Source organism: Phascolarctos cinereus, unplaced genomic scaffold (genome assembly GCF_003287225.1).
Source record: "Phascolarctos cinereus isolate Bilbo 61053 unplaced genomic scaffold, phaCin_HiC Scaffold_2;HRSCAF=192, whole genome shotgun sequence".
Taxonomy (NCBI): Eukaryota; Metazoa; Chordata; class Mammalia; order Diprotodontia; family Phascolarctidae; genus Phascolarctos; species Phascolarctos cinereus.
Window position 1 is genome coordinate 287,618,096 of NW_027555625.1, and position 72,089 is coordinate 287,690,184.

At 41.1% G+C, this 72,089-nt stretch overlaps 1 protein-coding gene across 1 annotated transcript; it reads left to right on the forward strand.

Moving 5' to 3' along the window:
• Nucleotides 1-13,480: 13,480 nt before the first annotated feature.
• POP4 (POP4 ribonuclease P/MRP subunit) lies at nucleotides 13,481-28,513 on the forward strand. Its single transcript, XM_078149173.1, has 8 exons — nucleotides 13,481-13,799; nucleotides 17,117-17,169; nucleotides 21,882-22,105; nucleotides 23,653-23,730; nucleotides 24,092-24,153; nucleotides 25,442-25,516; nucleotides 25,813-25,914; nucleotides 27,014-28,513. Exons 1-8 carry the CDS (start codon nucleotides 13,481-13,483, stop codon nucleotides 27,148-27,150), a joined length of 1,050 nt encoding a protein of 349 aa, XP_078005299.1. The 3' UTR covers nucleotides 27,151-28,513.
• Nucleotides 28,514-72,089: the final 43,576 nt, after the last annotated feature.

Below are 72,089 nucleotides of genomic sequence, written 5' to 3' on the forward strand. Positions count from 1 at the left end.
TTTCATACTTTTCAATTTTCATTCAGATCCATTTTACTTTCATAACAGCAGCTCTGGAAGGTTTGTTTATACACTAAGTATTCCTATTTCTATTTTGCAGAGGAAGAAACTGAGTCACAGAAAGGTTAATTTGCTTCCAATCCCAAGGGGAGTGAATGGCTAAGCTAGGAATAGAACAAAAGGCTCCTGAGGCCCAGCTGAGTTCTAAGAATTACTCTTTTATTTGATAGCAAAAGATACGGTTGCTGGGGAGAGGTGGATTTGTGGAGGATGATCATGGGCCTCAGTTTCCTCAACTGTAAAATGAGAGGACTGGATCTATATGATCTTTAAGGTCTCTTCCAATCATCAATCCTATAATTCTATGATCACTGTGTGGTGGTTTGTTGTTAGGGCAGCCCAAGGGAAATGGGGATGAGGAGCAAGAAGACAGAGATAAGAAAATATGTAGGGCTTCACACATGCTTAGAAGACAGTAATGATATCAGTTGACTCTATGGCCTGTACCTCTAGGCCTGTTTGCCAAATAGAAAGCATGATTAGATGAATTTTTTTCCCTTTCTTTCTCTATTTTTTTTTAGGCAATTGGTGTTAAGTGACTTGCCCAGGGTCACACAGCTATTGCCAAGTGTTTGGTCTGAAGTCGGATTTGAACTCAAGGTCCTCCTGACTTCAGGGCCAGTGCTCCATCCACTGCACCACCTAGCTGCCCCTTTCTGTGAATTTTTTCCCATGCCCTTCCAGTCTTCATGGTGTATACCACAATATTAGAAAATTCAGATAAAGTATTACTTATATCATACCTGCATTTTCATACAAGATCATAACAGATTTACAAGCTGGAGGGGATTTTAGTCTAACATCCTCATTTTCCAGATGAGAAAACTGAGGCCCAAAGATTTGCCCAAGCCAAATAAGGAATAAATATTTAAGCCCAGGTCCCTCTGATTCCAAATCCAATATTCTTTCTACTGTACCAACCTTTCGTGTCGTGCTACAGTTCTACTCTGTGCAGGTGGTTTTGTGTGTGCTTGCTCCAGGAATGAGAATGTCCTTCTTGAAACACTTGCATTTTTTGTTCGCTGCATCATGTACACTCAGTGAGGAGATTTCATTAGCTCCTCTTCTGACCTTCTAGCTTGACACCCTTTCATTTTCCTTCAAATGGACCCATAATTCCACCTTCGTGAATTCAACTGGAACTAATTGCTTTATTAAATAAACTTTATTTAGGGGTTGGCCACCTTGTGCACCACAAGAAAATGGTTCCTGCTTTCACTATGGGAAATCTCATTTAAAAATTCAAAGGGAAGAGTTCACTCCCTGACCCACAATTAAGTGGAAGGGCAGGTGGAAATTTTAACTTTGAAGGTGAAAAGTATAGTGACAGTCCCTAACAAGTACCTGGGAGGATGGGATGAGGGGATTTGTCATCTTCTCCTTAAAGAATATGACCTGAACAGAGACATTTCTTTTCTTAAGAAACTAATATAAAGTAGAGCTCTTCAGATGATTCAGTGCTCTCTGCTTCCTGGTAAAGCTATGCTCATTCATCTGTGTTCAGGCACAGGATACTCTATGAATTCAGAATGCAACTACATTCAGCATTGTAAAATTAAACCAGAGCAGGTGAATTTGGGTTCTTCCTCCCCACCCACCCTCAACCAACTACTCATAATCAATATTTGCTTCCAAGTCCAATTCTTCCCTGAGCCCTAAGACATATCCCAAAACATCTCTACTTTTAGTTTCAGTGCAAGCTAGGAGCTATCTTCCTTCTTTTTGTCTGTCTGTCTGGCAATTAGGTGGCAGAGCTGATAGAGCACTGGATTTGGCATCAGGAAGGCATAAGTTCAAATCCTGCCTCAGACATTTCTAGCTGCATGGCCCTAGGTAAGTCACTCCTCTGTCCCTCAGTTTCTTCATCTGTAAAGTTAGGGCACTGGAGTCTAAGGTCCCTTCCAGCTCTATAGCTATGATCTGAAATTTCAGTGAACAATATGACTTTAGACTGATTGACCTCCAGAATCCCAAAATTTTAAGTTTCCATTGTGCATACCTGTGTCCAGCACTATAGTGCTCCCAAAGTGCAAGAGAGAATGACTTTTAGTGATAATTTCACCATTCAACATAGTTTATGCTCTTTCACAGGATGTCAGAGCTGGATGGAACTTCTAGAACCAGTCCAAATCATGTCTGAGCAGGAATCCCCTCTACGGCAGATACAGATGGCAAGAATCACAGAACACTTAGTCCAACCCTCTCATTTACAAATGAGATATCTAGGTAGCTGTTAGAACACTAGACTTGAAGTCAGCAAGACATGAGTTCAAATCACTTACTAGCTGTGTGACCTCAGCAGACAAGTCCTTTACCTTCCCTGAACCTCAGTTTCCATATTAGTTTTTTGGGGTTTTTTTTTTTTTGGCAATTGGGGTTAAGTGACTTGCCCAGAGTCACACAGCTAGTAAGCGTCAAGTGTTTGGTCCGAGGCCAGATTTGAACTCAGGTCCTCCTGACTTCAGGGCCAGTGCTCTATCCACTGTGCCACCTAGCTGCCCCTCAGTTTCCATATTAGTAAGATGAGGGTAATAAAACACCTACTTCACAGGGTTTCTGTAAGGATCAAATGAGCTGCTACATGTGTATTTAAGTCTTCCTTCCAAGATTACAGAGCAAGTTAGCTACCAGGGCCAAGACAAGAAGATGATTTGTTTTTGTCTTTGCATTCCTAGCACCTTACAAGCAGTTAAGTGCTTAATAAATATTTGTTGTTTGTTTAATTATTGACACCTCCCCAACCAAGACTCAGGGCTTTTTTCTGCCATAAGACACTGCCTACAGGAGTACTTATAACAGGGAACACTTGACAAGGAGATGGAACCCCAGGCCTTATATTTAGAAAGCTGCCATCCAACTCCTAAAGTTTGGGAGCTCAAGTTCTCTTTACAGAAAATGTACTAGATCATCTTCAATTCAACACATTTTCATTAAGCCTCTACCACAAGGGATAAAACAATGAAAAATGACAGTCCCTGGTCTCAAGGTCCTTATGGTCTAATGGGGGTGGGGGAATATAGGGTCTTAGATTAAGAGCTGGAAAGGACCTCAGAAGCCATCTAATTCAATGCCCTCATTTTACAGCTATTATTATTATTACACTCACATGATACCTACACAAATAATGTAATACAAGGTACACTGTGATAGTCAAAGAGAGCCAGGAAAAGCATTAGGAGAAATGTGAAAGTGGCAGATCATTTTCACTTGAGGGTGCCAAAGGAAGCTTCATGGAGAAAATGGCATTTGGGCTGAGCCTTACCTTAAAAGAAGAACTTCAACAGAGACTGGGAGCTGGGAAAGGGAACCTATTTTAAACAAAGGGCCTCTTCTCCCCTTCACATGGGTGAAGTAAAACCTGACCAATAACATTGTATTCTCTCCTCCCAGAAAATGTTTTCCCTTTTTTCCCCCCCTCCCACAGGCTGTGTGTACTTCTTGCACACATCTGCTTATTCAGTGAGCAATCTTTGCAAAACTAACATTTTTTGAACATCTGTTATGTGCCAGCAAGTCACTGTGGGGGATACAAATATGAATAAGGTCCAACCCCTGCCCTCAAGGAGCATACACTGTACTTGAGGGGCCCAGACAAAACTAAAGTTAACAAATACTACAAGGCAGTACATAAGTAGCGAATGAGTGATAAAGACAGCAGGTGCTGTAGGAATTCAAAGAAGTGAGGGACTATTATGGACTGCAGTGGGTAGGAAAGGCTTCAAGAAGTTCCCAGGGACCCAGGTGCTAGGGCCTAGCTTGAATATGGATATGCACAAAATAGAGGGGCTGGGGAAAGAGTATTTCAAAAATTGGGAAAACATAATTAAGAACATGGAGACACAAATGCATTAAATAGGTTGGACCAGTTTGACTAGAGCAAAGGGGTCCCTCTAGTACAGGAGTGAGAGATAAGGGTAGATAATTAAGTTGAGATCAGATTGTGAAAACAGGACTTTGAATGCCAGGCTGAGAAGTTTCAATCAGATAGCTTAGGTTTCTGCCCATAAGAAATTCATTGGGGAAAGGGGACATTACTTGCTGAATAGTTTGGTAGAGTTACATCTTTTTTTTTCCCCTAGCAGGTACAGCTGTCATGTACTCCCTGCAATGATATACACATTACTTTATCTGCAATAATTAGTGCCAGCTGCAAGAAATGATGTACTATAAATTAATATCATAGATCGACATCCAAGAAAATGGTCAACAAGACCTATTTTTTTCCAATCAATGCTGCCGATCAATTACCTAATAAAAAATAAGTAAGACCTCTCCCTGTGCCACAGGGTAGATTTATGTTACTACAGGGGCACATTCATACTCTCTGTAACTGTGTCTCTGCTCAGGGATCCCATATTAATAACAGGAAACATTTCAAGCCCAAATGAGAAATGTGCTATTTAGTACTCTCAAGAAAAGTGTGTGTGAGTTACCAGATGGCGCAGTGACATCATCAAACAAAACCTGCTGTAGGGGCTAGGCAAGACATAGCACACATCCAATTCACCAATGGCAAGTTTGACATTTTTACAATATCCAAGAATACCATTAGTTTTCCTCACCACCACTTAAATACAAAATGGGACTTAACTTTCCAGTTTCTCTGTCTACAAAGAGGAATAGGGGATGGAGATAATTACAGAATCATGACTTTATGGACAAATGAATGCATGAATGAAAAAGCATTTAAGTGTTTACTATGCTCTAAGCACAGGTGATAAAAGAGAAAAAACTAGACAGTCTCTGCTCTCATGGAGCCCACACTCTAGGTGGGAGAGCAATGCATTAATGAGAGTCCTGCTAAAGGGTGAAGAGAAAAGCCTAGAAGTCTTAAGGGTGCAGCAGAAGGGCAGATGGTAATAAAGCCTAGAGCTTCTTAGATTACATCAGTAGGTCTAATGATAGTGACAGGGGTCCTCAGGGCACACATGCCTAGCAGATGGTGCTCCTCCATTTCATTGAAAGGGCTGGAGTTTCTGACTATCATGTCATATAAGCCATGTGATCAATCAAGCAGACCAGATGCATTCTGGTCAACCTTGGTAGGGGGTGGAAAACAAAGGCAAAGGGGGATTTCATACCTTCTAAGGTAATGGGTCTTCCCATCACTTACCCATTTAAAGCTGGAAAGGGCCTTAGAGATCACCAAAGTATTTGTATCTCCAGTTCTTAGCACAGGACTCCATACACAGTGGGCACTCAAGTGTTTATTCCAATCCAAATACACCAAACATGCATTAAACAGGTAAGTGTATTATATACATGATAATCTGGAAAGGAGGAAGATCTACATTCAATGCCCTCATTTTATAAATAAGGAATCTGGGGCCCAGTGAGGTGAAGCAATTTGCCAACTCCATGGCTAGTTAATGCAGAGCCAGTGTAGAATAAAGATGCCTCCCACCTCCCCATTTTATAATCTTTCCATTATACCACACTGTCAAATAATTTGTTTTTCCCCAGTTACATACTACAAAGAAAAGTCTTTCTCGAGATTGTCTAATCCAGATGAGAGTCTATGTTAAAGGCTAGACCTAGATAAAATGGAAAAATCATTGAAGTATGTCCTAGGCACCATCTTTCACCACCTTTGTTTTTCCTTTCAGTGCAAATGGCCCTGGGAGTAGGAAAAGGCAAACCATAGGATTCAGAATCAGAAGGCACCTTAGAGGTCTCCTACTCCAAATCTCTTATTTTCCAGATAAGCAAAAGGAAACCCAGAGAGATCACATCCAGCCAGAAGGATGGAGAGAGCTTCATGGAAGAGATGACATATGGCCTTATCATACCTCATAGTAGACCAAATTATTTACCAGAATCTAAGGCTGTGCCTGTCTGTTCCTTTCACATAAATGCCAAAGGTCTTCTCTATCCTGTCACTGTGTTTAACTTTTGCTCTCTTCTCTATAAGGTCCTGCCTAGAAAGAAAAAACTGTAATCAGAATCTTCTTGATTCAGAAAATACCAATAAATTTACCAGATGGCTACATGCTTTAATGAATAAATGATACTTATCTAGTAGCAATTTAGCTAAATAACTTTGGTTCTCGTTGCCTCAGTTTCTTCTACATCTATATAACAAATGAAAGTACCCCTGTCATGGGAGGTTCATAAGCTCATTGCTATAGATCATTGTCAAGTTTTACATTATTGACTTTGGGGGCACAAGTAACCGTTTTCACATCAAGGTCAACGTAGAGAAAAGCATTACAGAGTAAATACACTGCAGCTCCACAACCTTAGAAGGGGCAAGGCAGACCTGGAAATCCACCCCTTAACCTCATTCACAATAAACTTGGACCAACAATACTAACACAAATCCTGCCATCTAGAAGAGCTTGCTCTTCTCCTAGACATACCATCAATTTCTGATGTCATTGGAAAACAAGCCTGTTCCCCAAGGCCTCTTAATTCCATCTCTTCTTTTAACCTTTATGTTATTCTAAACTATTTAACTCCATGCCATCCATTCTGGGTGGGAAGATGCTTATCAAAATCAAACTGCATTTAAAGGAACTGCCCTGTTTCATGGCTGTTGGAATTTCAAGTAGAGGAGGCTATGATTTTGTGAAATGAGAGGTAAAGAGTTATTTCTGACAGATTTGGAGAGAAGTAACAAGGTGGCTAAGGCTCTTGATTTTAATTCTTGTATTAGTCTGCCCTCTAGCGGAACCCATACCACTTGCATTCAGACAGAGGTGGCTGCCCTCCAACAGAGTGTTCCTTATTCCAAGGCCTTATAGGAAGAAAGAAAATATAAATACACTCATAAATAATATATCCTGGTATAATCTGTCATGGACAAAATCTCCTAAATAGCAATAAAGATGGCTCTTCTCGATAGTTCAAAGGTCTTTGCAAAACAAAATTACCCTCAGCAAGGTAGAAGCTTTGGAAAAACCACATAGCTCTTTAAAAAGGCATTGTTTTTAGTGCCCCTGGCAGTCCGTTTCTTTGCCCTCCTGAAATCCACAGTCCTATCTTACCTCTCCCCCTTTGGGGCATTGGGTCCACTTTTTGTATCTCTTTTCTCAACTTCCTTCCCCTAAATCAAAACTAGCTCTCAAGAAAGTATGGTCACTACACATCCCCTACAAAGGTAAGTTAATGAGTTCCTTCCCTCAAAAGGATTTGTATTTTATGTCTTGCCTTTTATTATAGGACAAAAGGCTTGGTCTTCAGTGAAAGGACTTTCTGACATCATCAAGCAGGTGGGAGTTGGGAAGGTGTTTTGGTTTTTTTGTTGTTGTTGTTTTGTTTTGAGCAAAGAAGTCTTTCCAATCCCTGAAATGACAGTTTCTGTATTTAATTGCAGTTTGATTCCTTCCCTTTGAACATTTAATTTTTGCTGTTCCTTCTTCAAGAGCAGGGCTTGGTGCTAAATAGATTCAAGAAAGGCATATAGACTTGGTTTTCATCCTGTTTTCAGTGAACCATCACATGCTGGATGTCAATTACTTTGGAATCATCACCTTCCCAACTAAAGTAGGTAAGTATATGCCAACCCCTATGTTAGAGTTCAGCTCCATCCTCTAGCTCAGCTTCAGCATGCAAAGGGCTCTCTGCCTGGAAAAATGCCTACAATGCAAAACTTAAATGACAGAGCTGAACTGTGTTCTTCTCTCAGCCAACCTCCTCTGAAAGGTGAGATCAATGGGCTAGAAGTGACAGGATAATAGGACTCCAGGTACAGTAGTTAAGGATTTATCCTCCCTTCGATGCACACCCATAATTCCTTCTCAAATCTGGGGATCCCAGCCAAGACTATAGATCTGAGAGAAAGGATGACAATACCCAGAGGGAAATTTCCAAGTCCTGTTCATGAAGAGGACTTTTTTCTATCATCATCACATGTTCATGAGCTGCTCTGCTGATCTGTACCAAATATGGAATTAGGCATGGTTCTTTCTCTTTTTATCTCCCACTGACTGTGCAGGGATGAAACAATGTTAATATGGATTGACACTTCCTCTGGGAACCTGGAAAAGAATTTTCAAGAACTAGATTCACTAGACCTCACACCAAATTCCTCTCTAGCAACCAACCTTGGTTCCCAAGTGCTTCAACAGCCAGGTTTGACAAAAGACTAGAGGGAGGAGCAGGGAGGAAGTGAAAAGGTCCCAGCCAGAACACATAGACAGTTTCCCAATCCCTGCACAACTTTTTTCTTACTTCATTTCTAACTCTAACTGGTGTTACTTCAATATTATTTATGGGCAGATCATTTGGTATGAGGATTATCCAGATTTGTTTCCCCCTTATCTTTTTCATACCAAATTGGCACCTCTACCATAGTCTCTTCAGGGACAAGATAAAGAAGTCCTGTTTGCTAATAAAGCTGGCTTGGGGTAGAAGATATTGAATCTAGGGAGTTAATCACCCAACAAGTATTTCATGAATACTATTAATCTCTCTGGGTCTCAGTTTTCTCATCTGAAATATAAAGTTAATCTAAATGATCTCTAATAGCTATGTGCAAGACTTTGTGAAAAAAATATAAAAATGTGAAGATGTTTCCTCAATTCAAAAAGCATTTACTAAATATATAATACGTGAAGAGCACTGCACTAGACATTGAGGAAAGCTATAACAACACATAAGATACAGTTTCTGCCCTGAAAATTCTTATTGTCTAGATGAAAAGACAGGATAGATATACATGAAAAAATAACCAATAAAACAAGATAGTATACATATGCCAAATGAGTGACATAAAGTGCTACTGGTGTTCAGGGAGACAGATCCCTTTGAGCTGAGGTAGTCAGACAAGGTCTCAGAGAGATGGTATTCAAGCTGTGTGTGTAAAGATAGGTATTGAGAAACAATAGACAACGTGGCATTGCGCTAGACCTGAGTTCAAATAGTACTTCTGACACTGTACTTCTGACTGTATGGCCAGAGGCAAGTCCCTTAGTAAAAGGGGGGCAATGATGCCTATAGTACTTCACCGGTTACAGTAATGTTCAGATGAACTAATGGATACAAAGTGATTTGCAAACTTTAAAGTGTTGTTATATAAATGTCATTCAACTTCTGTAACGTGTCTTTTGATACCTTCCTTCACCTGTTCACCAATTTCTGTACTCAGGTTAATTGAGAAAAATGTAATTTTTCATCTTCTGAATCTTCATACTATCTCTCCCTGCTAAACTTCTTCAGGTACTCTTGACTGTTTTCTCTAATTTCAATGAGTCAAGTCACTACTTTAATCTCTTCCCATCCCTTTTCAATGCTGATACATTTAAAGTTTCATATCATTGCATAGGTTGTCCCATTCTACCCCTTATCAAAATCTTCTATCAAAATAAGCAATGCTATACACAAATTCACCCAAAGGCCCCCTTGTTCTTGATACCAACACCAAAGTTGAGAGCAGGGAAGACAAGGTAAGAGAAGTGTGGACTTGACTCCCCAGGCACCCATTTCACCTGGATGGTTGGATTTATGGCACTGGCACAGCCAACAGTGATTTCACTGTGAATCCCTTAAGTGCCTCAGGAATTGCCCCATAAATCCAATGAAGGAACACTCATGTGGCCCCAAAGAGCTGTAGTGCTCGTCCAAATGCTCCATTCACAAGAACTGAGCTTTTCTTAATGAGGACAACTCAATGAGTAAAATCTCCTTTAGGAAATGGTGATAAGAGTCTGTTGAGGAGCATATATTAGGCACCAAGAGGGACTTCAGTAGTGATTTTCAAGAGTTAAAACCCTGGAGAAATTCAGATTTCATGAACCATTTGACAGTAAATAGTACTGCTAAGTCACTATACTTGAATATCCCAAACTGTTGAGCTTTCAATTTATTTTTGCTATTTCTCCTTCTCAGAGACTGCAAAAATAATACTGACTCTTATCCAACAACATTATTGCTTCCTTTGTCATCAATGCTTTCATTTTTCAGTAGTATCCATTTTCTAAAGGACAAGGTAGAGTTTGGTATAGCAGGAATTTACAGAATCTTAGATCTGAGCTCTAAAGATATGGTGGGAACTAAAATCAAAGGCTAGGGCTTGAACATTCACTCGTATCAAAAGAATATTCAAATCATTTCAACAAGCATTATTAAACATCCATTACATGCAAAGCACTGTTTTAGGTGTTGAAGATAAAAAGGCAAAAATGGAATAGTCCCTGTTCTCAAGTTTACCTTCTCTTGATGGGGAGAGAGAGCAGTAATACATGCAGACAAAGTATATAGAGTCATTTTGGACAGGGAAAAGTACTAACAACTAGGGGGACCGATAGCACCTAAAATGAGCCTTAAAGCTTGGATTCTAAAATGTGAATATGATGGTAGTGTCAACCGAACCAGAACCACTCTCCAAGGTATGGGCGGCCAGAGCCAAACAAAGCAGGGTAGAGATGGGATAATCAGGAATCAAACAGAAGTTTAATTTCATAGTGAGGAAAAATGGTTTGTGACAAAGACATATGTGCTGGAGCCTGGAAGGACGGAGAGCTGGGGCAGTATGGGCAGAATTCAATACTTACACCAACGGCAATGCAGTGAGCTGTAACCTTGACAATGAGGGGTAACAGCAACAATGTGTTTGATTCATAGCATGGCTCAAAGAACAGAACATGGATACAGCAGGTGCTTGTCCAAGCTCAGAGAACACCTGGTGCTGGTCAAAGCAATGCAATAACTTTGTGAAACAATTCTGGGATTCTGCTATGGCTGAGATCATCTTCTAGAGGGTAAGAGCAAAAGATTGTTGTTATGCCAAGTTCAGGGCATAGCCTGCTTGCTGGGCCTTAGCTCTGGAAAACAGGGTGTCTCCTAATATCTTGACAGCAGTGTATTCTAGGCATGGGAAACAGACTGTGCAAAGTCATTTAGGCAAGAGATAAAATACCAAATTTGAGAGTAGCAAGTAGGATAGCTTTGATGGAACATGGCGTAAGTGAGGGGAAGCAATAAGAAATTTGTGGAAGGGTAGAGCCAGGGTGTACAGAAGTTCATGATAAACACAGGAGTTTGTATTTTATCAGAGAGAACAGGAAGCCACTGATGGTTCTCAAATATGGAAGTAATATGGTGAGCTCTGTACTTTGGGGAAATTATTTTGGCAGTTTTATAGAGGATGAATTGGAAATCAGAGAGTTGGGAAGCAGGGAGATCAATCAGCAATCTACTAAATCCAGGTAAGAGTTGATGAGGGTCTAAACTAGGGCAGTCATCTTGTGAATGGAGAGAAAAGGATGGATGTGACAGATACAGGGGAAATACAACTGAGAAGACTTGGCAAATGACAGAATATTGGGCATAAAGAATAAAGAGGTGAGAAAATTGGGGAAATGGAAGGATAGTGGTACCATCCACAGAAATAAGAACATTAGGTAGAAGGGTAAGTTTTTGGGGAAAGATTAATTCTGTTTCATACACGTTGAGTTTGAGAGTGCCACTAGAGACTTATGTGGAGATGTCCAGAAGATAGGCAGTGATACAAAATGAGATCTTAACAGAGAGATGAGGGCTGGCTATGCAGATGTTATTTATTTGCACAGAGATACCATTAAAGCTGATAAAACACAGAAAGTGGAGAATTAACACTAGTCAATGACATTGCTCCTCTTTTTCCTATTAAAGAAACAGGAAAACAATCACCCTGATTAGCAATGAAGCTAAAATGTTCCAAGTTTCAGACTAGGATTTTCTCTGTAACAAAGTATGGTGCCTTCTATGTCATGATCAGTTTTAACATACAGTGGCAAATGCTCCTGTAACAGTAGTGTCAAACTCAAATAAAATGGGGCCACTACACCTTTCATAAGGATCGCTGGACCCACAGATTGACTTTTAAAAAATTACATATTAACATTATCAATGCTCTACTGTATTTTTATTTATTTTGTTAAATATTTGCCAATTACATTTTAATCTGTTTTGGGCAGGACTCAGGAGTATTGCAGGCTTTCAATGCAGCCTCTGGACAGCATGTTTGACACCTCTATTCTAATAAGACTGTCCTATAAGAATGCCTACCAATTGTGGCTATTAATTTGGAAGCACTGACACAACATATGGAACACAATACACAACTCTGACCAAATCACCATCCAATCTTTGCAGTCATCAGAAATTGCATCTGTCCCTCATGTGAAAGGTAAGGATTTGTTCTACCCTCTTCCCCATAAGGCTATTAATTGTGGAATTGCAGAAATGTCAGAGAAAGAAATTTTATAAGTCATTTAGTTCACACCCTTCACTTTTAGTTACAGAACCAAGCCCAAAAAGGGAAAGAGCTGCCCATGATGTTATAACATAAACAGTACTACAACTCAAACATCTAGACTAGCTTCCAATCTAAGGTTTAGATAATCTTGTTTAGATAATAGCAATGACACTATTCATTATAGCTACTCAGACGTCCCATAAAAAAATTCACATTCAGAGCTTTAAGAATTACAAAATATTTTCCTCACAGCACTGCGATGAAGTGGTGTCAACAGGCAAGCACAATGTCTCGAGATTTATATGAAAACCAGGTTTCTTACAAGAGAAATGAACATGCATTATTTCACATTATAAAGTCTTGAACTTCTTATCTTCTATCTCCATGCCTTGTCCAGACTGTTCCCTATGCCTGGAAAGTATTTACTCTCAAAATCCCTAACTTACTTCGAAACAGCTGGCCTAGAGGTCAACAAGTCATGGGTTCAAATCCTGCCTCTACACACACCAGCTCTGTGACCCAAGACAAGTCCCTTCATATTTCAATGCCAGGAATCTCCCCGAGTCTGTAAAACGAAAAACCAGTGCCTATGCTCTGTATTGATTGAGTTTCCAATAGCAATAAAATCCAGGTTCAGAAAAGCAATAGCTCTCCAGCTCCTGGCACACGGTAGGAGTTTAATAAATGCCTTTTGCGGAAATGAAATGTCCTGGTGGAGGAGGGAATCCCCACAGCAATAAGTTCTTGAATCCGCATACGTACGGAAGTACATTATTTTTACAAGTGAGGAGTAACTGAGCTCTGGCTCAGGGATTCTTAGCCTTTTTTTCTGTCATGGAACCCTTTGGCAATCTACGGACCCCTTCTCAGAGTAATGTTTTTAAATGAGTAAAATAAAAGAGGATCACAAAGGAAACAGCCAAATTGCAATGGAGTTATCAGCATTTTAAAAAACAAAAACAAACACTGAAGAGGCCCCGGTTAACAGGCCCGGCTCCTGCCCTGTCTCCAGCCCGTGGGGGCTGCCCACCTCACTCACTCGCTGCAGAGAAGACGCAGGGCCGTTTATCGACCACCTACTCCCACTCCTCTTGGAAAAAGAGCGTCCTTTCCTGGGTCCCTACCCCGCCCCTTCCCTGCTCTCGGCCTCTGAGCCGCCTTCCAGACAGGAGCCGAGGCCAGCACTTCCACGCCTTCCAAAGTTCCTTGAACAGAGGCGCCCCGAGAGGCGCAGAGGGGCGCATGCGCTCACGGTCCGCGTCGGCGCGCTCGCATGACGTTATTCCGCTTGCGTCATCCCCGGGCGCCCGCCTGGTCCCCGGATCCTTCCGGTGTGGTACCTGCCCGCCTGTCTCCCTTCTTTTCTCTGCCCTTCGTCCTCAAGTTGCGACCGGCGTCGCGGCCTCGCCTCGCACGTCGCCTCGGCTGCCTAGGCAGTGCAGCGTAGAGCCGCTGGAAGGGAGAAGAAAGGCAGCAGGAGGGACCGGAGAAAGGGCGTCGGGAGCGCGGCGCGGGCCTTGCGATGTCATCAGACAGAGCCGGAAGCGGCGCGGGATGGAGCGTGAGTGGGGACCGGGCGGGCGGGAAGAGCCGGAGCCGGCCTCCCTGCCCTCGTCTTCGACCCCCGTACAAGAAAGCTAGGACTTTCGTGCCTTGGCCTTGTGCCCTCCCGGGGCGTCCCTAGGCCAGCCCTTCCCGCCCCCCCCTTCCCCAGAGCGTCCCTGCCTCTGATGGAGGAGCTGTACTGGGCTTCTCCAAGCTCCTTCTTACTCCGACTTCCTAGTCCTGCCTGCTCGTTTTAGAGACGAGAACACCAAGGCCGTGAGAGGGGAATCAGCTTGGCCAAAGCCACAGAAGTAGTAGCTAGCAGAGACAGAATTTGAAAATCAGGTTAATTGAAGGAAGAGAAGATGCAGGGAGGGATGTGATATTGTTTTGAGGTATATCGAGGGCCGTCACGTAGAAGACAAATTAAATTTGTTCTTGCCTTCAGGGCAGAGAGGGAGAGGTTTCAGAGACCAAATACAGGTCCAGTGGAAGAAGTTGTTCCTTTCAGTTAGAACTATCCAAAAATGGAATTCTCAAAAGGCAGTGGATTCGGGGCAGCTAGGTGGTGCAGTGGACAGAGCACCGGCCCTGGATTCAGGAGGACCTGAGTTCAAATGTGGCCTCAGACACATAACACTTACTAGCTGTGTGATCCTGGGCAAGTCACTTTAACCCCATTGCCTAGTCAAAAACAAACAAACAAACAAAAGCAGTGGAATACATCTTACTGAAGGTGTCCACGTGGAAATTGAACGACTACTTTTTAGGAATATGGAAGAGCTTTTTGATCATCTGCCAATTGGACTATATGACCAAAAGACCTAAGCATCTCTGATATTCTTCAGCTCCTGTATCTACGACTCTGGTCTGTTGTCATTTGTTCTAGACATTAGCTTGCTACACTTCCTTTTACGTGTCTTCCAGCAAATGCCCCCTGGGCACCTGTGTGACCATCCTGCTGCTAAGTGCTGGGACACAAACATTAAGGAGATCCAGTCCTTGTTGTTCTGGAGCTGAGAGTACAGGTGGAAGGCAGCGGGGATGTATAAAAAGAGAGGAAACCACCTAGTAGTTGAACAATAACTTGTTCTGCAGTTCTGGGTTTATGGGATCATAAAATGTTAGACCTAGGTGTGGGACCTAAAAGAATATCCAGTTCCATTTCATTTATTTTAGAAAGGAGGAAACCAATTCAGAGAGGAGAACAGGTATATGTAAAGTGTAACAGGTATGGTGTAGTAGAGCTGGGTCCAGCCCAGGTCTTCTAATTCCAAATCCAGTGCACTTTTCACTGTACCATACTAGTTCCAGATATAGGAACATTGGGAGTGTGAATATCACTTCCTTTGGCCACAGTTTCCAGATCTATAAAAGGAGAGAATTAGACTAGCTGATCTCCAAGTTCCATTTCGGCTCAAAATCTTTAATCTTAGGAGCTAAGAACATAAGGTGTATATGAAAAGATCAAATAAGTGATAATAAGGATCACAAAGACAAGGAAAAGAGCATTAGCCTGAAAATCCGAGAGACCTGGTTTTGAATTCTTGTTCCCCAAATCCACAGTTGCATAACTGGGCAAGTCACTTAGCCTCTCTATGCTCAGTTCCCTCGTCTGTAACGTGAAAATAATATGCTTGTACTGCTTACCTCACAGGGTTGTTGGGGTACAGAGGAGGGGGGAGATGTTATGTAAACTGAAAAATGCTAGAGTAATAGGAATTCTTGGAGGAGTTCAGATGAGGAAGCCATAACAAAAAACTGGGTCAGATGAGAGACTATATCAAGTTTTATCAAAGGAGCCATGCAGAGCTGTGCTTGGAAAAGACTGGGTAATCTCAGTGAAGCATGCATCGTCACAGGCTATCTTCTACAACACTAGTTTACTAAACAATAGCCATGATCTCTTACCATAGCTGCTGTTTCCCATCCTGTTCCATCCCATCCTATCCCTTTACCCTCTTCTTTTCTATTAAAGAACAAACAAGCCCATGGCCCTCTCATTAGCAAGCATACTTATCCTCAAATGAGTTGCAACTATAGTGTATGTTTTCAAACACAAATTTGATAAAGGATATCCCTTATGCAAAGCCTCATCTTTAAAAAAATTTCTTTTATCAAAATTGAGAATGTCTTTAAAAATCTGCCATTTATGGTCACTGTAAATAGAACTGTGTGTTTATATGTTGTAGTGGTAGCCCACATTTCTATAGTACTTTCAGGTTAATAAGGACTTTCCTCACAGTAACCCTTTGTGATAGAAAGTATATGAATAATTATTCAGATACTTCATATATATTATTAATTATAATATCTCTTTTTTACAAGTCAGAAAACAGGTTCAAGTTAGAGCCATCTAAGTGCTACAGTGAACGGTGATGGACCTGAAGTCAAGAAGAGCTAAGCTCAGATTCTTCCACAGATGCTCATTAACTGTGTGACTGGACAAGTTAAACTCTCTTAGCCTTTTTACTCATCAGTAAAGTTTGAGTAATTTATAAATTATCCTATATATTATATATAACATATACTATGTTATATAATTATATATAATATAATTATAAATAACCCTGTATTCTAGGGTTCTAAGAGTCTTTGTAAAGCACTTCAGGAACTTTAAGTTCTATATAAATGCTAACAATCAATAAACACTTTACTGGTCAGTAGTCAGTAAACATTTATGAAGTACCTACTATGTACCAGGCATTGTGTTAAGTGCTGAGGATGCAAAAAAAGAAAAAGAGAGTTCTGCCCAAGGAGCTTATGTTATTGTTATTATTAAGTGGTTCGTCTAGGGTCACATAGCTAATAAGTCAAAGAGCCAGAATTCAAAATCTGATCTTTTGACTTTGAGTATTCCTACCATTTCATGTATAGAGAGCCACCACAGGTGGACAGGCATGAATTCGAGCAAGTTGTGTGCTTTACTGGCCACTTAGATACTGAGCTAGTGTCCAGCCACACAAACGAGTAAAGAGATGGTGCTGTCTTGATCTCAGGGAGATTTCAACAATCTGAGCCCTTCAGAAGTTCACTATCATGTGAGTGTATATAAATTGAGCTGTAGTTACATTATGTATGGATTCATTAAGATTACTCTTTGCAGTTCTCATGTCTCCCAAGTTTTATGACATACCACCTCTTAACATCCCTGTGATGAAAATGGCCCTGGAGCAAAATGAGAGACCGCTTGAAACGCCTGACACTCTGCTTCTGCCTTCCCTCCATATGAAATAGCCATCTTTAGATTTTGCTGATTAGATGTTTTCTTAAATATTGGGGTCACGTGTAAATGGAAGCCCCAAGGTAATATCCTTTTGGTTTGTTTTCCAGGCTTGATTTACCGAGCTTTCTCTCAAGAAGAGGCCAAAGAACTTGACGTTCAGGTACAACTGATTACTGTAATTTTCTAGTCTTTAAAAACAAAAGTATATTTTTTTCTGTTTGGAGAGGGAAACAGGAAACAAGAAAGGCGACAGGAATTGAAAATAAGCTATAGCAGTATCATAGATGCTGTTAGTAGCTCCCTTAGTTGTGCTCACTCACTCACACACACACTGATGTGTTTTTGTGTTTTATCTACCCCAAACGTTTTTAAAATATAAACGGGGGGGGGCAGATTATAAAAGGAAGAACTGTATTTCTGTGTTGTCTTCATATCTTTGGCTTCTAGCATTTTTTGTTCATTCATTTCAGTCATATCTGACTCTTCAATATTTGAGGTTTTCTTGGCAGAGATACTGGAGTGGTTTGCTATTTCCTTCTCCAGCTCATTTTACAGATGAAAAACTAAGGCAGACAGTTAAGTGACTTGCCCAGGGTCACATAGCTAGTAAGTGTCTGAGACCAAATTTGAACTCAGGTCTTCCTGACTCCAGACCAGGCGCTCTATCCATTGTGCCACCTAGCTGCAACAGTTTCTAGCATAGCATCCTGCATAGTAGGCATTCAATGAGTAATTGTTGGATTGGATTAATAGACTTAACCAGAGAGACAGTTGTTCAAGTGATCTGTGTCTTATACCAATAAGTCTTGTTTTCCCATCTTACTAAAATAAGATTTAAATTGGCTTCAGCTGTTTGGTTTTCTGATATAATATGGAACTTAAACAAGAGGTAAGGGATACTTGGTCATGTCCATTACAAAACTGCCCCTTAAGTCACTGTCTGATCTTGTCACTGTGCTTTGCTGGCGCCTAAAAACTGTTACATAAAGAGGAGGTTTATTCCACATCTCCTAGTATCAAATGGATCTTACCCACTTTGGTCAAGCAGTAATCCCCTTGTGCCATATAATGTTGGTATTAATGCTTTAAATTTTGAAAAATGAATGCACCTCTTAAGCTGCTCTTCAAAAAGGAATCTTTAGGTGATTCAAAAAAATTTAATAAAACTGTTATCTCCTGTTAACTCATCAAGTTATTAAAAAGCTTCTTCCTTTCAAAAAATAAGTTGTCATTAAACAATTGTGTACAAAGACCCTTGGTGCTCTCTGTTAAAGATGCAAAGAAATATTAGAAATGGTACCTGCCTGGAGATAGCTTAGTCCGTTTAGGGGGAGACAAGACTTGAAACATACCTGAAAAGATAACATGTGCTGCATGGCCTTATTAGTTACTACCAGTTGAATGATATAGGACTATGAGTGTCACAGGGCTTCTGGGGAAGCAGATAACACTGGGAACTGAAGTTATCAGAATATGCCATGGTTTTTTATAAATATGGCTGTGCTTGAATTCCAGCTCAAGGGCATGTGATGAGTTGTGGTTTTTTCAAAGACATAAACTCTCCCTTTGAAAAGAGGAGGGAATTTGCCTAAGAAGTCCTTCCATTTCCAAGACTGATTGTAAGAAGTAAGAGATAAAATTGTGTTGGGTTTTTCCTTGGTGGTCAACATGCCACTTTCTGTACAACACAGTGACCCAACACAAACCATCTTTAATACCTTCCCTTGTATTAAAGGTGAGTCCCCCTGTAGCAGCCATCTTTAATACCTTCCCTTGTATTAAAGGTGAGTCCCCCTGTAGCCTCAGAATGGACTTCTGTTCAACTTGGCAGATTAATGCCCAAGTCATGTAACTCAAGCCACATATACTTGTACCTAAAGAACCTTCAATTTCATTGGTGTGGGAGTAGGTATTCCCTCCACCTCTCTGAGCTTTATAGACAGCCTTTAGGAGTGGTGACAGACAAGTTCATCTCTGTCCAGCCCACCCAGAGAAGAGCCTATGTGCACGTGTCTAGGCTAGCTAGCCATGGACTCAGAGTCTTAGCAGTTTGGTGAGACTTGCCAGAACTTGGCTCCCAGAATACCCACGTCACCCCCAAGCCACAGTGAAGCATCAGAAGGGGAGGGCACTCCAGGGACAGTGTTACGGTAGTAGTGTTTTGTTTTCCTGCTGAGGACTAGGTAGGATTCTGTTACCATGTTATCCAGAGTTCTTTTAGTCACAAGGAAAGCTCAGAAAAACAGGATGGAGGTTAGTGGGGCCATTCTCTGTGGCAAAACTTTTCCATGAGAGACATAAACTGGCTTCTCTTTGATATTTGTGGGCATTAGGTACTTGAGAGTAGGATAGAAGAAGCCATACTGATCCTCAAATGAGAATGGATTCCAGAAAAGTTTAGATAAATTTGTGTATAACATATTAACATGTTTTAAGAGGAAATTATGTGATATCTGAGGAGGAATGGCCTTTACTAACTAACCATGGGGATCAGAGAAGGCTGCATAATGGAAGTGGTAAATGTTGGACTATAAAGACTGAGCAGGAAGTTAACAAGAAAAGAAGGTGATGGGGCAGCTAGGTGGCGCAGTGGATAGAGCACTGGCCCTGAAGTCAGGAGGACCTGAGTTCAAATCCAGCCTCAGACGAAACACTTGATACTAACTGTGTGACCCTGGCCAAGTCACTTAATCCTAATTGCCTTAAACAAAAAAAAGAATATTCTAGGCACAGGGAATGCCATGAGCAAAGACATAGAGGCATGGGGACATAGTCAGCAAGCATGTTAAGTACCTACTATGTGCTAAGCACTGGGTATACAAAGCAAGGCAAAACATAGTACCTTTTCTGGAGGATCTCACAGTGTAATGGAAAGGAACTCTAGCTGAGATTTGAGGGAAGCCAGGAGACAGAGGTGAAAAGGGAGAGGTCTAGTCCCTATCCAGGTAGGGATAGCCACTGAAAATACTTGGAGTTCAGAGGTGGCGTATGTGTGGAAGAGCAAGGAGGCCAGTGACACTGGATCACAGAGTATCTGAAGGGGAATAAAGTGAAAGAAGACTGGAAAAGTAGGAAGGGGCCAGGTTGTGAATGGTTTTAAAAGCCGAACAGAGGATTTTGTATTTGATCCCAAAGTAATAGGGAGCCACTGGAGTTTATTGCATAAGGTGATGATATGGCTAGACTTAACTTTAAGAAGATCAGTTTAACAGCTGAGTGGAGGGCAGACTGGAGCAAGGAGGCACTTGAGACAGGGAGACTAATCACCAGGTTATTGCAATAGTCAAGGTGTGAGTGATGAGGGCCTGCACCAGGGTAGTAGCAGCATAGAAGAGGAGGGGGCATATATAATAGGTGTTGTGAAGATAGCCTAGACAGGACCTGGCAGTAGACTGGATTTGGAGAGTACGAGAGAATGAACAGGGATGACACCTGGGTTGCAAATTTGGTTGACCGGGACAGTAGTGATGCCTCAGCAGTTATAGGGAAGTGAAGAAGAGGAAAAGGTTGGGTGAGAAAAATAATGAGTTAAATTTTGGACTTGTTGATGTCTGTGGGACATCCAGTATGTGGAGTTTTTTAATTTTGTTTTTGTGGGAGAGCTGGGTTGTACATAGTACTAGAGGCTAGAAGGATAGGGTCCTGCCAAGTTGTAGAAAGTTTTGAATGACCTTCAGAGGAGTTTGGACTTCATTTAGAAGGTGACAGGGGAGCTACTAAAGATTTTGGAGCAGAGATCAGTGCATAAGACATGATCAGATCTATGTGTAAGAAGTATTTTTGGCAGCAGTATAAAGAACAAATTGAAGGTAGAGAAGAGGGGAGGTAGCATCTCTTAAGAGGATATTGCATGCAGTGGTCATTTGTGACTTCAGAAAATTATTGGGAAAGCAAAGAGATGGTAGGCTGTAAGTGTGCAGTGAGGCATATATTATAGATCGTGACCAATTGCTTAGCAATACTTATTAAAAGGGAGGGGTCTGTATTGGGGAGAGATGACGTAAAGAGAGAGTCATTGGGAAGTGATTCCGTAAGGGGAAAACAGACATCAGTAAAACATCAAATAAAGAATAAAAATGTTTAGAATAGTATTGCCATAGTCTAGGTGCATGGTAATTAAGACTATGATAATTATACTAAGGTGGTGGCAGTGTGAGATCTTATGGAGGTGGAATGAGCATAACTTGCTAACTTTTTGGCTATGATATATATGATATAAATGCTTAATTAATCTTTCAGTAATTCCTGTGCAGCTCATTTAATTCTTCCTCTGAGGAAAACGGTAGAAACAGAAATCCTTAAGAAAGAGTCATGTTTTCTTTTTAAGACACGTAAGCAAGTAAAACAGGGGAAGAAATTCAGTTGACAAGTATTTATTAAACATGGATTCAAGGCACTGGTTACACAGACAGAAATGAAAAGGAAAATTTCTGCCCTCAGGGAGCATGATGAGCTGCTTCTTAGCACTGGGATAGAGAGACTTGATGTGTATGTAGCCAAGTGTAGTATGAAGTAGGGAAAGAAAGGGACAAAAGAAGAGATCAAAGCGCTTCAGAAATATTGGAGGGTGAAGAGTACTTGCAGAATAACGGCTAGCATGCTTACCAACCTCATGGTGACTCACAACAAGATGGAACTGGAGGTATTATCATCATCATTATCATTATTATTATTATTATTGCCATGTTACAGATGAAAATACAGGCATAAAAGAGTCAGGGAAATGAGACAGGGTAATTTTAAGAAGAGAAATTGTTTTAGACATTCACAGGGAATGGGTATCACTAACAACTGTGACGAAGCTGTCAAGCAGCAGATCCAGCTTGGCCCAAGTTAAACGTTCCGTCTTGGGATGCCTTTCTTTCCTCCCAGCGCCAGGGATCCCGAGAGGCTGAGGCCTTTGTGAAAGCCTTCCTCAAACGAAGTATGCCCCACGTAACCGAAACCCAACTCCATGAGCACCTTCATCGCAAAGCCATCGTGCTAGAGTACCGACCCCCAAAAAAGCCCAAGGAAAGCAAAAGAAAATCGAAAGGCTTCTCTGCAAAGCAGAGGCGAGAGTTGCGCCTCTTTGAAATCAAACCAGAGCAGCAAAGGTGAGAGATCTGTACTCCAGTTTCCCACCTCCATATAAAGATAGGCAGCCTCATTTGGGGAGTTTATAATTGGGAAGCCCAACAGTAGGTGAGATGCGGCTTGGTCTTGTTTTTATAATGTATGGCCACAAGGGGGTGCCCTTCCTTTAGCAATGTTTCTCCACGTTTGACTTTTTTTTTTTTTTGGAATCAGAATGGCCTGAGAGGGAAGGATGCCTGTCTTTTGGTTCCTGTCTTGGTTCTGATTGCTAAGATCAGTGTCAGGAACGAAACCATTACCCATGGCAACAAGCAGTTTATCGTTAAAGTTTTTAACATAAGAAAGAGGAAATGATACTTCTTAAGATCTGAGGTTTTTTGTTGTCACTTGTAATAGCATTAGATATAGTGTTATAGCTAAGGAAGGTACCACCCACAAGAGTTGGAAATGTTTTAAAGGAATTGTTACAGTATTGTGGGAGTACATCTTCCTTCCTCTGGCTGATGCTTCATCCCTCCTTAGCCGTAGTTCTTGGTTTCCCCATCTTATGATTGCTTTTAGCCACTGTTTGTAGAGCTGTAGCTAACAACCTCCCACATTCCAGACTACAGTTTGAGAAATCTGATTTACAAGTGTTGGTATAGTGTTGGTGGAGGCTCGTCACAAAAACAACATGTTTTGAGTAGAGAAAAAGGTTCCTGCCTACAGTGGTGTTTTCTGGGTGAATATATCTAAGAACTAGAACCATCTGATGGTGCCTCATTAACTCACACTTAAATAGCTTCTATAGTACCTTACGAAATACAAACCCCTATTCTCTCAACAACCCATGAGGCAAGTAGTATTGATGTCCCTGTTTCTAGATGAGGAGGCTAAAGGTCAAAGAATCAAAGTGACTCGACCAGAATCGTCAACTAGTTAGTATCAGAAACCATGCTGCAACTTTGGTCTTCTGACTCCAGACTTAGTGTTCTTTCTTTTATATAACACTCCTCATGGAAAGCGCATGCCTCCTCAGCTACAGACTTGTCTTCAGCATCACTTAGTATTGAAAAGTGTGTACCTGGTGCTTGAAAATCAGTTCTTAAACGAACAGCTTTGTGTCAAAAGAATCTTCATCATCAGTGCCAGAATTGCTTAAAGGCAGGAGTCAAGAGCCTTCTGAGTTGAGAACTTAATTGTTGGTAGAGCTGAGGAATGGAGCACCACAGAGTTATTTCTCCTCGTCTTGAGCGCCGCTGTCAGTCCAGCCACCTCCCAGGCAAGATAAATGCCTTTGTTTGAATCTTTTGGTTGTGTATCTTCCTGCTGATGTTGCTTAAAATGAAGGCATTTCACTAAACTGAAAGGGAACTGTGAGATTCTAGTAGTTGCTACTCCCTGCTAATTAGGGGACTGTGTTCAGAAAGCTTAATTTCTTGAAATTGGGTTTGGTTCTTTTTTTTTTTTAATGTATTTCAGGAACCTTGCAATTCCCCACTGGTGCTGCATTTTTGCGAACCTTGCACATAGTAATCTTTGGTTCATTTTGCCTAACCTCTCTGACCTGTTCCTGGATGTATTTTAGATACAGCTTGTTTCTCCCTCTGCATGATCTCTGGAAGCAATATATCCGGGACTTGTGCAATGGTCTCAAGCCAGACACGTAAGTTGATATTATTAAGTTAAATTTCTTCTGCTCCAAATTCTAGCTCTCATTGCTACCGGAAACGCAGCATTAAAGCCAGTCTTGTGGTTTTTCTCTATATCAGTTTGTTTGTTTGTTTGTTTGTTTGTTTGTTTTGCGAGGCAGCTGGGGTAAGTGATTTGCCCAGAGTCTCACAGCTAGTGTTATGTGTCTTCAGGCGGGATTTGAACTCAGGTCTTCTTGACTCTAGGGCTAGTACTCTGTCCACTGCACCACCTAGCTGCCCCTCTCTGTATCAGTTTGAAGTTGTATTTATGTGTTCAGTTTTTTCAGAGCTCTGGATCTGGAGTGTGATGTTGTTAAATCTTTTGTCTTATAGGCAACCACAGATGATTCAAGCCAAGTTGTTAAAAGCAGATCTTCATGGTGCTGTTATTACAGGTATATTTGACGAATTGTGTCGGATATTACTATACTTACATTCTTAATACATGTCAGTAAGGTTTCAAGTCAATATGCCATGCACTGTGCTAGGGATGTAGTTTAAGTAAAAACAGTTCTAATGAGGTTCTTACCTTATATGTTCTCAATGTGGAGCCAGAGTCATTCTCTTTCACTTGGTTTAAGAATTGGGTTTCCTTTCCTTTGAAATTCCATGGAACTCCCCTGAGGTCATCCTCTCATCACCAGTAGTAAAGTTTGTTGAGGACTCTAGGACTGTAACATAAAGTATATTATATTTCCCTTCCAGGATAACAATAGCAAAAATATGTTACTAGCCAAAAGGATTAATTGGTACTACTTTCTGGGTAAGATGATACTTCTTTTTCCTCCCAGAACTTGAAAATCAAACTTGTCTGAGGAGCCTTTCAAGCTATGAGTTTTTTGGAAAGAGAATTGTATCTACTGCCTATGATACCCTCATCCCTTAGGAAAAGTCATTGCTAGATGGAAAATGGTCAGCTTGTGAAAGCTATATTTATAATTCATTCATTTACTCAGCTTACGTGTACTGAATACCTACCATGTCCAAGGTCCTATGCTGAGCATTGAAACAAAGACCCAGCCCCTGCCCTCATGGAGCTGATGGTTGTAGGTTGGGGATGTGGGGATGGGCGGGTAAGACTGAGATATAATACGTGCACAGAACGAATACAAAACAGGATGTGACCTGTTATCATAGAGGAGCTAGAAAATGCTTGGAAGGCTCAGGAGAAGGAGAGGTCACAGACAGTTGGAGGCATCAAGGAATGGTCACATGTGAACTGGCATTTAAGAATGGAAGGATTTCAACAATAGAGATGAAAGGAAGACATAATAGATATAAGGAGTAGTTTAAAGTGGGAAGGTACAAGATGTGTTTTGGAAGAACAGTAAGTAGTCCGTTTTGGATGAAGAATATGTATAGGGAAGAAGTGAGAGATGATCCACAACAGGAAATTCATCACAGCTGGCATATTGGAAGATGTTAGTAGAAGTAGAAAGGCAGGTAGTATATTCAAATCCTGTATTTAATTAACTGCCTTTTGATAGACTTCTTCTGTATATTACCCATGTAGAAAAATGAGTCTCTTCTCTCATTCTGTAGGGCTATAAGACCTCTTGATACTGTCTAGTATTAGTCATATATATGAACATTCAGCTCTAGAATTATGCTTAGTGATTAATTGGTCACCCCTCCGTTTGGTGGTTGGCATTAAAATAATAACAATGCCTTATATCCGTATAGCCGTCCACAGATTGTCAAAGGAACTTCCACATCCCATATCTCAAGCAGAAGTAACCGCTTCTGCCACCATAGAAGGTACATTCCTGGAGGACATTGAGGGACAGTGAAATAAACACTAAACCAGGGGCTGAGAGCCTCACCTCTGCCACCAGCTAGTTATGTAACTCTAAGCAAGTGATGTCTTGTGCTCAAGCCTCAGTTTCTTCATTTGTAAAAAGGGAGGGGGATGGAAAGATGGTTTGGGGGGAAGAGAAGGATTGATCTAATTAGTCACAAATGGCCCTGCCAACTCTGACATTCTGCATGTTGTCCATGTGAAGGCTCTGAGCGGCCATAGAAACTGTCACCATTGTTTCTGTTTTGTTCTTTAGTTACAAAATCTAAATGCCCCTCTTATGTTGGTATTACGGGAATTCTTCTTCAAGAAATGAAGCATGTCTTCAAAATTATTACCAAAGATGACAAATTAAAAGGTATGTGGCCACTTCCCTGTAGGTATTACAGCACTGAGGGCACACACAAAAATTCAGTGAGTAGGTTACTGCCGTGCTGGTCGCAGGATGCCTTTGGGTAGTCATGTCTGATCCTGTAAAAGCCTGCTGTACAGACGTCTCAGGAATGTGGAAATGATTAACCTGGCTTCAAAAGCTGTTTCCCTTCTGATCCCAGGGCCTTCTCCAGAATGACCTGGTATCTGTGAGTGTGGATAACCTGGGTTGCCACACCAGCTGGCTGGTTGGGAAGAGTTTGCCATTTGCTGCCTTTTGCATCAGGAGGACAGTTCACCCCTCTGTCTGTTCCTGAATGCTAAGTACAGACTGTGGTATGGTCAGCAGCCTCCCTTCAAAATGCTGAGACTTAGGAAAAGAAGAGAGAGAAGGATGAGGAAATAAAGAGTTGTATCTTCCCACATTCTTGGATATCTGTGCCCCAAAAGGCAGCATCCTTGGTTCAAGAATAGTGTTTTCAAGCTGATACATTGGGAGTCATTGCTCAAGAAAAGAATAAGAAATAAGAAAGAGTGTTCTTAAAGTTGCCACATTGTGGCCTACTTACCTAGAGACTCAAAGCTCTCAAAACCTTAGAATTCTTTTCATTAATTCAATTGTACATTTGTTTGATTGCTTAGTTATTTATTTTTGATTTTGGTATTCTGATGCAGAGATTAGTTTTCTCCTTGTTAAATAAGAGAGGGAAAGATGGTATAACATGTAGATAATTCCCTCCATGAGAATCAAACCAAGGTGGAATTTGAGAGTCTTGTTTCCAAATATCTTCCCTAAAAAAACCATATCAAAGGCAGCTCTTTCCCTGGGGCAGTATTTCAAGTCTGATCCCAGTGCTTTTGATTGTGAAAATTAGGTGTTGGAATCACATTGACTGATGTCTTTGTTAAAAATTGGCCTTGCTGCAGAAAAACTTGCCTATACATTCTGTGGACATCATCACTACCAGAAGTCAGGTTTATTTCTATTTCCTCATTTATAGCATTGTTTGAATGAGGATGTCATATATAAAAGCAAACAAGTGCCAGAATTTCTTCTCACTTATCTTTCTTTCCTTCTCTTTTAGTTATTCCCAAGTTAAACTGTGTGTTTACTATAGAGATCGATGGCTTCATTTCCTATATTTATGGGAGCAAGTTTCAACTTCGATCAAGTGAGCGTTCTGCAAAGAAGTTCAAAGCAAAAGGAACAATTGACCTCTGAACTTGTGACTGCTTAAGAAAATGTCACTGCAATTCAGAACAGTGTGAAGGAAGGCGGGAGACCTGCACTGGCAGCTGGCTTATGTTTGGTGCCTTGCTCTTTAAAAAAAATAAAATAACTGCCAGGCCAGTGAGTAGCTCATTTCCAGCTCATTTCACCAGTTCAGTTGTTAGTTGTCTTTTCTTTCCATATTGTTTAAAGTTCTGTGTGTGGTCTGCCTGCCTCTTTGGTTAAACAGATGATTTTCTGATTGCATTATTTTCTAGAGAGATTTGTTGAGTCGATTCAAGCCTGTCGCCCCCTGGAGTAGCAGTCTCAGCAGAAAGAAGCTTACAAAATCACAGGCTCTTATTTTGCAAATTAATAGTTCCATTGAATTAAGGAGTTGGGGACCCTGCATATTGACCTTTGTGTCATCTAGTCTTTATACCTCAGTAGCAGACTATAAAATGGGAAATACAGAAGATACCATTCTCCAGTGCCAAGCCTTTGTGGCATCATCCAGAGAAAAGCCAGGGCGCTTGGGAGGATAGAGAGGATCATGAGGCTTTCTTTCCCAAACTCCCATACATTGTGTGACCCTCCACTTCCCGGAAACTTCATCCCAGGTGTTCTTTGAAGCTATTTCAGAAAACTGTATCTTTGAATATAACTTTGAAATCTGAATAAGAAAATGTATTATTTGTGTAATGAACATATTATTTTTAAAAATATGCCCCTTTGTACTTTGATGCTAAAACATGGAGGTTTTACTTTTTTGTTGACTCTAATATCCTAGACCAGTGTTGTCTGTGCTAAAAGCAAGTGAAGCTCTTCATGGTATAGGGGGTTGGGGGGAAAGGGAGAGGGGAGGGAGGAGAGATGAGTGGCTGAAAACCATTTCAGTCATTTTAGTGGGAAGTCCTGAAGAGTATCAGTGTTCTTAAGGGTCTTTCCTTTGACAAACAAGATGTGTGCCACAGATCATCCTTGGCATCCTCCCCCCTCACTTCCTGAAATTTCCCTACAGAAACAGGGCTTTTTTAATGTCCCTTTGTCTTTGAGTCACTCATTACAAGCACTCCACATTAAGGAAAAGAGAACATTACACACAAAGTGGATGAGTATTGATTCAGACCAGATAACAGGCTTGTCTGGCATGAGGACAAGAATGCTGTGATCCTGGCCTGTCAGATAGCCCAGAGCTGCCTATTTTCTGTGTCATGTGACTTTGGATGCCATGACCCCCATGTAGGTTGATGGGAAATGTCTCTCCCTCGTTCTGACATTCCTGAGCAATGTTTGGCTGTTTCTGCCATACCTGAAAGCTATGATCATAACTACCTGCTTTCTTGATGGGGAAATAAATCTCTCTCTTAGTTAATTTAAAGTGGTTTTTGTTCTGTTTTAACTGGCTGAAAGTGCCACATTCATAACTGAGTATCATTAATTCTTAATAGGTGCTATAACTTTCTTTCCTAAACCATCCTGTTCTTTCCAGCCAGCACTTATTGTAAAAGGCTTCTAATGTATAAATATACAGTTGCTTTCCAGAAAAGTTGTAGGTGCCACTTGCCATGTGAAATCTGTTTTTCATTTGGCATTGACTCAAGTTTCAGTGTGAGTTTCTTGCTACTTAAAATTATAAACTTTCTGTCCTCTCCTCTCTCTTCCCTCATCCCCAATTAAGGGGACTTGGAGAGATCACCTTTCTTTGGAGAAGGTTATGGGTGCTCGTGTGTCTGGGAGGCAAGTGGTTAGTACCCTTATTCCCATTTCAGAACAAGAAAAAGGGAGGCATAGTCCATGTAGATGCAGCATTATCCAACCCATACCAGTAGCCAATTACAGGTTAGTTCAGGAACTGCATGTTCCAAGACAGTTAAGCAAACTGGTTACTGATACAAGACCCAGGGAATCATTAAATGTACAGCCATGTTATCAGCTGAATCCTGAAAGCAGGCCAAAGAACTGTGGAGTTTGGGAGGCAAGGGGAGTAGGGATGATGGTGATGTTTCAGCCTGCTAGTGGCTAGTGGGAACAATTCTTTGCAGACTTTTTTTTGGTGGGGGAGGGGATGGAATGAGGTAGAGGCAGCAGAGTAAGAAGGTTACCTTTTAAAGCTGGGGCCCTAAAAGTTACCCAAGAACACAATTCAGCACAGAACCCCACTGACAGTCACAAGACAGTGGGCCCAGCAGGCTCTAAGTGCATTGACAATTCACTGATTCACATACCAGGGACTGGCAAGGCAAAGATGCGGAGACAAAGTCACAACACCAATGGCTTGGGTGACTGTAGGACTATAGGTTGCAAGTCAGGACTTTACTGATGGAGAAGGAAAGAATGTTAAGTCAGTGTATCCACTGAAACTATCTGAGTCAAGGGGAAAGGCTGAAAAATAGAGGAAAAAGAAGTCAGCATTCCACAACTGTTAGGCAAAGAAACTAGTTGGTCAAATTCAGGAACCACCTTTTTTTTTCCTCTTAGATATGTGAGCTCCAACTCAAGATTCACTTCCTCCAGACAGCTTCCCCCTCCCTCCCTTTTCACCCTCTTGGTACCTGTGTTGTATTGGACACTTGCTTTTGGTCTCTTAACTTAGATGTATGGTGCTGACTGGGAGCTTCTCAGGCCCTGAGAAATGCCTTTTACTTCGTTTGTTTCCTTTCCTGGGATGCTGTGTACTGGGCTGAGCACTGAGTAGTCAGAGTACTGACAACTGCTCATGAGTTGCTCTAAGCTCTCCAGGTCCCCAGCAGTTCTTCCTGTTATGCTTAATACCATCACGCTTTTGTTAACTTGCTGGCACCTTGGATTGGGACCTCCCTGTACCTCCCCAGAGTCGTCATCATCATAATACCCTGGATTTGTATACCACTTTCAAGTTTACAAAGGACTTTCACAGCATTTGATCCTCACAGCAGATGGAATTCGAGGAGTCAGAATCTCAAAGTCAAAAAGGGCTTCCAAGAACAAGGTCAACTAGTCTAATCAGAACCTGACCTGGAATATCCTTTACAAGATTCCTGACAGATTCACTTTCACTACATACATTAGAATGGTCAGGTGTCCTGACCTGTAGAGGGTCCCTCACTTAAAAGGAGTCTTATAGAAAGAAATATCTATGTGTGTATGTATACATAACATAAAAACTATGCATTGCTACCAGGACTGAACCCAGGTAACTTATTCCTGTCTGGCCAATTTTAATAGTGTTTGGGGGGAAAGAAGGTGTATATATAGCAGAAAAGATCCAACTCTAGATTTACTTAACTGAAAGTCTGAGTTTTAAAAAGCAGATTATCAGTTTATTAAGAAGGCTATTCTGGATCCTTTCTTGATTTCCAAACAGCTTAAGGCCATTTTCAAGATTTTTTTTAATAAAAAGTAGAATAAATGTGGGAGAGCTAGCAATAATTGCCCATTTTTGAGACCTATTAAAGACCTTACCTTAAAAATGCCAAGGTTTCCCACTGCATGCTGGGCCATCTCCAGTCATCCTGACCCAGGTGGCTCCAAAGGAGAGAGTGAGGCTGGTGACTTTGCACAGCCCTCTCTCACTTAAATCCAGTTCACTTGCATATCATGGCATCACCTTCCTGATATCATGGTCCTCTTTGAGAATGAAGGACAAACAACAAGTAAGGGAAAGAGCTTGGACTAGGAGCCAGGCCTCGACTTCAAGTCCTTGTGCCTTTTGATCATACTACACTAATACTGAGAAAGTTAGCTAATCCCCATTGGTTTCACAGGATTCGTTGAGCACCTACCATGTGGGGAATGCATAAGAAGTATAAGGCATGGTCCCTGCTTTTAGCCTGGCCCACAGTCTGATCAAAGACACAAGACAAATGAATGGATGGAAGAATTAGTAAATGATGCAAGATGCACGGTATAGAAAATAAATACTCTAGGGGTCCGAAAGAAGATAACAATCCAGTATAGTCAGGATGATCAGGAAAGCTTGCATGGAGGAGATGGGATTTGGTCTGGTTCTTAATGGGTAAGGAGAGTTTGTATAGAAGAGGAGAAGGTATTAACCCAAACAAGGGGAACAGACTGAATAAAAGTGTTAGTTCAATGTGTCCTTGGGGACAGTAAGGAGAGTGGCTTGAAGTTGGTGTTAACCTGAAAGAGTCAAACTCCCAGTGCAATATAATCTTTGGAGATCTGTGGTTTGTGGGGAAGTATCAAGAATCTCCTTTTAGGCTTGTGATCAATGATTATTTCAATTGGTTTATTTCACTCTGAGAAAACACTGAGCTGTTTAAGAAGACTTCCTGGTCCAGGAGGCCCCTGAAAGTCAGGAGTTTCAAACTTTACCCAGGCCAGAAACCAGACGATTTAGAACAATCACCGACACCTTCTGGAAAAGTTGACCAATGACTTTCTTCTTGCCAAGATTCCAAAGAGTAAACAGGAGATGATTCAGAATAAACCATAAATCATGGTAAAAAGCTTTCTTTCTGGACAGCGGCTTTGATTTTAATTTAGTTTGCATTCCTTAACTATAATGCCTAATTAAGACATCTGTTAAAAGTCTATAATATTAATTTAATAGGGACAGTCTAATAGAACTTTATTGGAATTGTCCATTTAATTAACCTCATGGGCCTTTAATGGATGTCTTAAATAGACATCATTAACAAGAGTGCTAGACAAATGAAAATTAGACTCAATAACATTCTTGGCAGTTTTTCTTGGGCTGTGAAGGACACATGCTACCAAGTAGATGCATGTACAAGGTATATCTACTTAACCACAAGCAAATACATAATGTTTGGGCCAATTAGTCCAGAGCTCAGGGCCCAATGTGACTGAAGCCAGTGTCATGGCATCAAACATATTACAGTCCATTTAGCTCCTCAAGCTAACTAATGGGGCAAGAGTCTGCTGACCTCTTTACAGATTCTGAGGGAGCGTGGATGGCCGAGTGTGATCTAAGTGGCCTCTTAGGAAAACAACTCGGATTTTCACTTCTGCCTTGTGCCCAAAATGAAGCATTTTATCCCAAACATATACACATATACATACGCGTGAAACACCATGACCTTCCCCCACCTTCTCCCCTAATGCTAGTTAGGAACCATCTTCTTACCCTCAGTGGTCATACCCTAGAGGCAGCTTGCTTGTAGTAAGAAGAGCAGTGGACCTGAAATCGGCAGACCTGGGTTTGAGTCATGGCTGTTAGAATCTGGCAGACAAGCAAATAGTTAGCCTCTGGCCCTCAGCTTCACTATCTATAAAAGAGGAGATTAGACTGAATTTTTTAAGTTATCTGAGCTCTAAATCCCAAAAATAACCATTTTGCGTGTGTAAGGTGTAACCAGATTGCCAGAGTGGAGTCAGAGCTACCAATGAGACTTGGGAGCATCAAATTACAGTCTGGTAGACTGTAAGTTCCTTGAGGGCAGCACAATGCTTTCTTCATCTCTGTTTTTCAGAGCACCTAGAACACAGTAGGCACAAAATAACAACTTGATGAGTGAACGAATGAATAAATGAGAGTAAGGATCTAAGGTTATTGATAGAACAGGACCTACACTAATATCACAAGCAAAGCTTCACTTCCCCTCTCTGGGCCTCATTTTTGTCCTGTCTAAAGTGAGGGAGATGAATCTCAGAGGTCTCAACACTAATATTTTATGATACCCTAATGGGGGGCTTCTATGAATCTATGACCCCCGCCTATCCCACCTTTTGCTGTTCCATAGGGGTGGATTTTTGGCCCCATGACATTGCTCCCTGGGGATCAGCCCAGCTGGCTTAGTGATAGATATTCCAATCTGGGCCATTTTAGAATTACAGCACTCCACCTGCATCTACAAGAATCCCAAAGTTCAGTCATTTAAAAAAATACTTGTCAACCACCTGATATGTGCTAGGCTCTGTGCTAGGCATTGGGGATGGTGGGAGAGATTGGTGCAGAGAGAAATAAGATTAAGTCTCTTTCCTCAAGGAGCTCACAGTCTAGCAGGGACCATATGGTCCACAAAGGGATGATTATACATACAGAAGGTGCCCTAGGAAAGATACAAAGTGCTGTATGAATGAGGAGAATCAAAGAAGTCTTTTCAAAAAAGGCGGCATTTCAGCTGGGCCGTGAAGCTCAAGGTGGGGTTAGATGTTGGCAGGCAGCTAGGTGTCAAAAGTAGATACAGCATTGGGCCTGGAGTCAGGAAGATCTGAATTCAAATACAGTCTCAGTTACTAGCTGGGTAACCCTGGGCAAATCACTTAACCTCTGTTTGCCTCAGTTTCCTCATCAGTAAAATGGGGATAAGAATAGCACCTACTTCCCAGGAGTGCGGTGAGGATCAAATGTAGAGTGCCTGGCACATAGTCATTGTTGTTTAGTCATTTTCAGTCATGCCTGACTCTTTATGACTCGTCTTGGGGTTTTCTTGGCAGAAAGACTGGAGTAGCTTGCCATTTCCTTCTCCAACTCATTTTACAGATGAAGAAACTGAGGCAAACAAGGTTAAGTGACTTGCCCCAGGGTCACACAACTGAGGCCAGATTTGAACTCATGTCTTCCTGACTCCAGGCCCAGCAATCTATCCACTGTGTCACCTAGCTGCCTGCAGCACGTGGTAGGTGCTATATAAATAATTTTATTATTATTATTATTAAGGTATGTAGGGGGATAGGTAGATATATGTAAATGGGAAAAATCAGAGACTGCATAGGAATAAATAGCAAGCAGTCTGGTTTGCCAAGAGAGTAGAATATGTGAAGGAATTATGAAGTAGAAAAAGCAGGAAAGGTTGGGCCTAGAACATGGCAGGCTTCAAATGTCAGGAGGAGAAGTCTCACTTCTGCTACCTGCTAGTGTTACCTGGGGCAAGTCACCTAAGCTCCCTAGGCTGAGAGAGTTGGACCTGGTTATCCCAAAGGTCCTTTCCAGCACTAAATTGGGGGTCCTATGACATCCCTCTAGGCAGCAAAGAACCGCTCAAGTTTTCAGAGCAGGGAGTAGCATGATCAGAGCAATGCCTTAGGAAGATCACTCTGGCAATTTGCAGGCCTGCTTGGAGACGATGTGCACCAGCCGTCTGTGTTGAGCAGCCAGGATCCTTTGCTTGCTAAACAACAGTGCAAACATTCTGCTTATTTACGCTCTGCCGGTCTACTTTTCTTTGAGCAGCAACGGCAAACACCTTGTATTTATCTGGCACCTCTCTGCCGAGGAGCTAAAAGCCCTGCCCAAATATTCCCTAATTAATCCCCAACCACAAGGCCCAGAAAAACAGGTGGGCAGCAGGTGTGCTTTTGTGCACTTGTTGGGTGACCGACCTTGTCGGGGACCGGGGCTTACATGGGCTCTGACCTCCAGGAGCTGACAGCCTGGGGCAATGGTTCCCAAACATTTGCATTATGATTCCGACACCTTATTCCAGAATGTTTTCATTAACTTAGATTGCCTGGAACAAAACTAAATTGAAGAAATTTTTTTTAAAACAATTTTGTTATATTCAAGTACAAGGAACTCTACTAAGCTAACAAAGTCTTATTGGGAAGAGGTCTTACTGAGGCCTACTTTAATGAACACATGAGAACGGTTTGTTCCTGTCAGATTGTTTGAAATAGACCTTCTAAAGTGTCTGAAACCAGTTCAGTTTCAAATTTCCCCCACAAAATCTTGTTCAATAATATTAATTTATTTCAGAGACCTTTTCTTCATAGATACATACAAAGATTAACTCTAGGTCAGCCTCTGTCAAAATCTTTACAGATTCCAAGGTGGCCAGTTCAAGCTAATGAGGTTTGGCTGAATTCACAGTTTACCATTTCCCAACTTCATTCAGTTTAATGATGTTGGTGGCACCAGGGGTCACCTTGAGCCAGTGTCCTATACTAACTATGAACGAAGATTTCCTGGCAAACATGGAGCACTCCTAAAATATAAGGCTTCATCTTCACAGATCTGGGCTCCATCTCCATATGAACCTTCTCAGCCTCTGGCAACTAGGATCCCAAGTCCCCTAAGGGAGCCATGAAGCTGGTTAGCTACTGCTCAAGGGAGAAAGGGAAGGCAGGAGGGTTACAGAGAAGGGGAAGAATGAGGTCAGGGTTACTGAGTAAGGGATGGGAGAGCCTGCTAAGACTTCGTAAGAAAAGAGAGTGGGAAGGCAGAAGAGAAGGAAGAAGGGACATTTCTGTGGTGAGGAGGAATAAGAGCCGAGTAGCAAGAAAGGAGAGGCAGGTAGGTGGTACAGTGGATAGGGCGCCAGGCCTAGAGTCAGAAAGACCTGAGTTCAAATCTGGTCTGACACACTTACTAGCTGTGTGACCCTGAGCAAGTCACTTAACCCTGTTTGCCTCAGTTTCCTCATCTGTAAAATGAGCTGGAAAAGGAAGGCAAACCACTCCAGCCCCAAATGGGATCACAAAGAGTCAGACAATACTGAATAATAACAACAAGAAAGAAAAACAATAACAACAAGGAAAGGTAGAAGGGTTCCCTGGGGATAACAGGGCATTGTACCGGGATTCTGGAGGCCCGAGTCCTGATCCTAACTTCAACCCTGATGCACTTGGGAAAGTCCTCTAGACTCTTTGGGCATCACAGGATCATAAATTTAGAGCTGGAAGGGAATATGGCAGCTATCTGACACTGAAACCCAGAGAATTAAGTAACTTGCCCAAGGTTAGAAGACTCAGGATATGAGCCCACAATACCTTAGCAAATGCTCCTTCCCCACCTCCCACCCCGGCCTTCCTCTTCCTCCTTTCATTCCCTTCCGTCTCTTCCCCTTTCCTTTGCTGTCTTTCTCCACATTTCTACCAGGGTCAATTTCGTGTAGCAAAGAACAGGATTACTTTGAATCAGTTCATTTTCTTTCTTTCTTTTTTTTTTGCAGGGCAATGGGGTTAAGTGACTTGCCCAGGGTCACACAGCTAGTTAAGTGTTACGTGTCTGAGTCCAGATTGAATCAGTTCATTTTCAAGCTTCCCTTATAGCTGCCTCTAACCCGCAAAGCCCAGGCATAAAGATGTATTCCATGACTTGGCATCACTTACCATGTAACATACTACCATACCCCAGTCTTCAGGTCACCCTCCCACCTTTCTCAACTACTTTGGCTCTCAGTTACTCAGGCTTTCAACCCAGGTGTCATCCTCAACTCCTCTCTCTTAGCCCCTGTATCCAAATCTTGTGCCAAGGCTCATCAATTTTACCTTCATAACATCTCTTGCTTATACCTCCTTCTCTCCTCTGACATTGCTACCTCCCTAGTACAGTCATTTATCACCTCATGCCTGGAGTACTGCAATGGCCTGCCAGTGGGTAGGCCTCCATGCTGCAAGTATCTCTCCAATCCAGCCCATCCTTTGCTCAAATATCAAAGTGATCTTCCTAAATCACAGTTCTGACCATATCATACCCCCACACACACTTAATCTGGGACCAAATATAAAATCCTCTGTTTGGCATTCAAAGCCCTATGACCTGCCCCCACCTTTCCAGTATTTTACACCTTATACCCTCACACACATCCCCATATACTCAGGGATCTGATGAGACCAGCCTCCTTGCTGTTCCTTAAATGAGACACTCCCATCTCAAGACTCCAGGCACTTTCACTGGCTGTCTCCCATGCCTGGAACTCTCTCTTCATCTCCACCCCCTGACATCCTTCAGTTCCCACCTGAAGTCCCACTTTCTACAGGAAGCCTTTCCCAACCTCCCATAATTCTAGTGCTCTGGTGATTATCTCCAATTTTTCTTGTATATATCTTGTTTTTACATCGTTGTTTGCACATTCTCGCCCCCAGTATACTGTATGCTTCTGGGAAGGGGGGGGGGACTGTCTTCTGCCTTTTTTTTGTATCCCCAGCACTTAGCACAATGCCTGTCCTACAACAGGTGCCTAATAAATGTTTGTTGACTGATTGGCTGGCAGGACAAGGACCCAGGTTTCTTGACTTCAAGTCTAGGTGTCTTTCTACTACACCAAATCCTTTCTACCCCATGTCCTGGGCTCTCATGCCTGGTTCATAGTAGGTACTTAATGAATGCTTGTTGATTGAATAATTGATGTCATTGCTATGCTACTTACTGATGGTCACAATCTAGACTTTACTACCACTGAACATTGCTCCACCTCCAAAATCATGAATTTGAATCTATCCACTGCCTGCCTAGCTGAACCCTGGTCACCTTCAGACCTCTTAGTCCTTCATCTTCTGGCTTTACTTCCACCCACAATCTTGGTCATATGGTCCATCATTTTAATAATAAAATTCTCCTCCACCCATGGATCCTGCAAATATGTGGGTATATGTATATGTATATGTATATGTATATGTATATGTATATGTATACGTATACACACATATGCATGTATATATACATATATACACACACATACACACGCATACACACATTCACATACACACTCTTAATCCATCCAACCTATGTATTCTTTCCATCTTGCTTATCCCCAACCCTGGTTAATGCCTATAATCTGCCTTTCTGCCCTGACTGGGCCCTCTACAAGCATGTGCTACGTGAGGTCAACTGGGCCATCAGGGCACAGCAACCCTCAATGCCTTCCTGTCCCATTCACATACCACGACTATTCAAAAACCTTCTCGCCTCACACCATCTCTCTTAGCTGATGACTTTTATGAGAAGAATAAGACCATCTCCTCATGAGCTTGCTCAACTCATCATAAAATCTGTTCCTTTCCCCGTCCTTTTCTTCTTTACTCCTGTCTTAGGAAGATGAGGCCTCTCTCCTAATCGAAGTCATCGCCACCCCTCTTTTCCTGCACCGTGTTCTTTACCCATCCCCTCCAAACCTCCATCTTACAATCTTCATTTCTTTACTTGCTCCTTCATCTCTGCCTCTTTTTGTTCACTTCTCCCTAAGCTTTTATTAAAAATTTTTTTAAAAAATTCATTACTACAGTTTCTTTACTGTTGTCTTCTCTCTTATCTCCTCTTTTGTTGCTGAACTTCTAGAAAAAGAACACTCCCTCTCTCTTCATCCTCACTTCTCAACCCCCTTCCCATTCTGACTTGTTTCCTGAACACAAAAAATCATAACGACTAGCATTTATATAGTGCTTTAAGGTTTGCAAAGCACTTTACAAATATTATCTCATTTGATCCTCCCAACGACTCTGAGAGGCAGCTGCTATTATTATCACCATTTTACAGATGAGGAAACTGAGGGAGGCAGAGATTAAGTGAATTGTACTAAGTCACATAGCTAGTAAATATCCGAGGCCATATTTGAACTCAAGTCTTCCTGATGCCAAGTCCAGCATTTTTAATCACTTTGCCCCCAGCTTTATACACTAAACGTATCTCTCCAAATCACCAATGACCTCCCAATTGTCAAATTCGACACAGTGCCCACCCTCTGCCTCAGCTTCCAGGATACTATCTTCTCTGGTTATCTTCCTTCTCTGACCTGGCTATTCTCCTTCAGTCAGTTACTCCATTCACCCTGTTCCCCACCCCCACCCTGGAGAAGGCGCTTCCCATGTGGCTCTCTGCCCTTAGCCCTCTCATCTTTTGACATCTTCTGCTCAATTCCCTCATCTGTAAAATGGAGATATTAATACCTGACCTACCTCCCCAGACATGAGATTCAAAGTGATTTAGCAAATCAATAACCTATTTAAATACAAGAGAAAATTATTCTACTAATGTCTAATGTTCATATAGGATTCTAAAGTTTTCAAAATACTTTCCCATCTCAGTTAACCTCACAACTGTGAAGGAATGAGGCTAGGGTTAATTATCTTCACTTGGCAATAGAAGAAACTGAAAGAAAACACATGTTAGTACCATAGTCAGGACTGGAATCTAGGCATCTTGCCTTTCATTCACTGAAGCTTGGGAAAGGGTTTCACCACCACCACCACTACCCCTTCCCCTATATTTGAAAGCCTTCCTACAAAAGCAGAGGATAAATCCCCCAAACCCAGGCTTCCCTTGGCTAATTGCGCAGGAAGGTACAGGCCACCCCTTCACACCCTGGCATGTGGATGGTTATTTGCGAGCGAGGGCTGGGGCCATTTCCTGGTTCTTGGGTGGCAGAGGTGTTTGCTACAGAATTTAAAGGCTGTAATAACTATTGAACACCCTATTATCTGGCTGCCTAATTAATGTAAATGATAGTTATGCCACGCTCACCGAGGATTATGTTACTCAGAGGAAAATCTGCTAACAGCCACAAAGCCGTTCTAGTCGCTTTTATGGAAGCAGGCACATTATGGCTTCATGGAGTAAAAGGTAAGTCATCGTCCTAAATAATGAAGACAGAAGGTTTAATGGGGCCCATAAAGAAAGCCAGGCTGTGGGCTTTTATTCCCCAAATTAGTTTGACTGCAGGAGTGGGATAATGAGAAGGAAGGGACCTGGGGGCCAGTGTGTTTGGGTTCAGGTCTCCAGGGTGTTTCATTTACTCCAGGAAACTCCAATGTGGAAAAAGTTACAAGTGCCCTGTCTTAGAAGAAAAAGAGAAAGGAGACCATTTATTTCTCAGGGTGAAACCAGCTCCCCCTCCTGCAGAGTTGGCTTAGATGTCTAAGCATGACGTTGACATCATCCCTGTCGGGAAGAGACTGGGGTTCACTGGGCCCCATGCCCAAGGTCACAGGTGTGCAAGCCCAATGCACAGGGCCCTCAGTAGAGTTGAACTGAAAAACTTTCAAAATCTCAGAAGTAGAAGGTGACTCAGAGGCCATCTACTCCAACCTGTACCTGACCAAGAATGCCTGAGCTGCAATGTCTATTACAAATGAGCATCCATGCTCCATTTGAAGATGGCCATTGACAGAGACCCCACTGACTCCTGGGGAAGGCCATTCCATCCTTGGACAGCTCTAAGATTCAGAAAGTTATTTTCCTAACATGGACTCCAAATCGGCCTCCTTGCAACTTCCTCACACTCCAAGTTCTGCCCTCTGAGGCCAAGCAGAAGCAAGTCTAATCTTCCATTTTAACCTGTCAAATTTTATATTCCCAATTAAAGAGATTCGAGAATTTCAGATTGATAAGGAAGGAAAAGATATCCACTCTCATACAAATCACAATCTATCCAAGTTTATATTGTCTCTCCTTGAAAGCTTTTTTTTTTCCTGAAGCCTCCCTTTCCTTCCCCCTGTACAATCTCCATTGACCTTAGTCACTATCTTTTCTATCTAGCATGATTTAATATCCATTTCTCTGACCTTTGATAACCATCCTGGAACATTTAAGTCTGGGAGTACCCTGTATGGATCTGCCCCAAATTCCTTTTGGGCAGGAAGATTCATTCAGCTCTCAGGAGCCAGGAACATCTGGTACCATATAGATAATACTTATATGAGGCAGAGGCCTGGCAAGCTTCATTCAGACAATTAACAGAGAGAACACAGAGCAGAGCAAAAGGTGGAGCTGGGGGACAAGAAAGGGCTGGAAAGCCAAATGGCAACTCTCTAACACTCCCTTGCCCTTTTCTTTCAGGACCTCAGCCATGTCTACCTTAAACTGTCTCTCTCCTCTCACTCCTCTGAGCTATTATCCACCATTAGCTGTTTGGACTTTGTGGTCTGACCACTTATCCACCTCTCATTATTTGCCCTCCCCCTCCTTTACAGCCTAATTTTAGAACCATCAGTTGGCAAAAGCCACCATAGGTAATGATGCAGCCCATTTGCAGTATTGAAGATGTGAGCATCTCTGGGATGGCACAGATCAGATCACCCCAGGTGCATAGTTCAGGCCCTTCTGCTGCTAGATGGAAGGCTTCCTGGCCTTTTTTAAACCTAGAGCCAAAGATAACACATTAGCCAGATTTAGCTCACCTGGCAATGCATGGGGCTCACTCACTCATTTATTTGTATAGGCAAGTACCCTTGTCCAATTCAAAGAAGCTACTACCATCATAGGACTATTAAAATGGGTATTCAAAATTGTAGATAATCTCGAAACTGAGAAACTCAGTTTATAACCCATGGCAGGGACCAGAGGAACATAGATTTAGGGTTGGAAAGAATCTTAAATATCCTCACTTTATAGATGAGGAGAGTGATTTATCCAGGTGAACAGATCTGAACGATAATAGCAGCAGAACCAGAATGTGAATCCAGGTTCCCTGTCTCCAGAGACACAATGATCACAGAATCAGAATCACAGAATTGGAGAGTTGGAAGAGACCTCAGCAGCCATCCACTGACGGAATCCCCGCTGTAACAGACTCAGTCAGTGGTCATCCAGCCTCTGCTTGAAGAAACCCCCAGAAGAGGCAAGCCAACCCTCCTGTGGCACCCCATTCTGCCTTTGGACTGCTCTAATTAATTTGGGAGTTTTTTTCCTAAAGTCAAATCTAAATTTGCCTATTTGTAATTTCCATCCATTGGCTTTGCAGTCAAACAGAACAGGTATAGCACCTGTTCATCCACAAGCTATATCTTTAAATTCTTAGACATGTAACATGTTCCTCGAGTCTTCCCTAGATGCAACATTCCCAGTTCTTCCAACTGATCATCATATAACATGTACTTAGGGCTTTTCACTACCCTGGATGCCCTCCTAGCTACTCCACAGCTTCTAAAGTCCTTCTTAAACTACGGTACCGCTCATTTTACAGATGAGGAAACTGAGTCCCAAAAAGATGAAGTGTCTTTTCCGAGATAACAAAAGTTGCAAGAAGCTTTGCTTCTACCTTTTTATAGATTCAACGGATTTAAGGCTGAGGGACTCTGGAAATGATCTAGTCTGACTCCCTCTTAGAAAGAGAAGTTGTGTACCAACAAAGTAAAGTGACCTTCCTAAATTTGGAAAGTGAGATTTGGAACCCAACCTAGAAGCATTGTCTCCACCGTACCAGGCATTTTGCTGTTTGCTTATAATCCATCCTATCATCATCGCCTAAAAGCATGGGTTAATTTCTTACCAGATCAAGGCATTGTCCAGAGAGAAACCCCCAAAGTTTGCTGCCCAGAGTTCCTGGAAACACTGGAAATAAAGAAAATAGATATAATGGAAAGTGCACTGGCTCAGGGAATGCGAGAGCCTGTGCTGAAATCCCCATGCTAGGCTCTGAGGGAATGCTCTCCCTCCTACACTCTGACTACCTACCTTCCTGGCTTCCTTTAAGTCCCATCTAAAATCCACCTTGTCCTTCTCCAATCCCCCTTAATTCCAGTGCTTTCCCTCTCTTAATTATTTCCTATTTATCCTATATATTAGCTTACTTTGCATATTTTTATTTGCCCGTTGTCTTCCCCATTTAGTTGTGAGCGCCTTGAGGGCAGGAACTGTCTTTTTCCTCTTTTTGTATCTCCACCGTTTAGCACAGTGCTTAGAATGTGTTGGGGTATAGTAGATGCTCTATCAAAATGTGCTAAACTGAAGAAAACCGTTTGGAATGTGTGAGGGCTAGACGTCCCCCGAGGACCAGAGGTGTGGCCAGAAACTGCCATGCAGCCCAATTCCCAGTGTCCCCACTCAAGTGCTGCGGGTCATTCTAGCATCTCAGCCTGCGTGGTGAGAGCGCACAGAGAGGGCACTCCCAGCTCCTCCTTTGTCAAACTATGCTGCTTACTACTGTGTGTCAGGGTGGTGTTGTTGTTGATTCATTTCAGTCATGCCCCACTCTTCATGACCTCGTTTGGGATTTTCTGGGCAAAGATGCTGGAGTAGTTTGCCATTTCCTTCTCCAGCTCAGAGGAAACTCAGACAAATGGGATTAAGTGACTTGTCTAGGGTCACACAGCCAGTAAGTCTCTGAGGCTGGATTTGAACTCAGGTCTTCCTGATTCCAGGCCTAGCGTTCTATCTGCCCCTTATCAGGATTTATTAGAGCCATACAATTTGAGTTGTGACTCAAATACAAATATACCAAATCTTACCAAATCTCTGTCTGGGAACTAATTATTTATTTATTTAATTGTTTATTTTAGGGGTTAAGTGACTTGCCCAGGGTCACACAGCTAGTAAGTGTCAAGTGTTTGGTCTGAGGCCAGATTTGGACTCAGGTCCTCCTGACTTCAGGGCTGGTGCTCTATCCACTGCACCACCTAGCTGCCCCTCGAACTAATATTTTCTAAAGCTACTTTCCTTTAGAGTTAAGGTGACTTTGATTGGGTTTAGGGCACCTGAGTTATGGCTAAAAATTTTACAGTGGCATCTTTTGAGTAGTAGGGGGACAACTGACTCTGCTTTAGTTTAGAATGTCAAAGCTGGAATAAGGACTTGGAGGTCATTTCATCCAACCCCTTCATTTTATAGATGTTAAACTGAGGCACAGAGAAAAAAAAATGGACTTGCCTCTACATGACCCTAGCTTTCAAATCTTAGGATCTTAGGATCCCTTGATTTCCAATTCATTATGCTGGGAAGCAGTGTAGTATGGTGGAACGGGGACAGATTTGGAATCAAATGACCTGAGTTCAAATCCTGACTCTGCAACTGACTACCTATGTGACTTTGGGCAATACACTTAGCTTCTCTGAAACCGCCTTTCCTCATTGATTAAAAATCAAAAAGCAAAGGTGGTAGACTAGATGACCTCTAAAGACTGTCATCTCCAGCCCCGAATCTGTGATCCATAGACTGTCTCCACCGTGCAACACTGTTACCCATGTGATGCTTCAGGACTTTCTATCTTTCTCTGGCTGAAAAAGAACCAAACTCTTTGCAGGCAGAGAGGGCCTACTGCAGTTACTGGGACCCGCTGGAATATAGGATCTCTGGCTTTCCACCTAGAAAGTCCCTAAGGAGACACCCATAAAGCATGAGTTTATCTAGCCCAGTCAATGTTATGTGACAGATCTGCATTTTAATCACCCGTCAATTACATTGTTAACTATGTGGAGAGCCCCATTAAGAAGACTTCCCCGTTGAGTACTTACTCCCAGTCAGTTCATAACTCGGGTTCCTCCTGCTCAGGAGCATTCTCCTGGTCACAGAGTAACGTGGCTCTACTGTTCCCTGGTTGAGAAGGGGAACATGAAAGAACAGAGTCTACAAACCCAAGAGACATTGCTCTCTCTACCTGGATGGGAGGCAATGCTCCAAGGAACTCAAATTCAGACTGGACCTCATTATGGAGAATGCCCTTACAACCAGGGTTAAAAATAAGATGGAGTAAAGGGGATTCATCTTTGGGAGCCTCCATTCTGTGTTTTAACGGGAAGAATCTTAAATTAGGAGTCATGGGACCAGGGTTTCAAATCCCTACTGGGTCACCCAGTCGAACTCTGGAAAAATCATTTAACCTCTTTGGGGATGAACTCCCACATTTAGATCATTTGCAGGGTGCCTTCCAGCCCTAAATCCTATGATTTAATGAAAGGTTAAAAACAGAATCATAACTAAGGTGGGGTAACAGGAGCTTTGCCACAGGGTGTTGAATTTAGGCGAGCATTTACAATCCTTCAGCTGCAAAGAAACTGAGCTTAGCATGTTTTCTCTCTTTAGCAGCCACACCCCCAGTGAACACCTCCTCAGCCTCCCCCCTACCCAAGCACAAAGAGCTATGATGCCAGTAAGTATTCTCAGACAGTCTCAAACACCCTCTGAAGACACTTCTTTCCCATGGAGCAGTATCTAAGGGGAAAGGCAGAAGGAACATCACTTCTATTTTTATCTAATCTCTGAAGACAACAAAGGCCACCTTAACAAAAAGAAAAATATGCCCAAGACCCAAGTGATAGCCCACTTACTTCAAGCAATATGCATGAAGCAAAATTCCATTGCTACCAACTACCAAGTCTTGGGAAGTTGTTATAATGGGATTTGACCTTTATTTATGGACATAATAACAACCTAACATGCTCTCCGCCTGCTCCTGGCTACCTTTCCAAAAATGAAACGATTTTACTATTTGTGAGGCTTTTTATTGTAACAATATATTTTATTCATAAGCATACTATGGTCTTACAGAGAAACAGATGCTTAGAGAGGTCATGACTTGCCCTAAAAGGTCCACAGAGTAATGAAGAGAAAAATACCAATACTATTTCGACTCTTCCAGATTTCTGTCTAGCTAATACTTGAAACTCAACTCAATGAACCTTTATTAACAGCTTACCACATGTAAGTCACTGCCCTAGTCCCAGGGCATACAAAGGCAATGCAAAGAACTCCTGACCTTCCAAGAGCTTCCATCCGACAGAAGGAAACTTGTATGGAAACACAGATAAGGAAATACAAGATAATGTAAGGAGGGAGAGATTACTAACAACCAGGCAATCTGAGCAGACCCACGAAGCAAGAAAAAGATTCTGAAAGGCAAGATAAGGAGGAACCTTATTCCAGGCATGGAATAAGGACTGACTATGCAAAGATCTGGAGGCTGGAGATGGAATGTCAAGTGTGAGAAATGCTGGTACATAGTTCCGTTTTCTGGAAACACAAAGGTGAACAGAAAGGAGAAACAAAGATTAAAGCCAGAAAGGTGACTGCAATCAGGTTGTGCAGGTAGCTGTAAATTCTGGGTACTTTAAATGCCACTGTAAATTCTTCCTGAGAAGAAAATCAGTGCTAGAGGGGGAATTACAGCCACTGCAATTAACTGTCCCAGGAAGCAGAGGGAAGGCTAATGGGCAGAGAGTTTGGACTAAGGGGGCCTCAGAAACAGCTCCAGGGCACACAGTCATGTCGTGGTGGAAGTGGTTCCTGCCCTCTTTCTCCCGGGGTCACTGCTGTCTGCCTTTCAGCATCTGGCCCGCCAGGCATCGTTTGCCTTTTGGGGAGTGGGGGGAAGGCTGATTGACAGCTTGGCCATCCAGAGGCAGAGGACACAGGAGCACTGGAGTTTGCAGGTGATGGCCTCCTCCACCTCCCAAGATGGTCGCAAAACAGCCTGAGGATGCAGAAGCTGGAGATGCTCGAGGAACAAGAGAAACAGCAGAGTCTGTGACAGTAGCTCAATACCTGCCCACTATCCCATTGATCAGTAGCAGAGGAAGGGGGAAGAGAACTAGGCGACACAGTGGATTGAGCACCAAGCCTGCGGGCAGGAAGACCCGAGTTCAAATGTGACTGCAGACACTTACTAGCTGTGTGACCCTGGGCAAAGCACTTAACCCCCATCTGCCTCAGTTCCACACTGTAAAATGGGCACAATAACAGCACCTTACCTCACAGAGGGAGGTAATGAGATAATGTTTGTAAAAAGTGCTTAGCACCATGCTCCATAGTTGGCACTATGTAAATGTTTGTTCCCTTCATTTTGTACCCTAAATGCCCCCACCGAAGAAAGCAATCCCTCTGCAGTACAACCCAACAAATAGTTGGCCATTCAGAATTAGTTTAAAGACCTCCAGTGAGGAGGAACTCACTAACTTCTGGGCTGGTAAGCTATTCTTTCCCCTGCCACTGCCATCCCTTGCCAAAATCTAGCTCATTCCAGCCTTCGGGCTGGAAAGAAATTTGCCTGTGCTATAAAAATAACTCACATTTATATACTCTTTTATAAAGTTTATAAAGAATTTCTTTGCAACAATCCCACAAGGCAGAGAGGCAAGTATTAATATTCTCATTTTAGAGGTGAAGAAACTGAGGTTCAGAAAGGTTAAGAGACATGCCCTGACTCGGCTAGCTAGTCAGTATTACATAAGCTCCTACTGAAGGATTGTTCCCTTCTTTGCTTTTGTATCCCTAGCATTTAGCATGATGCTTGGCATACAGCAGGTATTTAATAAATGCTTATTGATGGATTGATTGAAATATCAGAGCTGGGACTAAAACCAAACCATAGGATCATAAATCTAGAACTAGAAGGCTACCGGAAGGCTACCCATTTTACAAATGGGGAAACTGAGACCAAGAAAGGTTGAGGGAATTTCCCAAGGCCACACATCTAGGCTCAAAGGCAGAATCAGAATCCCATCCCAACCCAGCCTTCCGATTTGAAACTCATGCTCCGTCCACTTTCCAAGCCAACTCCCAAGTCCAACACTCTTTCCATTAAAATACTCTCTCTAAGAGGTGACAGTTGTTGGTGAGGAGGGAATATTATATTCTCTACTGAAATTTCCCTCTCCTAGGTCACCTGGGCCAGGAGTCTTATAGGGATCCTGGGATCTCTAAAGCTGTTTATTCCTTCCTAAAAGGTCTCATTGAAAATGGTGGCAAGAGCTCCATGCTTGGGCCAGTAGGTGGCAGGCAGTGCCCACGCTGCTGTCTGGACTAATGCTTAACTCAGGAGCCTCCTGGTCCCAGAAACACTGGGACCCTCAGACACTTTGATTGAACAATCTTCTGAGCCCATCATGGTGACAGGCCCAAAGAGCACAGGGCCTTTGGTCTCATTCCCTCATTCGGAGGGACAGGAGGACAAAAGGGGAGAGATGCAGGAGGTCATTCTGATTAATTGCTCATTAGTCCCAGGGTCTGATGAGTTAAGGAAAGGCAGACCCTGTCTGACCAGACCCAGGAAAATGAAAAATTCTCAAGTTTGTGACTGGGATTGCAAGCCTGGGGCATGTCCTCCTTCCAGCTCCCCAACCACTCCCCTCTCCTCTCCTCTGATCTGTGCTTTTTTTCCCTTTTCCCCACTAGGAAGAGCTGACTGCTAACTAAAAAAATAAAAAATTCAGGCACCATTCATTTATTACTTGTCCCAGACTTTTCCTTCTCTTTCTGCCCCATCTTGTCCTTCATCTGCCTCCTCTTCTCTTCTCCCTCCTCTCTGTCTTCTCTACTGATTGACATTTTCCTCTCTCTCTCTCTCTCTCTCTCTTTCTCTCTCTCTCTCTCTCTTTCTCTCTCCTTTCCTGCCCTCACCTCCTTTTTTCTCTTTTCGTTACCCTTTCCCCAGCCCACCACACCCCACTTCTTCCACCCTTAATTTCCAGATCATTGCCAAAACTCAGCCCCATTGACAAACAAAATCTCAGATCAGAATGTCCAGTGAAAAGGCCCTAAAAGATCATTAAGTCACAGACTCATAGAACTGGAACTGGCCACGTGGTGAAAATAACATTGCCTCTAGAGCCAGAGGCCCTGGGTTCAAATCCCACATCTGATGCTTACTGCCTGGTGACCTTAACCTCTCTGGGCCTCAGTTTCCTCATCTACAGAATGAGAGGGTAGAACTAGTTGGCCTCTCTAAGTCCTATGACTTAGAGGGTACATGAAGAAGTCTCTAAACTGTTTTTACCCTTTGACTCAGGGATCCCACTGCTAGACATATAACTCAAGGAGGTCAAAGACAGAATGAAAGATCCCATATCTACCTATGGATTCATAGCTGCTTGTTCTGCATTAGCATTAAAAACCAGAACCAAAGTGGATGCCCACTGATTTGGGGAATAGCTTGGCAAATTATGGTTCATGAATGAAATGAACACTGTTGTACTATAAGAAGAGACAGGAATGGGAAAGACTTACATGAACTGATGCTGAACAAAAATGAGCAGAACCAGGAGAACATTGTACACAGTAACAGTGACATGGTTTGAGGACCAACTTTGATAGACTTAGCTCTTCTCAGCAATACAATGATCTAAGACAATTCCAAGACTCATGATAGAATATGCTATCCACACCCAGCATAAGAACTATAGAGTCTGAATGCAGATTGAAATATATTATTTTCTTTCTCTCTTTTTTTCTTTCTCGTGGTTTTCCCTTTTATTTTGATTCTTCTTTCACAACATGACTAATGTGGAAATACCTTCAATACAATTGTACGTGTATAACATATATCAGATTGCTTGCCATCTTGGGGAAGGGGGAAGAGAGGGAAGGAGGGAGGAAAAAAAATTGAAACTCAAAATCTTATGAAAGTGAATGTTGAAAACTATCTTTACATGTAATGGGAAAAAATAAAATACAATTAAATGGGGGGGGACAGGCATGAAAAATTTAGAAAAATAGGGAGACTTATATGAATTGATGCAGAGTGAAATAAGTAGACCCAGAAGGACAACATACACAAAGACCAGAATCTATAAATGAAATAAGCTGAAATCTGCATAATTATTCTGACTGACCTTGGACCTCAAGAAGAGATTAAAAAAAAATGCATCACCCTTTGTTCCATGGAGATGTGGGGGTCTATGAGTTCAGAACATTGCATATGCTGTCAGAAATAAATATTGTGTTGATTGAATTTACTTAACTGTTTTTCTTTTTGACAAAAGAAGATTCATTGGTTGCAGGATGGGTAGAGGAAGGAAATATATCCAGAAAATGGCTGTGATGTAAAAACGAAACATCAACAATTTTTAAGGCCAAACAACCAGGGTGACTGAGAGAATGGGGGTACCATTGATAGAGGCAGCAAGGTAAGGATGAGAAGCTGGATTAGGGAGGGTTGGTGAATTTGCACATTGAATGAAGCCTTCCCTGCTGTTACTTCACTATACAAGTACAATATCAAATAGAACTGTCACCATCTCCCTCTTCTTTGCTCTGAGAACACTTTGTACTTTTCTTAAAATATTTTGGGTTACTACTACTTCTGTTTGTTGTTGTTCAGTTATCTTCAGTTGTGTCTGGCTCTTCCTAACCACATTTGAGGTTTTCTTAGCAAAGATACTGAAGTTGTTCCTTATTTCCTTCTCCAGCTCATTTTACAGATGAGGAAACTGAGGCAAACAGGATGAAGTGACTTGGCCAGGGTCACACAGTAAGTGTCTGAGGCCAGATTTGAACTCACTAAGATGAGTCTTCCTGACTCAAGCCCGGTGCTCTATCGACTGTACACCTAGAATCTAATATTCCTACTAGACTCCACGAAGTCAGGTGCTGTACTTTATTCACATTTGGACCCCACAGCACCAGACACAGGGTCTTGCATACAATAGAACTCAATACCAGTCTATCCTCTTCCATCCAACAAACATTCATAAGTCGTGTACAATTTGTGAAACACAGTGAGAACTCAGTATCCAAAAACAAAGATAAAATTAGTCCTTGCGCTAACGAAGTTTATGTGGGGAGCTGGGAGAGGAGGGAATATAACATGCATGTAGATAAGTTTTTGAAAAGAAGAAAGGAAGGAGTAATATCTGGAGAATAAAATTAAGGGGTGAGAGAGGATTATATGGAGAGGAGAAAGGGAGAGGTAGAATGGGATAAATTATCTCACATAAAACAGACAAGAAAAGGCTTTCACAGTGGAGGGGAAATGGCGGAAGGTGAGAGGGAATGAATAAGTCTTATTCTCATCGGATTTGGCTTAACGAGAGAATAACATACACACTCAATTGGGTATGGAAATCTATCTTACCCTTCAGGAAAATAGGGGGGAAGGGGACAAGAGAGCAGAAGGATGATAGAGGGGAGGGTAGATTGGGGAGGGGGTAATCAGAAGCAAACACTTCTAAGGAGGGACAGGGTCAAAAGAGAATAGAATAAATGGAGGGTGGGATAGGATTAAGGGAAATATACTTAATTTTTCACAACATGACTACTATGAAAGAGTTTTGCATGACTACACAAGTATAATCTGTATCAAGTCACTTGCCCTCTCAATGAGGGTGGGTGGGGAGGGAGGAAGAGAGAAAATTTGGAACCCAAAGCTTTAAAAACAAAAGTTAAAAAAATTGTTTTCACATGCAACTAGGAAATAAGATATACAGGAAATGGGGTATAGAAATCTATCCTACCCTACAGGAAAATAGAAGGGGAAGGGGATAAGAGAAGGGGGGAGAGACAGAAGGGAGAGCAGATTAGGAGAAGGGGTATTCAGAATGCATGCCATCTTGGGGTGGGGAGAAAATCTGGAACTCAAAATCTTGTGGAAGTGAATATTGAAAACTAAAAATAAATAAATTAATTAAAAAAAAGAAACCTCAAAAGACTTACATGAATTGATGCAAAGTGAAATGAGCAGAACCAGGAGAACATTGTACACAGTAACAGCAACACTGTAACAATGATCAACTTCAAAAGACTTAGCTATTCTGATTAAGACAATGTCTAAGAGAATTCCACAAGACCCATGATGAAAATGCTATCTACTTCCAGAGAAAGAATTGTTGAACACTGAATGCAGATGGAAGCATACTTTAAAAAAAATTTTTTTTGTTTAACTTGTTTTCTTTTGTAATATGGCCAATATGGAAATATGTTGTGCGTAACTTCATATATATAACTGAGATCAAATTGCTTGCTTTCTCAAGGAGGGGTTGGGGCAGGTGGGAGGGAGAGAATTTGAACTCAAAATTTTCAAAAACTGTTAATTTTTTTACATGTAACTGGGAAATATTTAACAAAATAAATAAATAAAATTTTTAAATCTTAAACATAAATAAAAAGAAGAAAGGAGAGAAAAACAAACACCAGGGGCAAAAAGGAAAAGCTTCACTGACCCCTAGCTCTGTAGCTGAGCCTGGAAAGAAGATAAGTATTCAGAATGGGAGAGGTAGGAGGGAGTGCAAAGAGAGAATGAGGGGTGTGAGTATAAGGGTGCTGGCTAGAGATGCAGTGGCTAGTTTGGAGAATGACTATTAAGTCCAATTGGATTGGACTCTGGGCATTCTCTCTGGCCATCCCCCATGCCTGGAGGACTCTTCCCTTCTCTGCTCAAACTACTGGTCTCCTTGGCTTCCTTTAAATCACCACCGAGAATCCCACCTTCTATGGAAAGCCTTCCTCAACTCAGCTTCATTCCAGTGCTTTCTCTCTGTTAATTATTTCCTATTTATCCTGTGTGGGAGACAGGTAGGGTCTCTAGGTGGCCCATTGGATAGAGTGCTAAGTCTGGAATCAGGAAGACCTGTGGTCAAATCCCGTCTTAGACACTTACTAGCTATGTGACCCTGGGCAAGTCACTTCACTCTGTTTGCCTTAATCCACTGGAGAAGGAAATGGTAAACCACCACATTATCTTTGCCAAGAAAGCCCCAAGGACATTATGGTACAGAAGGTCACGAAGAGTCAGATACAAGTCAACAATAGTTTATCCCCTACATAGCTTGCTTTATATCTATTTGTTTGAATGTTATCTCTCTCACGGATTGTGGGAGCCTTGAGGGCAGAGACCATCTTTTGTTCCTTTTTGTACTCCCAATGCCTAGCCCAGTGCTTAGCACATAGTAGGTGCTTAATAAATGTTTATTGAATTGGAAAGTTGAGTGCCTTAGGGCAGAGATATCAAACATGTCTGAAAAACTGATTAAAATACAATTGGGAAATATTTAACAAAATACATAAAAATGCAATAGAACATGATGTTACTATGTGGTTTTCTAAGTCAATAATGCCACCACAGGGATTCTTATGTAAGGTGTAGTGGCCCTGTTTCTATTTAGTTTGACATTACTGCCTTAGAGGAAGGAGTTTAAAATAAAACAGGAAAGGTTGATTGAAGCCAGGCTGTAAAAGGCCTTAAAAACTAAGCTGAGAGGTCTGAGCATGGAAGTAAGGGTTTTTGAGCAAGGAAGTGACATGGTCAGATTTCTGTCTTATGAAGATGATTTTTTCAGCTATGTGGAGGAAGAATTGAAAAGGGGAGAGACTGGAAGCAAGAAGACACATTAAGAGGCTAGTAAAATAGACCAGACGTGAGGTGATGAGGGTCTGAACTGGGATAGTGGCCTTGTAAGTGAAGATAAGGAAGTACAAAATGTTGTGGGAATGAAGGAGAAGGAAGAGAAAGGGAGGATGCCAAGGTTAAAAACATTCAGAGCTGGAAAGATTGTGATGTCCTTAACCTAAATTAGGATATTCAAAGAAGGGTTAGTTAAGAGGAAAGATGAGCTTAGATATGGGATCATAGAGCTAGAGATGAAAGGGACCTAAGAGATCATCTAATCCAACTTCCTCATTTTACAGATGAGGAAACTGAGGCCCAGAGAGGATTTGTTCAAGGTCCCACAGGCAATAAGTGTCAGAGGTGGGATGTGAACCCAGGTCCTCCTCCCTCCTACTCCAAACCTGGTATTCTTTCCATTGTAGCCCTACAGTTGGCTAAAATGTTGGCAATGTGGAACTAGAACCCAGGAGAAATATTTGGGCTAGATATATAGATTTTGGAGTCTTCTATAAGAATTGAATTATTATCTGAAACTATCAATTGAACCCATGGAAGCAGATGATATCCAGAATTATTTTGTCGATTGTCTAGACTCACAAAAAAGTTAATAGTGCAGATTAACTTTAAAAGTTATGTATGCCCACTTGAACAGAAATTCCCTTTATAATGTCCCCAGCAAATAGTAAGTTATCTCGTCATCTCTATGTAGCAAACTATTGATTCCTTGCAGACTCTTCAAGGAATTCTTATACTTCTTTGTAAAATAACAGTTTTAAGACAGTTGTTACAGGAAAGATGTTTCCTCTCTCCATCTTTCTCTTTTCTTCTTTGTAGATATTCTCTTGGGCCCTCAAAGATCACAGATTAAACACACATACTCCCCTTGAGTCCACAGGGAGATGCACGTCAAAGAATGACAGTCACAACTGTAACTCAGAACTTCCAGACCAAATTACCCTTTTCCACATCTCTCCATTTGACTCCTAAACATTCAGTAATAGCATCTATTATCTCTGTGGGAGACCTTAGAGAAACAGACACTACCTATAGAGGTCTGAAGTAGGGTTAACCCATTTTCTTTTCAAAGCAGCCCATTCCATTTAGGGACAGCTGTTGTTCAGTTGTGCCCAACTCTTCATGACCTCATTTATTTTTCTGGGCAAAGATACTGGAGTGGTTTGCCGTTTCCTTCTCCAGCTCATTTTACAGATAAGGAAACTACGGCAAACACAGTTAAATGACCTGCCTAGGATCACACAGCTAGTAAGTGTCTGAGACCAGATTTGAGCTCATGAAGATGAGTCTTCCTGACTTCAGACCCTGAACTTTACTTACTGTGCAACCTAGTTGACCCCTCAAATTTTAGGAAGTTCTTTTCACATCATTCCACTCTATAACTTTCATCCATTGTTCCCAGTTCTTCCCTCTGGAGCCAAAAGAACCCCTCTTCCACTGACAGTAATGTTTCCCAATAAATTATCTTTTCTCCAAGTCAAATGTTGCAGGTCCTTCCTTTACCATCCTGGTCCCCCTTTTGGATCTACTCCAGTTTATCAATGTCCCCCTAAATGTAGTATCCAGAATAAATAACAATAAGTAAATAAATAAACAATTGCTATGCACTCATCAAAACAGGCTACAGAAGAATTGTTACCTACTATGTTCTAGACACATGTATACTCTAATCCTTAGGACCATAGTTATAGTTCTGTAAGGTTCCTCAAGGGTCATCCACTCCAACCTCTTCATCTTAGTGATGAAGACACAGTGGCCCAGAGAGGTTAAGGTGTTTGCCCTTCATCACACAGGTACGAAAGCAGGGATTGGAACTCTGGTCTTTTGACTCTGGAGCCTCTTTGTATTGTAACTCACTGACAAAGGATCTGTGACTTCTTCCATGAACAAATTCCCTCTGTATGTACAAAATGTATCCTATCCATATCCATTTCTGTGGGCATTTAATACGTTTAAGAAATGTATTGACTGATTTTGTTTTGATACAAGATACTTCCCCAAACACCCAAACAAATCCCTTTGCAAAGCAGATTTTGAAAAAAAAAAAGTTGACAAGATTGACAGAAAGGGGAATGTGTCTTTTAACTTTGATAGAATGGTACTAATGTTGATCAGTGTATTTGACCAGTTTTGTTTTGTTTTTTGTTTTTATATGACTATATTTCGATGATTGTGAACATTATGTGGATAGCGTGCTGGACCTGGAGTCAGGAAGACTCATCTTCATGAGTTCAAATCTGGTTTCAGACACTTACTAGCTGTGTGACCCTGGGCAAGTCACTTAACCCTGATTACCTCAGATTCCTCATCTGTAAAGGAGAAGGAAATAGCAAAGCACTCCAGTATCATTGCCAGGGAAACCCCAAATGGGGTCATGAAGAATCAAACACGACTTCAAAAGTGACTAATGGCAATAATCATTATGTATTATAAATTGTTCTTTTTGGAGCCCCTTTTCTCACATGGCAATTGCTTCACACAAACCTTCCCATGCTTCTCTGAATTTTTAATTTTCCTCATTCCTTACAGTGCAGTAATATTCCATTACATTCCTATACCAACATTCTCAATTATTGAATGTGTATTTTATTTCTGGTTTTTTTGTTATAATAATTAATGCTACTATAAATATTTTTATAAATATGACTCTTTACCTGCTGTCAAAAACCTTCCTGGGATGTAGAGTCGTAATTTCAGAATCTCTGGGTTGAAGGGTATGAACAATTTAGTAACTTTTCTTATATAATTCTGAATTGTTTTGTACAATAGTAAAAAACCAGTTTACAGCTTTCCCAGAAGTTTATCAACATGGCAGCTCTCCCACTTGATCCTGAGTTTTTCTATCTCTTTTCTGACTTTGCTAACTTGCTGAGTATGAGAATGATACTTCAGGGTTACTTCAATTTGTATTTCTTGGATTAATGATTTTTATCATTTTTTCCAGGTGGTTATTAAGAGTTTGTACTTCTTTTGAAAATTGTTCATATATTTTGCCCATGTGTGTATTGGGATTGACTTTTAATCTCTTAAATTATGGTAAATTCACTATAGACATTGGATGTCAGGCTTTTATGAGAAATATTTAATGCAAAGATTTTTCCATTCCTTTTTTTCTAATTCTAGTGAATTGATTTTATTTGTTTAAAAGCTTTTAAATTTTGTGTAATCAAAATTGTCAATTTGTCTTTAATAATATCATCTGTCCTGTGTCTATGATTTTTTTCCCTTTTCCATTATTGTAAAAGATATGACATTCGCTTTAATTTTTTTTGAAAAGCTGACCTTTTAGATTTAGATCATTTCAAAACTTAGAATTTATTGTTGAATAAGGTTTAAGATGTTGATTTAAATTGATGTTTCAACAGATAGCACTCTAGCATTCTCTTTACAATTCTTATCAAATGAAGAATCTTTGCCCCAGTGTTTCATGTGCCTGGGTTTATCAAAAACTGACTGGTATGCGCACTTATTTCTAAGTTTTATTTATCTCCTCTTCTATTTTTTTTCTTACTCCGTACCATATAACTTTGATAATTATTGCTTTGTGGTAGAGTTTGAATATGAAGGTACCAAAATCTCCCTTGTTCTAACTTTTAAAAAGCTGTATTCCTTGACAATCTCGGACTTGTAGTTCTCCAAATGATTTTTGCTATTATTTTGTCTAATTCATAAAGTATTTCTTTGATCCTTGATTTGTACAGCAATAAATTTGAAGGCTGATTTGAAGAGTATCTTCTTATTTACTTTACAAGTACAGCCCAAGCATTTAAATTGGGTATCTCTCCAATCATATAGGTCTTCATCTATTTCTACAAATAAACAAATGAATAAATGAGTGATTAAATGAATGAATAAAATAGATCAATAAATAGTGAGGTAGATATAGATAGGATAGATAGATGAATAAAGAAACAAGCAAATACGTATGCCAAGACACCTATCTTGGTAAATTAATTCCTAGATGGTAAACATGTTATTGTTATCTTAAATAGAATTTATCTTACTATCTCTTCTTCTTGAGTTTTATTAGTAATATACAGAAAGGCTGATGATTTTTGTGGTTTTCTTTGATATTCTTTGATATTCTACTACTTTACTGAAACTATTGTCTCGATTAATTTTGTTGTTGATTCTTTTGGGTTCTCCAAACAAATTGTCATCTCATCTGTAGACAGAGACAATTTTGTATACTTGTGACCTATGCTTATCCCTTTAATTTATTTTTCTTGCCTTATTGTTATGGTTAGAATTTCTAGCACTGGGTCTAAGAACTGTGAATACAATAGGCATCCTTGTTATGCTCCTGTTAATTTTGGAAATGCTTCCATCATCTCTCCATCACAAATGCAATTGGTTAGCTTTTAGTTTTAACACTTTTGATTACATTAAAGAAAAGTCTTTTTATTCTTATATTTTTTAATCTCAGTGTTGTTGACATAAAATGAATACAGAATTTTTTGAAGATTTTCCCATCTATTGCAAATTCATGTGTTTTTTATTATTCATTTTGTTATTTATTTTATTTGTTATTCCTATAATTTTTGAAATGTTAAAATATCATTGTATTCCTGGCATAAATCTGAATTGGTAATAGTAAACAATTCTTGAATACACTGTTAAAACCTTTTGCTAAAGTTTGATTTAATCTTTTTTTTGTTAATATTTATATTGACCTCTGGTATTCTCTCTTTCCTATGTTTCTTCTTGAAATGTATTTGTCACATAAAAGGAGTTTGATTATGGTACCTTCTTTCTTTATTTTGCAAATGGTTTATGTGGCATAGGAGCTATTTATTCCTGATTTTTTTTTTTTTAGCATTCACTTGTAAATCCCATTGGGTTTTTGTCTTTGGGAGTTAGTTCATTTGTATCTTACTAGATTTCAATTTTGGAGTCAGATTTTTTTGTATGTTCTCTTTCTTGTTGTATTCATCTGGTTATCTTGTATTTTGGTAAAATAGAAAATATCTATTTCACTTAAATTGGCAACATTGTTGGTAATGAAACTGGTACAATAGTTTCTGATTATTTTATTTCTTCTCCTTTCATTTTGAATTCTCCCCATCTCATTTGTGATTTTGGTTATTTGTTATTCCTTTCTTTAAAAAAAATCAAATAGTTTATCTCTTTTTAAAAAGTTCTTAGTTTCATTATTTAGTTAAATGGTCTTTTTGTTTATGTTTTTGTTTGTTTTTCAAACATCCTGTTTGTACTTGTTGATTTTATATACTTTTAGTTATACATTCAATTTATTGGTTTTCTGTTATCTTCTTTCAGTAATATAATGGTTCAGAGAGTATCCTATAATAACTACTTTAGTTGTATCCCACAAATTGTGTTGTACCATTATTTTCCTTAATAGAATTATTTATTATTTGTATTTCTTTTTCTTTCTTCTTTTTCCCTTCTTTACTTCTCAGAATGCCTCCTTATTATCCTCCATACTTTATTCCAGTCTTGGATGAAGATGTGATCCTTCTCTTTGCCAAGCCTAACTCTTCATATATGCTCTTTATCCCTTCTTTCACATGTTCTCCAACAGATTCCTCACCCTGTCCTTAACCTTCCCTCCCTCTCTAATCTTCTATCTCCATTTACCAATTTTTCCCTACTGCCTAAAAACATGCCCAGATCTCATCCTTTAAAAACCATCAAAAAACCCCATAATTCTTCAAACCATCATCCTAGATCTCTCCTTTTCACAGCCCAAGTCCCTGAAAAAGCTGTTTATACTCATGGTGGCTACTTCCTGACCTTTTCAATCTTTTGCTAATTAACTCTAATCTCATCACTCAACTCTCTTCCCCAAAATTACCAGTAACCCCTTAATTGTCAAACTCTCTGTAGTATTTGATACTGTTGACCATCCTCTCCTGCTAGATACTCTCTCCTCCATGGGTTTTCACAAAATAGTTCTCTTCTTCCCTCCTCTTCATTTCATATCACTCAACTATGTTCCTCTACTATCTCTCTTTCATTCCAGTCTCAGATGAAGATGGCCCTTCTCCTTGCAAAGACAAACGCTTCAACATTCACCCTTGATCCCATTCACTCCCATAGATTTCTTACACTATCAACCCCTCTCTTTCTATTATTTTCAATTTTTCCCTATCTACTGGTTTCTCCTACACACACACACACACACACACACACACACACACACACACACACACACACACGTCTCCCTCATCATTAAAAAACCCTCACTTGATTCTTCCATCCCCACTAGCTATCATCCTATTACTCAGTGTTTCCTGATTGCCTTTAGGATGAAATGCAATCTCTTCCAGCTTCCTTTCTAGCTTCACTATGCATTACCCTCTTTCACATCCTTCACACTGTAACTAAACTGGCCTGCTCACTCGTCTCTATACATGACAGCCCTTCTCCTATTGCCATGCCTTTGCGTCGACTGTACTTTATCCCTGGAATTCTCTTCCTCACCTCTACCTCTTGGAAACCCTTGGCTCCCCCAAGAACAGCTTCAGTACCATTTTTTTTTAAAAAGAGGCATCTTCTGATTCCTATTAGTTCCTCTTCCCCAAGCAATGTGTAATTATCTTGTACTTATTTTTCATTTTATTCATGTAAATATGTCGTTTCCCCCTCCCCCCAGGAGAGTATAAGTGCTTTGAGAGCAGGGACTGACTTTTGTATTTGCATCTCCAAGGCCTAATACCATCCACAGGTGCTTAAAAAGTACTTGTTGATTAATCAGACTATGCCTAGTTTTCCTCAGTTTTTCTATCATGAATTCTAAGATCAAGTGGTCACTTTTCTCTAAAGTTTCCATTATTTGTATTCAAGCAACCAGCTCCTCTCTATTGTTCAGAACAAGGCACAGAATCAATTTCCCTTCTTGTTTTTTGAAGAATGAAATTATCATTAAAGCAAGCCAAGAGTTCATCAGCTCTTGCATTTTTGGAATAGAGCAAGCCCCAACAGATGTCTAGATAGCTGAAGCCCCCTATTACTACTATATCATACCTCTGTGCCAGGTTTGTGATCTGTTTGCTGAATTTCTAAGCTATTTCTTCCTTCCGTCCAGGTGTTCTGTAGTAGACTGTTCCAAAAATATTGCTTCTGTTTCTTTCTTCCTTGATCTGCATCCAAGTGCTCTCAACCATGCCTCATCCCTCCAGTTCCTGGGTTTACTCACCTGAGTATATCTTGTTAATATATAATGCTCCTCTGACCCCCATTATGGAAGCAGTTCCTTTTGAATAAGAGGCATATACAGCCACGTTCCAGACATGAATCCCAGCCCACTAATTATCAGTCATATCTATGAATGAAGTCAAATCTGCTTCCTTGTGTCCATCACAGTCCTCTTTTTCATCTTATTGATTATTTCTATAGAGACATCTGAGATCAGAGGCTTTATTGCTGGGGTTCTGAACATACATATATATTGTGATGTGTGCATATAGATATAGATATAAATATATGTGAGAGGCAGTGTGCTATAGTAGATAGAGAGCTGGTCTTAGAATCAAGAAGAGCTGTATTCAAATCCACCCCTGACACATACTGGCTATGTGAGCCTGTTCTAGGTAACTTTAAGGCTATAAAGTACAGAGAAGAAGGTACACACATGCGTATACACACACACACACACACACATATGTATATTGTGTATTATATCTGTGTGTATGGATGCATAAATGTACATTAGATATGTGCATACACATACATGCACATGTGTTTCATGATGTACACATGTGTAATGTATCATGTGTGGCTGTGTATGTATATAAACATGTTGCCACGTGTGTACATGTTATAATATTAAATATTAATTTCATGTATGTATATATACATTTACCATTCGTCTTTAGTTGCAACCCATTGTGGTCCCAAAGCCTACATTCTTGTATTTTAAAACTATGGTCCAGAAATCTAAATTCTTTTCTTAACCCTCTGTTCTCTTCTCAGATCTGCCTTTCTCTTGTGAATCCCCTACCTTCAGTCAACAGCAATGATTAAAATACCATCTGGGCTCCTAAGAACTTCAATTTCTTGATTTTCAGGTGGGGGGAAGCATTTATAATATTCTTAAGACTTTTCATAAGAATAGGGGCTGAACCTGTGATTTCATTAGTATTGGCCCCTGCCTTTTCTACAGATTTACAATCTTAGAGAGTTACATAGGGGCAAATACAACAGTATTTGTTAGAGATGGGACTTGAACTCAGATCTTCCTGGTTCCAAGGTCTATTCTGTATCCACTATGATATGCTATCCATCTTCACTCATTCATATCTTTCCTAATCCATAGCAATGATCCCCAGTTTCCATCTAGCAGTGTTATTTGTTCCCATGTGAATCACTAGTACTTGTCAGATTTTACGAGTCATGGGATGCTCTTGGACACATCCTGGACACATGCCCCAGAAAGACAGAAGACCGCTCTACTGTTAATGTCAATTGGACAAATAGCTGCCTCAGTCCTCCACAGCAGGGAGTCACCAGCCATCATTAATCATCTCTTCTTCCTCTGAACCTCACTGGATGACCTCTCTCCTATGGCTAGCAGCTGGGGATCCATATCATCATTTCATGGAGCAAAAGAAGCTCCTTCTTCCTCAGAGGATCCTGGTTTCCCCTCTGCAGGAAGAACCTCATAGCTATTACCTAACTCCAGGTGGTTAGTGGTCCTCCTTTCCTTCCTCCTCTGTGGCACAGTCCTTTACCCTCAAACACCCTAGTGCAGGTCAGAATTCCTCCCTGCTTCTTCAGATCCATTAATCTTTGTTTTTAACTCCAAGCCCTTTTCCCATTCCTTCAAGAAACACTTCATTCTTCCTAATAACCTGGAGAGTAGAGAAATATTCCTCCAGTCCCTTCACCTACTCTTCCAAATCAGCCAACATTCTGTGCATTAATAGCAGTTACTTGACACTCACAAAAACACAAACATCTGTACTCTCAATAGGTCATGCAAAAATTCCTCACACTTCACACTTGTTGGAAGTGAGATCTTCTGCCCTCCATTATTCTTACTGATAGTTCCTGGTTTTGCCTCTTAGAAAGACAAATAAAAGTGGAGTCAGAAGAAACCTGGGTTCAAATCTCACCCTGCTCTCAGATCATGAGCAAGTCACAACCTCTGTCACGATCTGTAAAATGGGGTAGTAATAACTATACCTATTATCCTCCTAGGGTTGTTGTGTGGCTAAAGAAGATAATGCATGTAAAGGACTTTGATCTTTCTTAAAATTGGCCTGTGATTATTTTATTGGTTATGGGGAACTCCATGATAGGGAAAGTCCCTCTGCCAAGGCAGATTGGCAACTTCAAGGCAATTTATTGTCTTAGGCAGGGATTCTTAAACTTTTGTGTGTCCTGGACCCCTTTGACAATCTGGTGAAGTCTATGGATCCCTTCTCAGAATGCTTCTAAATGCACAAAATAAAATATGTAGCATTACAAAGGGAACCAATTACATTGAAATTATTTTTTAAAAAAATGTACAGACCCCATCAAGATTAAGAACTTTTGTCTGAGTGTTGCTTTGAACATTGATTAATGGATCTGAAGAGGCAGGGAGGAATTCTGACCTGCACTAGGGTGTTTGAGGGTAAAGGAATGTGCCACAGAGGAGGAAGGAAAGGAGGACCACTAACCACCTGGAGTTAGGTAATAGCTATGAGGTTCTTCCTACAGAGGGGAACCAGTGAATATCCCAGGGGAAGTGATATTCACCCAGCCAAGAGGCATCTGGGGCAGGATTTGAATGTAGGTCTTACTGACTAAGCTAGGCTACTTTGCAACCCTTAAAGTCTGATATAAAAATCAACTGTTATTACTAAAGACCAGTTACACATCACTGAGGGCTCCTGAGTAAGGCTTTATTTAATCGTGGCAGCCTCTTTCCCTTTCTTTTGGATGCTGTCTTCTCATCAGCTTTAACTGGTAATTATGGCTTGTTCCCAAAGATTCTCCAAGGCTGCTCCCTGCTTGTGCCATGAAAGGAGGGTCTGCTTAGGCGGGGTGTCTCTGCATCCACTGATGACACTGAATCCTCAGTCCTGGCATTGTCTCGTTTGGGGATAGGATATGGCTATTATTTCATTAGATAAGCTTAAATGTAAAGGTATTTTTGGAGCGTCAACAGTTACCTGCATCAACCTGGTTCCTGACCAGCTAAAAGAGCCTCAAACTGCAATCCTGCGGAAATCAATTTTCATCCAGAGGCCCTGCCAAAGCAGCCTCCAGTCTTTAGAAGTGGGTGAGGCTGCTCTGGAAAGAAAGACACCATTCATTTTTTGAGATGAGAGAAGCTACAAGATGCTTAGACCTCAGAGAAAAACTCTGGTCCACTGAACTACTCTAGGGAAATATTAGCTGGTAAGAAGTTTCTAAAGCTTGTTAAGCCCTCAGTTTGATTGCTGGTTAAAATGTTTCAGAAATTCTGTAGGTTATCAGAACCTTACAATGGCCAATTCAGTAAATAGTTGTTTTCTTCATAAAAGCCCCAGAGAAAGCATACTTGTGGCTTGGATAGAGTGGCCAATCTGTCTGTATGTGATCACAGAATACAGGGCCCTTCTTACTGACATGATAGATTAAATCTGACTTGGTTTGATTATTTTTAGTTTTAATTTTGGTAATGGTAGGTGAGAGGGAACTGGGGGGAGGAGGAGGAAGCAGTGGATATGCATCCAGTTTAGAGTCAGGAAGACTTAGGTCTAAATTTCACCTGTGACAGGTGCTAGTTAGGTAACCATGACAGGTCACTAGCTCTCTCAGAGCCTATAACTACTCAGTTAAGACACTAATTTACAGATATATTGCTAATGTGGGTGGAAGGAGTTTCACTGAAATTACAGGTCTGAAGCAAAAAACCTCCTAAATCCAGAGTGTGTGATTGAAATGAAGAAGGGGCTCACCCAAATACAGATCCGGAAGGATCAGCCAGCTGTGAAGGAGGTTCAGATTCTCAGTTCTAGAATTAAGAGAGGCAGCATGATGTGGTAAAAAAGAGCACAGGAGTTGGAAGCAAAAGTCCCAGGATCAGTTTATGAAGGCAATTAAGTGTCATGTATAAAGATACAGTCAGGACCTGGAGCCGGGCCTGAACCTGCTCAGAAGGTCTAGGAAGACCCTCATGCAAATCACACCTCAGACACTTATTAGCAATGGAGATAATGAATGTAAAACACTTTGTAAACCTTAAAGCACCATATAAATGCCACTTCTTGCTGTTGCTGATGAGGATGATTGTTATTATTACTAGCCTAAGGACAGCAGGTCTCCAGTCTAGTGATGACTTTGTTCTCTGACCCTGTGACTGCACTCCTGCTGGGTTCAAGCAATGTTTATAGAGCTATGCTAATAAAGGGGTATGCTTGTAAATATTTAACAACCAGGCTCTCTAGGAATTTTTTTTAAAAGCATGCACACACTTTTAAGTTTAATCTTACTATTAAGATTTCTTCATCATTTTATTAAGTCTAGACAATGAACAGAACAATAAATCAAGCCCTGATTATTAGGGATTGCAGTCTTCTGAGGAGGAAATGCTCACACTGAAAATTAACAATCAGAAAGCCAGTTAGAGCTGTCTCCAGCACACCTTTGATGCTAACTGAGCGGCTCTGGACAAGTCATTTAACCTTTCTCAGACTTAGTTTCCTACTCTATAAAATTCAGATGATAATAGCACCTGCCTCCCAGGGTTGTTTTGAGAATTAAATGAGATAACATATGTAAAGCACTTGCCAAATTCTAGCTATTACTATTATTATGAGTCCTGACTCCAACTTTTACTTGCTATGTGACCCTGAATGAGTCAGTTCATGTCCTTAAGCCTTGTTTTTGTTTTTTTCATTTTTAAAAATGCATGAGTTGGTCTAATGATCTTTAATGTCCCTTCCAGCTATAAATCTATGACCTTAGGTAAAATGGCTATTGTAAATAGATTTCCCCTGTGAGGTAAGTAGTCAGGGAATATTATTCACATTGTACAGATAAGCAAACTGAGGCAGATGAAGCAACTTGCTCAAGGTCATAAAGTAAATGTCTGAGGCAAGATGTAAACCTAGGTCTTCCTGGCCAAGGCCAGCATGCTCCTTAATATATCACACTATTATCAAAAATGGGGAAAAGGCCCCATATGTATAAAAATATTTATAGTAGCTCTTTTTGTGGTGGCCAAGAATTGGAAGTTGAGGGGATGCCCATCAATTGGGGAATGGCTGAACAAGTTGTGGTATATGAGTGTAATGGCATACTATTGTGCTATAAGAAATGATGAGCAGGCAGACTTCAGAAAAACCTGGAAAGACTTGTATGGACTGATGCTGAGTGAATTGAACCAGGAGACTGTTGTACACAGTAACAGCCATGTTGTGCAATGACTAACTTTGATAGACTTAGCCCTTCTCAGCAATGCAAGGATCTAAGACATCTCCAAAGGTCTCATGATGGAAAATGCTATCCATATCCAGAGAAAGAACTGTGGAGTTTGAACGCAGATCAAAGCATACTGTTTGCTCCTTTTTGTCTCCTGTTTTGTTTTGTTTCCTCTTTATTGTGGTTCCTCTTATCGGTTCTAATTCTTCCTTACAACATGACTAATGTGAAAACAAAAAATGTATATATACCACACTATTAATATGAGCTGTTGTTATTGAACTTCAGTTGGTTCACTCATACCAAACCAGATAAAGGCAGTGATAAATACGTCAAGGAAGCAAAGGAGAGGGTTCTGGGGCTACTTCAGAAGAGTTGATTCTGAGGAAGTTGAGGTCTGAGGCCTCCTAACCCTAGGAATCCTTCACACCGAGAACCTCCTCTGTAAAATCAGCGATTGACTTTGTATAAACATCCACGTACAGACTAAAATGCCTTGAGTGCAGTGTCAAACTAACTTCTTCCTTATAATTCTTAAATGCAATCCTGGTTGGGAGAGGAGATCAGTTAATCAACAAACATTTATTAAATACCTACTACATGCCCAAAACTATGGTAATCACTGAAGACACAAAAATGAAAGCAAACCCTGCCCCCAAGAGGCTTATATTCTATCAGAGTAAATACATATAATATAAATAAACATATTTATGATGTGTGTATGTAAACACATAATCACATGTTATATGATATATCTATATTAAGTTAAATTATATTATGATATAGCCTCTCTTTGTATACATATATGTACATAATGCATATATACACACATACGCATATGTGCATATATATGCATAGGTATCTGTGTACATGGTGGACATTGGCAAAGACAACTCTGATCAATAATCTCTACCCTTAGCCCAATTGAAAAAATTATAAAAAGGACAGTTTACAGAGATGTTAATGTGTTAAAGTACAAAGACTGTGTACCCTGTTATCCACTTTAAGAATTGTAAAGTTTTCTTGCATGGGATTGGAAACCTATCAGCTATTGAGTGACCAAGGATAGGCCACACACCCCAAGATGGAGTTTAAAAAGCTAACATGCCAGACCTGTACCTAGGAGGCAGCTTCAAAGTGTACAACCCCTGGCAATCTAGAGAAGAACCAGCTTTGGAGAAAGAATCTAGCTTTTGAGGGGGGATGCTCTTTGTCTTTTTCCTTATGCAACTGTGGAAGGGCAGAGAGGGAAGAGTTTTCCCCACTTAAAATTGCCCTTCCCTCCTTGGCCATGTCACTGGGCAAAGAAGCTACTCACCCAATAAGAGATACTGCACTCAGAAGAGAGGCAATCAATGGAGTCAGCTCTAAGGAGAATGACCCCTGGCAACAGAGAAGATGGTCAGCTATGAATTCAAGGAAGAATGAGCCCTGGCAGTGAGAGTTGAGCTTCAGAGAAAAGCAAGTCCAGCTGAGCAACCTGATCAACAGAGAAGATGGAACCAGTGAGGAGAAGTATTTGGGGATGAAAAAGGAAGGAGAGCCCTTCGGTGTGGGAGGCAGGAGTTGCCTTGGCCACATATGATTCCTACATGGGTGCCTCACAACTAGGATGCTCTCTCTCTGCCTCTGTCTCTTTTTCTGCCTCTCTCTCTCTCTGGCTCTCTCTCTCTCTCTCCTCTCTCTCTATCTGTGTGTGTGTGTGTGTGTCTTTTTCTGTCTCTGTCTCTCTGTCTCCACACACACACACACACACACACACACACACACACACACACACACACACATATATATATATGTCTGTATTTATGTTCACTCTTCTCACAAACTCTGTGTGTATTTGTGGGAGAGTACCTGCCCAGGGTTTTGGAGAGGAATGCTTTTAAAGTTACTGTTTTTACTATGCAGTCTTAGTAAATGTCTTTGCTTTGTCTGTTGGCTTGCTATTAAAGTTAAGTGCACTGCTTGGGGCTCATAGATATTGTGAGAATGGACCTACAATTTGCCTTAAACTGAGAATAATAAGTCACCCCCCCGGAGACCCAATCTGCAAGTGCCAGTTTGGGGAAATAGCCCAGAGGGGGCATGACATACACATAATAAATTCAAGGTAAGTATAGGGGTGGGCAGGAGAGGGGCATTAGCTACTGTGACAACCAGGAAAAGGCTTCATGGAGGTGGCTGGCATTTGAGCTGAGCTATGAAGGAAGCCAGGGATTCTAAGAGGTAGAGATGAGGAGAGAATGCATTGCAGGTATGGAACAGATACAGATACAGCCTGTTCAAAAGCATAGTGATTAGAGATGGACCGTTGAGCATGAGGAACAGCAAAAAAGTTAATTCGGTTGAATCATAGAGAAGAGGAGAGGGGAGAAGAAGAGAGTCAAAGCTGTGCGCAGAAGCTGCTATTATGAAACAGCTGGCCTGGCAGAGCATCTCTGGTAGGTTAAGGGGAAGCTCCAATTATAAGTATGTGTGGTATAGATATGGGAAGGGCAGCCCCTCTTAAAAAGGCTACTCGGGAGGGAGAACATCAGAGACGGAGAACACAAAGAAAGGGGCTGGGTTAAGGGACTTGAGGGGTCAGAGGGAATGGCTGGTATGAGGCAGGAGGCGATGAGAAAAGACACAGATGTGAGAGTGAGATCTGTGTAGAAAGCCGTGTGAGATCAGGAACATACTGCCCTAGGGCTGGTGCTGTACCCTCTGCAAAAGCCCTTTCACAGGTGCTCAGAGATAGGATTTAAGGACCCAATTAGGGAAATGGCATTTTGGAGTGTCTGTCCCCAGCTCAGAGGGAAAACCATAAATCCCCAGGTTAGGGGACCAAAGATCACATCATTTAATAAAAACCAGGCTTCCCGCCCTGACATTTCCTCCCTTCCATATTTATCCCCCTCTAAAAACACAGCAGTGCACAAAATCACGCGAAATGGTTTTCCATTTAACATCAACCCCAAGCGGTAAGGCAACCAATCGAGTCCTGGCCCATAAATCTTCACTTCCTCACCCTCCTTTAATGCATGTCTCACCCAGCCCATGCATGGCAGTTTTTTTTTTTAAATAAGAAAGCCAAAAGGAAAAGAGAAAGAAAGAAGAAAGAAAGAAAATTAAAAATTAAAAAATAAATTACTTGGGAATTTGTTTTTAATTAAGCAATAAGGCTCAATGGGGTACTGCTGCCATGCTATAAAAACGCTCCTGGGGTGTGGGGAGACATTTGGTCCAGATGAGCGCCTCAAATCACCCCCAGAATGGGATTAGATGATTACTCCCCGGAGTTAATATTAGATGATCTTCCCCAGAGTTGTCTTATTGCTATTATAAAAAGTCTTCATTGAGAGGGGAAGTAAGTGGGTTTTTTGTGCTTGAGGAAGATGGAGCTGGCAGTTTAGGTCTTCAGAACAGCCTGTCTGTGCTGGATGGCTCCCATACATCACTCCACCTATTTAAAATGCCTCCGATCCCGTGGGCACATTCCCCTGACCCCAGCAGTTCAACAATTACATTTGTGGGAGGGGTGGTGGCTCGCCTTGGTAGAAGGAGGCAAAGGAACAAACTGCTTCAAAAATTAATAGGTCCGCTTAGACAGGGAAGGGGGTGGAGGATTTTCAAGAAAGGCATGAGGGATGAGAGAGGCTTGATTTTAAGATATTTACAGCGGGCTGGATCTCCACTCCTGCAAAGAGGAATGAAGCTTTAACCACTAGGTCTGATGAGGAAGGTAAGCCGAGTAGGAAAGGGTCCTGGGCTAGACTCCTCAGAATGAGAGGGATCATAAAAAAAAATCAATTTTAAGGGAGTGGATGACTGGTGGGTGACTGGTCCTGGAGTCAGATGTGGTAGGTTAGAGTCCTGGCTCCCAATACTTATTCTGGCCAAGTCAATGACTTGGAGACTCAGTTTTCTCATCTTTAAAATGGGAATATTATGAATGCTGGTCTCTGGGTCAAAAAGACTTGAGTACAAATAAGCACTCTGACACATACTGGCTGAGTTACCCTGAGCAAATTACTTAATCTCTCAATACCCCAAGACTGTATGTTTTAGAGTTGATGTAGATGTATGTTGGCAACAAGAGTTTTTCAAATCTGTACTTATGAGGGGCAGCTAGGTGGCTCACTGGCCTTGGAGTCAGGAGGACCTGAGTTCAAATCCAACCTCAGACACATAATACTTCCTAGCTGTGTAACTCTGGGCAAGTCACTTAACCCCAATTCCTCACTAAAGAAACAAAAACAAACAAACAAAAACACTATACTTATGAAATCCAAAAATAAGTAATATAAAACATGTGTATATGTATGTGTGTATATATGTGTATACATGTGTATATATGAATATTACTATCACATGATTACATAGCAGCAGGAAGGAGGGTGTTAAGTAAACAAATGTGAACAATTACTAGAAACCCATCCCTATATCGTTTCTACTACTCAGACAACTCAACCTAGAGTCTTAAGATCCAGGTTCAAATCCTGGTTATGCTACTGACTGCCCATATGACCTTGAGTAAGTCACATGATGCTGATTCATTAACTCTCTTGGGCTCACTTTCCCCATATATAAAATGAAGGGTTTGAACTAGTTGGCCTCTGAGATCCCTTCCTGTTCTAACTCTATGACTTTTTTATCTTCTAACCTCACTTTCTCTCTTGGCTTCCTCCACTTCTTTCTCCCAATCTCTACCCCACAACCATCCTGTTCTCTTCTCCTATTCTCAACTCTTTTTTTCCAAAAAAAACAAAGCTAGTATTTCTCTGGCATTGCTGACTCAGAAGTGTTCTTAAGGGATAAAGAAATGGCAACCTTAATAACTAGTCCCAGCACTAAACAGACCCCAAATCAGAGGCTTTCTATTCAAATCTAGCCTCAGACACGTTACTAGATGTGTTGCTTTGGGAAAGTCACTTAACCAATCTAACCTCTGTTTGCCTCACTTTCCTCATCTGTAAAATGGGGATAATAGTAGCAGCTACCTCCCAGGGTTCCTGTGAGGGTCAAATGAGAAAATAATTGTAAAACAATTAACAGTGTCTGGCACATAGAAGGAGCTATATAAACAGTATCTATTAGGTAAATAATGGCATTTAAAATTTTTTTATTGACAGTTATTTGGAAGAAGGAATGGAAAAGGAAAAAATAAGGTGGGCTGTTTAAGAGATCTGAGTGGGGTTGAAGTTGTCCAGGCTGTGGGACTAAGTTTTCTAAGGACAGTGAGTGCTACATCATCCCCCTACCTCCTATTCTGAGTATGAGGGTGGAGTGGGTAAAGCACATGAGACGTGAATTTGATGAAGAAGTAAGAATGGAAAGGGGCATGGACCATGGAGAGGAATAGCTGCTGCTCCTGGGGAGATAAGAAACAGAGTAGGTGCAGTCTCCTATCTCTCCCTCTCTCTACCTCCTCCTCTTGTACCTTCTGTGTTTAGGTTGTTGTCATAGAGCATCTGCTGTGTTACACCCACTGAAGGGCATAAGGAGTGGCAGTGTACTCAGTGCTTATCCATTCCAGAAGCAGAGATTTTGGCACAGATGACAAGTCACAGGATTCCTCTATGAGAGATTCCTCCTGTCCTGCAAGAGGGACAACTCAGCTGTCCCAGGATGAAGGGAAAGGTCACTGCTCCTGAATGGTGGGTTGGAAAGGGGCCAGTACCAGATAAGGACAGTGACCATGGGGCACCTACTTAGTGTAAAAGGGAAATTTGAAAGGTTGGGGGAGACAAAGAATAAACCATTTGGTTAGTTCCCACAAAGCCCAATTCACATCCATCTCACACACTGGGCCTTTCAACTTGGCAACATTGCTTCTCTCAAAACCTCCCCTATTTCTCCCAGAGCCAGTATACAGTATAGGCTTGGAATATCTTTTTTCCTAAGGTTTTCCTTCCCTCTCCTTTCCCTAGTGCCTTCCTGTGCCTGCTTTCGTGCCTACATCCATAGTCCACATACACATCTGGCCAGAATTCGACTCCCTGTTAGGGGGCTTGTGGGAAGAATCAACACATCTGCCTGAACTACCTCCACCTGTAAGAACCTGAATGGATGGATCTTCACATTCACATCTCAACTTCCCAAACAAGACATTGTTCACAGAGGGGACAGGAAACTGCCTGGCATTTTCCTCACAGGCATTCAGGTCAGGACAGAATTTACTTACTCAAAACCATTGGGTAAATCATGCCCTACATTAAAAAATAATTTACTCTTTATTCCCTCTGTAATTGTGACCTAAGAACTCAACCCATTAAACAATTCCACCAATATAAGCTCAATGGAAAATGTCTCACTTTAAAAGAGAAGGTGATTTGCAGAAGCGACTTTTATGGTACTGTTGATACCAAACCCAGAAGTGGGTCAGGTTTCCTCAGCCAGAGACATTTGAGAGCAGTCCCCAAATAAATGTAAAGTGAACTGATTGCAGGGGACTGAGTTCTGCCATTGCTACCTCTGCCTATTGTACACACTTACTATTATTCACCTAATTTTTTATTCAGCCTGATTATCTGACTTATGAGTTGGTTAGAGATCAAACTATAATGGAGACTCAGGGGAATAATTAATGCTGTTATTTTATTTATTAATTAACATTATTTTGGTACTTTTATTAATATTATTTAAATAGTTAAATTGTGTTAGTGTCTCTTAATTATAATTCCTATTAATATAATGGTTACTTTAATACTTTCTCGCTTATACCTGAAGTACATTACATTGAACTCAGAATAATAGAAAAAAATTGGGGGATTGTTGTAATTGAATTAATGTTTAGAGACTCAGAAGTCTAATGTTTATAGGTCTGATGGATGGAGAAAGGAAAAGCTGAATCCTTTTTCTTATGTCAAAAGCCCTACAGCAATACCTCATCAAAGCCGGACTGGACCGTGTACACACCAAGTAAACCTGTACTGTTGATAACACATTTGAAAAGATTTAAGCCATTTTACAACATATCTCAAAGGGAAGATGATTGCAAAAGAAAAGAAAGAAAATCACTGACAATATTATTATGCCCCCTCCCCAAGGCAATACAAAGAATATCAATAAAGAACTGTCAATAAAATATCTACTTGCTGTCTTCACAAAATCTTCATGAGAATGATCTACACACTTAGCAAAGGTATCCTTGATGAAAAT

What these genes read in the sequence shown, in the direction of transcription:
- POP4 (XM_078149173.1), top strand. Translation starts at nt 13,481, where the DNA reads ATGCGCTCACGGTCCGCGTCGGCGCGCTCGCATGACGTTATTCCGCTT. An exon ending in ATCAAACCAGAGCAGCAAAG is followed by an intron (nt 22,106 to 23,652) that starts GTGAGAGATCTG and finishes GATGTATTTTAG; the next exon opens with ATACAGCTTGTTTCTCCCTC. An exon ending in AATGGTCTCAAGCCAGACAC is followed by an intron (nt 23,731 to 24,091) that starts GTAAGTTGATAT and finishes TTTGTCTTATAG; the next exon opens with GCAACCACAGATGATTCAAG.